This window comes from Gymnoscopelus braueri, assembly GCF_963280865.1.
Source record: "Gymnoscopelus braueri genome assembly, chromosome: 1".
Lineage (NCBI taxonomy): Eukaryota > Metazoa > Chordata > Actinopteri > Myctophiformes > Myctophidae > Gymnoscopelus > Gymnoscopelus braueri.
The window spans coordinates 7,691,584-7,763,672 of record NC_137603.1 but is presented as its reverse complement, the minus strand read 5'-3'; the positions used below and the strand labels follow the sequence as shown (position 1 = coordinate 7,763,672).

The 72,089-nt window shown below is 41.1% G+C and overlaps 4 protein-coding genes across 4 annotated transcripts in view; 1 reads left to right on the top strand and 3 right to left on the bottom strand.

Moving 5' to 3' along the window:
* LOC308084414 (paired amphipathic helix protein Sin3a-like) overlaps positions 1 to 8,823 on the bottom strand; it is a 50,882-nt gene extending 42,059 nt beyond the window's left edge. Inside the window, exons 1-2 of the mRNA XM_080427067.1 lie at positions 8,631 to 8,823; positions 1,986 to 2,226 (exon numbers count right to left, since the gene is read on the bottom strand). Of these exons, the coding sequence (XP_080283193.1) occupies positions 1,986 to 2,201 (216 nt within the window). The 5' untranslated portion in view covers positions 2,202 to 2,226; positions 8,631 to 8,823. The remainder of the gene's footprint in view (positions 1 to 1,985; positions 2,227 to 8,630) is intronic.
* Positions 8,824 to 13,897: 5,074 nt separating this feature from the next.
* Positions 13,898 to 47,742, bottom strand: LOC308089246 (uncharacterized protein). Its single transcript, XM_080433860.1, has 16 exons — positions 47,621 to 47,742; positions 42,810 to 42,984; positions 41,628 to 41,845; positions 39,979 to 40,083; positions 36,948 to 37,080; positions 32,699 to 32,843; positions 31,051 to 31,204; positions 29,739 to 29,891; positions 27,764 to 27,801; positions 26,850 to 26,879; positions 25,635 to 25,801; positions 24,438 to 24,673; positions 23,482 to 23,742; positions 20,866 to 20,965; positions 19,358 to 19,754; positions 13,898 to 14,471 (listed from the first exon to the last, which is right to left on the bottom strand). Exons 2-16 carry the CDS (start codon positions 42,921 to 42,923, stop codon positions 14,404 to 14,406), a joined length of 2,319 nt encoding a protein of 772 aa, XP_080289986.1. The 5' UTR covers positions 42,924 to 42,984; positions 47,621 to 47,742; the 3' UTR covers positions 13,898 to 14,403.
* On the top strand, positions 17,221 to 17,920 carry LOC308078370 (UMP-CMP kinase-like; the record flags this gene model as incomplete). The annotated part of the gene is made up of 1 exon (XM_080419497.1): positions 17,221 to 17,920. One exon carries the CDS (start codon positions 17,221 to 17,223, stop codon positions 17,824 to 17,826), a length of 606 nt encoding a protein of 201 aa, XP_080275623.1. The 3' UTR covers positions 17,827 to 17,920.
* A 2,176-nt stretch (positions 47,743 to 49,918) lies between the features above and the next one.
* taldo1 (transaldolase 1) lies at positions 49,919 to 69,689 on the bottom strand. The gene is made up of 8 exons (XM_080434704.1): positions 69,467 to 69,689; positions 60,711 to 60,834; positions 59,746 to 59,853; positions 57,720 to 57,851; positions 56,075 to 56,250; positions 54,339 to 54,536; positions 52,196 to 52,341; positions 49,919 to 50,798 (listed from the first exon to the last, which is right to left on the bottom strand). Exons 1-8 carry the CDS (start codon positions 69,570 to 69,572, stop codon positions 50,766 to 50,768), a joined length of 1,023 nt encoding a protein of 340 aa, XP_080290830.1. The 5' UTR covers positions 69,573 to 69,689; the 3' UTR covers positions 49,919 to 50,765.
* Positions 69,690 to 72,089: the final 2,400 nt, after the last annotated feature.

Here is a 72,089-nt window from a genome sequence, read left to right as displayed (position 1 = left end):
CCACGCGCTATGAGCTTGTAGATCTGCTATTTTTGAATAGTCAAAAGAAATCTAAAATGACAGAGAAGCGTTCTTGGATTGAATGGGTTTACTGAAAGTAAATAACCAAAAATAGCTGTGTGTGTGTGTGTGGAGGGGGAGGGGGGGGGTTATCAAAAAAGATAACTAACTGAAACTGTGTCGTGTCTTTACAAAGCTGAAACAAATTAAAGGGATATTTCACTTTCAAAAAACGTGTGAGCCCCCCAGACCGTTTTTAAGTTGCTCGATTCAGTATTTAGATATTTGATATTTTATCAGACACGCCCCCTTCCTATACAAACCCATTATAACTTCAAAAAGCTAAAAACTGAATCAAGCAACTTAAAAACGGTCTGGGGGGCTCACAAAAGTAGAGTAGACGATAAAATGACCCAACGTTTTTTTGAAAGTGAAATATCCCTTTAAGATCATAGAGAAAATGTCCTTAGTTTTCGTCTTTGTCAATTGATTTCATACATATTTAGGCCTAGTATTGTGGGTAGATATGAAATCTAGATAAAGAGAATGATGCCAGTACTTACTCACATTCTGTCCTTCCGGGCACTTATAAATTTAGTTTAGTAAAAGTAATACCCCATCTTACTTAATATAAAATAATAAAATGTGGCGGGAGGGACCAGAACGCGAGCACTGGCCTGGCATCCTCCTCTTTCTCTTGCCGTGCACTCTGGGCAAGTTTGTTCTAAATCGTTTATATTTATTTGACTGAAGTTGTGGCTCACATTTCTTCAAGTTGGATATGAAATCCCCCCCCCCGGGTCATCTACGTGGTTTAAGTGGATATAAAACCTGCTGTGTAGATTAGTAAGAAGTCTATAGAAACAGTAATACGCAATAACATGGTGAATTTTATTTCTAATTTAGCGCAGCAGCAGTCGTGACAAACGGACGCGTTTTCGGCTACTGAGGCCTTCATCAGCGTTTTTGTTTGTCATGACTGTCGCGACGGTAAATTAAAGAATTCAAAGACAATTCACCTTCTGAGTGCGTACTGTTTCTATAGACCAGGGGTCTTCAACGTTTTCAGGCCAAGGACCCCCTAGCTGAGAGAGAGATGAAGCAGGGACCCCCTACTCTATATTGTATAAAATGGTGTTTCAGATTAAAGGTTTTATTTGACCTAGTCTGCTCTTTTTTCCCCTCTACACCTATAGCCTCTTTGCCAAAAATAGCCGATCTACAAGCTCTCAACGCCTCGCAGAGCGAGGCGTTGAGAGCTTGTAGATCGGCTATTTTTGGCTAATGTTCCCCTTAGAAAAGGAATTCTAAGGTTCAAGTGGTCAATGTAAAAAAAACTAAATCATTTCACACAAAGATTTGGCGGACCCCCTGTAGTAGCTCTGAGGACCCCCTAGGGGTCCCGGACACCCTGTTGAAGACCCCTGCTATAGACTGTTCACTGAGAGTCTGCACCCGTCCGTCTGTCCTTCTCTTAACCCATCGAGGCCTGAGGTTCCCGATTCTGCAAAATGCCTTCTAAAATCGGCTAAACGGTTTTCTGAAAAACGCATGTTTCTATATCAGTGGTTTTCAAACTTTTTCATGTCAAGGACCCCCCAAAATAATATGAATTTGGCAGCGGACCCCCCCATCTCAAGATATTTTTGTTCCAGGGACCCCCCAGAAGCAAAGATTTGAGTTAATGTTCGCTTTAAAAGAATATATATATTCAAAGATTTGCACACATTTTCACTATTTTTCAAAAATAGCAGATCTACAAGCTCTTAGCGCGGCACTCTGTGCCGCGCTAAGAGCTTGTAGATCTGCTATTTTTGAATAGCCAAAGTGTAAAATAATGCTTTTTTAGCTCAAATGAAAAAGTGACACAGATGCGTTCCAGGTCTGAAAGGGTTAATCAAGCTCAGCTCTGGACTTCTGTCCCATAAGTATCTGGATAGATTAGTAGAAGTGAAGAACAACAACACAACAGTGGGTTTGTGTACCTGGTAGCCCTGTGGGATGGAGTACTGGATCCCGGCAGAGGGCTGCATGCTGTCAGAGACAGAGACGACCGCCTCCAACGCGGTAGGGGCCGGAGCTAAGACGCGCGGCAGGAAGTTCTCTGCTCCTCCTGGGGCTCCTGGGAGACGTCGGGCCTGCTGCTGGTGCTGCTGAGCTGTAAATAATATCGGTTCCTGGTCCTCCGCACGTCTCTTCATTGTGTACTCATGCTCCAAAAGGGCGCTAGGAATGGGACACAAAGAATGGGAGGAATTTTGAGATGACATAATACGTTGCCATTTCTATCATTCCCATCCATCTGTGTTTCATTCTTAAAAAAGGAACCAGGGTTAACTGCAGGTGAGTGTGACCACACTGTACTGACACTAAAAACCACGGCACAGAAAACACCACCTTAGGGGTAAAGATTAAAACACATGAGCATGTGTGCATCCATGTTCACTGAGAGAGAGAGGGAGGTGCGGCCTAGGAGTGAAGCCCAATGTGTGTGCATCACATGGACAGGGTTCGACATTAAGTCTTGTCCGGGACATGTAATTAACAATTAAGGACAAGTTACCAGATTTGTCCATCCATTGGGTGCTTTTTTTTTCAGCTGAAACCATGTTCCACACTGTTGGACTGCCATCATACAGTTATGCAATTAACATCCTATCATTAGTTTTCCACATAAGGCATGGTTACAAAATGCACTGCTTGCAGCTTAATATTATATTAAGCCTTTCAAATTTTATATTTATATAGTACTCAAATCTTTTTTTCAGACGAGGTTTGGCCTTTGAAATATTCTCTCAGTTTCCTTAATGTTAAGGGTAGTTGTGTGGTCGGTTATAAAAAAAAGAAAGAAAAACATTTCACTGACATGTTTAAATGTCAGTGAAATTAGTTGCTGCAAACATCCCTAGAATAAACATAGGACCACGATTTGTGTTATCCTTTTTTAGCCTTAATGTCTGAATGTACCTCGTGCTGTTTACATTTCTGACTAATCAAGTATTCAAATCAATCAAAAACACAACTTTAATGGACAGTCACTGCCTAGGACAAACAACAAATCATTTGACAACTTGACTTTTCAAACCCGACCGCGAACTGACATAAAGAAAAGCCGTAAAGGAACCGAGACATATTCTCAACTACTAAACAACTTAGTCTGAGTCTTTTCACAAAGCTAGGTTGGTAATTGTAAGACAAGACAGACAGGCGTTTTTTTTCCCCACTGAAAGTTGCGTTACCATAACGACGGGCGGGCGGCCCCCGTCGTTATGGATGGGTGCATGCACAAAGCTCTGATTCCCCCCCAACCCCCCACCATCATTACATTATTCACCAGGCAGCCAGCAGCACTGTATGTGCGGGAAAATACTGAATATGAAGGATGTGAGATAGATGTCATGATGAACTCAGTGTGTTTCACTGGAGCACCAACGCAGGGTGTGTAGGCTGTCAACGTTATGACATTTTACTTGACGATTAACCCGTTTAGACCGGGAAAGAATAAGTGTCATTTCTAGATTTCTTTGGGCTATTCAAACATAGCAGATCTACAATCTCATAGTGCGGCACTATGAGCTTGTAGATCTGCTATTAAAAAAAAACATTTTTGCAAATATTGAATGGGTTAATTGTGAAGAAAAGAAAATTGTAATTATCTCAAACACTTGCGATTATCTCAAATAATTGTGACAGGCCTATAAACAATTAGCACAATGTGCACAATGATGTTTTGGTATTAGCCATACAGCCAACCAGTTGAAGAAATTGCAGATTGATGCTAAAGTCAGCCATGCCAGCCCTGACCCAAAAAATAAAGGATAGTCATTTTGTATTTTAAAACAAAATGCCAGATGCCAAGAGGGCTAACCTTTGCTTTTATGAAATATCTGAGATCATTAGGATTTTCTGGAAGATTGAACATGCATTCTATTGCTGGTTTGACCGCTTCAAGTTCAAATACTCTTTGAAAATAGGCTGTCTACAAGCTTACGACACGTCGCGGCGCGATGTGTTGTAAGCTTGTAGACAGCCTATTTTCGTTTGCATGACATGCTGCCAGGCATAGACATGCTGACTATATCAGTGGTTCTCAAACTTTTTCATTTCAAAGACCCCCAAAATGATATGTATTTGGCCACGGACCCCCCCCCCCCCCCCCATCTCAAAATATTTTGTTCCAGGGACCCCCAGAAGCAAAGATTTGAGTTACAAATGTTCGCTTTAAAAAAAAAGATATATATATATATATATACATATATATTCAAAGAGTTGCACAGGTTTAAGATTTTTCAAAAATAGCAGATCTACAAGTTCATAGCACGGTGCACCGCGCTATGAGCTTGTATATCTGCTATTTTTGAATAGCCAAAGTATAAAAAAGGTTAAAATTATTGTGACGCTACATATTAACACATCTTGCTGGGGACCCCCTGGAACCCCCTCCTCAAGGACCCCTGGGGGTCCCCCGGACCCCACTTTGAGAACCTAAATGGACTATGGAATCCAAATGAATGAAATCGGTCGTGACTGACTGTGAACTTTAATCCATTGAGGATGTGATAGATGTCATGATGAACTCTTGTGTGTTTCATTCGAGCGCCACACACACACGTCTGTGTGGGTATTCTCTCATGGGAGGCTTTCAAGTCAGGAGTACTGATCAGCATTGACAGACGACCACTGTTGTCTCTCTGATAATTGTGAAACCAGCAGCTCCCAACCTGAATGTAATGGACTGACTGACTGGCTTAGTGACCCCGGTTGCCAGATCTGCTTATTATAATTTCCCCGCAAGATTATATTTGAAAATAGCCGATCTACAAGCTCACAACGCGTCGCGATGCGAGCTTGTAGATCTGCTATTTTCAAATAGCTGATGTATACGTTAAAGTGCTCATGTGGCCCCATAGTCGCTTATTTTGGGCTGTTTTTTCCTAGACCTGGTTGCTTGTTTCTCTTACAGAATCTGGCAACACTGCTAGTGACCCCGGTGCCAACTCTCACACATGGGTGAGACGCCACAGAAGAGGAGGGTTGCTGCAACAGATGTGAATTTGGAAATTCATGCGATCTTTCTGCAGGACAGATTTGGTTATTTTTTCTAAATTTGACGGTAGAGTGAAGTCCAGTAATAATACCTTATTTATTTTGCTGTGAATAAAAGTGCAATGCATTTATTCTTGATTTCTATATGAAACAGGATAAACGTTTTATTTTATTTTGTGTAATGCTCTTCTGCATCTGCACAAATAGTAAGAAAACTATTGATATAGTCTTGTGCTAGATATTTGCATGATCAACTTATTCTACGTTTGTTTTATTCTAATTAACAGCCTATAATAAGAAAAACATTATTGCTTTTCTCTTTCCCCAGGCAATGACAGATTTCGCCAGCCTTGGGGAAATGGCAAAGCAGGGTGGCCTCTCATACCCAATAAAAAAAGGTTGCCCACCCCCCTGATGTGCACTGACAAGACAGTCCCTAACAATCATATGTACAGTACACTGCTTCAGATTGGTCGCTGATAATTATGTACACTACTTTACAGATGGAGCCTAACATTACGTGCGCTTCTTTACTGACAGAACCTAAGACTATGTATACTACTTTAATATAGACGGTCCCTACCAAGTATATACACTGTCTTTACAGGCAGTACTCCATATAACATGCCGTCTCTGTTGAGTGGAAACCTCATTATGTCCAAAAACTGGTACTTCTCAGGATTCAAATTCAAAAACAGCGAAAGTAGCAGATTGATAGGCTCAAAAACGCTTGTGGATGATATGCTACTTTTGTGTGACGCTCTAGATAGATGATATGATAGGCCATTCATTTACCAAAAAAAACACAAGTTAAACATGGAGTTAGGGAGGTTTCTGCCAGACAGCAAGTACGATAAAAATGGTACAACATTAACATACAGTCCCTCAACTTGATGTACTCTGAGTCTCCATAACATCCAATACACTACTTTACGGTTCAACATTTACATATTAAAGTCCCTTACATCAGGGGTCTTCAACGTTTTCAGGCCAAGGACCCCTTAGCTGACAGAGAGATGAAGCGGGGACCCCCAACTACATGTTGTATAAAAATCATGTTGCATATTAAACATTTTCATAGATAGCGTCATGCTATTCATAGACGTGTGTATTTTCAGACAGTTAATCACTTGAACCCTCAATACTTAGAAAACTCTTTTTTTTCCCCCTATCCCAAACTTCTTTGCTTGAAAATAGCCGATCTACGAGCTTGTAGATCGGCTATTTTCGGCTAACGTTCCCTTCAGAATAAAGTGGTTAATGTAAAAAAAAAAGTTCCTATCACACAAAGATTTGGCGGCCCCCCTTGTAGTAACTATGAGGACCCCCTAGGGGTCCCGGACCCCCCTGTTGAAGACCCCTGCCTTACATTGATGTACACTACATCACAGACGGCCCCTAAACACAGGGTACTCTCCGTAACATCCAATACACTACTTTAGGGACGCTCCCTAAAACAAATCCGTCATAGGATCCGGCGGGGCCAGCGGAGGCATTCAGCTCTGCTGTTGCCAGAAAGACAAGCGGTAGGTCGAGGAGACAGAGAGAGAGAGCCGCGGCTGTCGCGTCGAGTCGGAACAACATCCGATCCCCCCCCCCCCGACCTCAACGACGAACAACCGCTCTCCGTGTTCAGATAACAAACAACATCCGAACCCCCGGGGGGCCTCAATGAACCGAAAATCCGAACCATCTACCATTTTACTACACGAAATAAACAAGACGGACTCAGTCGAGTCTGCTGCGCTAAACAGCAGCAGCCCAGGCAGCAACCGAACCAACCAACCACCCAGCAGCCAGGCTGAGGCTCTCATCCCCTCCCCCCTATCTCTCTCTCTCTGTGTGTGCTGTATGTCTATGCGACTTTATCTCTCTCGCTCTCGCTCTCTGCCTGTGCTTGAATGCTTGGAGGTTGGAGCTGCTAAACCCCACTCAGCTGTCCGATCATAGCTGACGTCGCCCGGCGGCCTCTCTCGACTCCTCGTCTCGTTCCCTCCGCTTGTGTCCGCCTCAACGCGCGCGTGTGTCGGTGTTGTTGTGAAAAGAAGGCTACAATCTCCCAAGAAAGCCAGTGTATTTAGTGAGTGTCATCATCGCCATTCGCCAAGCAGAAGTTTGAGCCCCCCCCCCTCCCACACACACACACACACACACAACAAGCGATCAGAGCTAAGCAGAGATACTTTACGATCCACCCAATAAACACCACCGATCGAACCCTTTTCTTGTCTCTCTCGAGTCTGACCCTCCCTGTCTGATAACACAACAGGTTCAAGACCCTGGTGGACCCTCCGACCCTGTAGGATCACAGCGGCGGTGGGGGGGGTGTACACTTGTTTACGTTAAGCTCAAATTATTAAGTCCATCGTAACGACGATGTCGCTTCACCCCGACACAAACAGTACCCGATCTACACCGTGATACCAGGAGGGTTACTGGAATAAACATGAAGGGAAATGTATATAATGTCAAACCCACCACCCCCCAGTCCGATTAGCGTTTAGCCTTCTCAATGCTAACGTTAGCTTAACATTTGTGAAGGTAAAATAGCAGCCCAGGCTGACCGGGTAGGACACCCTAACCCACCCAGTACTGTTTAATATGAAACGTTCATATTTAATAAGGTGTTGTGACTGTGTTGTGACTGACGGGGGAGCATGATGTGGAAAAACAAACACCACAAACACACACAACAACAGACCCTCTTATAGAAAACGTGGTGAAACTCTCGTTTACTTCACTTACAAGGTTAGCTAGCTAGCACGGCAGTGTTGCCAGATGCGTGTGAGAGAAGTAAGCAACGAGGTTCTAGGAAAACAAGCTACTGTTATAGGCCACATGAGCACTTTACACCTTATTTTATACAAATCAGCTATTTGAAAATAGCAGATCTACAAGCTCACAACGCGTCGTGAGCTTGCAGATCTGCTATTTTCAAAATAATCTTGAAAAAGTGACACATTTTTTTCGAACCTTTTAACACAAATCAAGTATGGGGTCCCAGCTATTTTCAAAAGAATCTTGGAGAAAACAAATTATTTTTACAGATCGGGGGGGGCACAAATACATCTTAATTTGGGGTGGTCCATGACATATTCGAGTACCACTGGTTTAAATAATACATTTAAAAAAGTGAAACAAGCCCCAAATAAGCAAGTACTCTTTAGACACGAGCCCCCCCAAAAAAACACAACCACCAATATTTACAAGCGACTTGACATAAAAAACAAGCCCTAAGTCGCTTACAACCAGTAGACATGGCAACCCTGCTAGCGAGCAGCAGCTCCAGCTACATAAGCTACACGGCTGGGTTAGCTAGGAGTTTTTTTTTTTTAGCATTTTAGCATCTCGGGAGCTACGACTTAAAAAAACAACGACACGTTTCACACAAAGCCCACCGCGTCAACAAGTCTGTTCTCTCTCACACAGAGAAAACACCACATCCCTGTAGAACTGAGGGGTGAAAAACGTTAAAGTGAACGTGAATTAGCCATCGATGCTAACGGTGGCTAGCTGGAGCTGCAGCAGTCATTATATATATATACCCAGGGACTCAACGATGCTAGCACAACATGCTAACTTACCTTAGCGCGAGCCTTAGCGACCAGCAACAACGCGTCCGCGCCGACACTCTTCTTTTGTTTGTTTTTTTTTATCGGTCAACTTCTCGACGAACTCGAAGCCTTGAACGTGAGGGTAAAAACGGCGTTAAAACGAAGGTTGACGCGCTAACAGCAGCTAGCCGCAACCGCTAACAACAACCTGCTGCCTGGAGGAACAAACCGGAGCGACGTTCCTTCAACACGGAGGGCGTGGCCACGGCAGGCAAGGCGGGCGGCCCCGCCCCCCGACTCCGCCCACCGGGCGCCGCCGTTGGCCCGCCGCTTAGGGCCGGGGCCAATGGCGCGGCCGGACGCGTGGCGCGCGCACCGTCCCATAGGCCGGCGGCACGCTCGCGCCAAGTACAAAAAAAAAAATGACGTAGCCTCCTGCGCCAGTGTTAGTGTACACTACAAATACAATGAAATGTGATATATTCTATATTATTATTATATTATAATAGTTATAAGATAATAATTGTTTTAAAAAATATATAATTATACAAAATATGTATACACACACATACACATTCTTAGTGTGTATACTTTTAGGAACTTTATGGTCTTGGTCTCCTCAAGATAGTGGTGTAATGTTTTTGAATGTAACAAATAACAACTTGAAACAATGACAGAATTATCGTTAAAACGCACTTATTCATTTAATCGAACACAGATAACTGAAAAACACTAAGGCATGTTAGTTTACATCAGGAGTCTTCAACGTTTTTCAGGCCAAGGACCCCCTAGCTGAGAGAGAGATGAAGCAGGGACCCCCTCTATATTGGATAAAATTGTGTTTCAGATTAAACTGCTCTTTTTTCCCTCTACACCTAACAGTATATACCTCTTTGCCAAAAATAGCTATTTTCAGCTAATGTTCCCCTCAGAATAGGGATGCTAGGGTTCAAGTGGTTAATGTAAAACAAAAAAAATCCTATGACACAAAGATTTGGTGGACCCCCTATAGTAGTTCTGAGGACCCCCAAGGGGTCCCGGACCCCCTGTTGAAGACCCCTGGTTTACATAATACAGTGGACCCACACACGACCACAGCGGACTAACTAACTAACTAACTAACTAACTAACAGCACCTAAAGGTTTTCATGTTATGTGTGAATGTGTCACTTCAAGAATGTGGGCAGCAGAATTGCTTTGATGTTATAGAGGAAGTGAAACAGCTTCAATATGACAGCCTCTTCCTAACCACATGTCCCTATATGACCAAGAGCTCCTATTCTGAGGCAAACCTTCTGATGAAAACAGCAGATCTACAAGCTCACAACGGGTCGGCTGAGAATTGAAAAAAAAAAGGATAGAGCCCTGACATACCCGGGTCAACTAAGTATAGGGTTTATAAGTGGTTAAGAAACAGGTAAAATATAACTAAATACACAACGCTATATGAGCATCTATGCTGTGTGAATTGATCTATACATTCTACTTCTCTGCCACCACTATGTGGAATGCCCTGACACCGTCCATTAAAAGATGTGTAACACTTTCTTTCTAAATTGTCCTGAAAGAACACCTATCAGGAGACCAAAAAGGAAGGTCAATGTAATTTCCCATCTCTTTTGTACATATATTATATAGTGTTTGTATTTGTTGTTGACATGTATTATTGTGTTAATTGTGTATGCTGTGTTGATGAATGGAATACATAGGACCACAATGGAAACAAAGCCCCCAGGACTTTTTTTTTGTGTTATTATCCTTTTAGACTTAATGTCTGACTGTAAACACGTGCTGTTTTACATTTCCATTCTGACTAATGAAGTATTCAATCAATCAATCAATATTCATCTGCAGAGAGAACATGACAGAATATTGACGTATAGCAGAAGTGACGGCTGCGTGTAAACATACACACACTGTCTTATGGGGCCCTTGGTTCTCAAAGTGGGGTCCGGGGACCCCCAGGGGTCCTTGCTTGGAGGGGTACCAGGGGGTCCCCAGCAAAAAAATAATTTATGTGGCCGCGTCACAATCATGTTAACCACTTTAACCATATTTTGTACTTTGGCTATTCAAAAATAGCAGATATACAAGCTCATAGCGCGGCACCGAGTGCCGCGCTATGAGCTTGTATATCTGCTATAAAAAAAATACCTGCCACGAAATATTTTTGAGATGGGGGGGGGTCCGCAGCCAAATACATATAATTTTTGGGGGTCTTTCATATGAAAAAGTTTGAGAACCACTGTAATAAAGTATTCAATCAATCAATCAATCAATATTCATCTGCAGAGAGAACGTCACAAAATGTTGATGTATAGCAGAAGTGATGGCTGCGTACACACACACACACACACACACACACACACACACACACACACACACACACACACACACACACACACACAGTCTAGGCTCTGCTATTATGAAACCTACCACAGTCCACTGCAATACAGTTGTGTTACATTTGCACACGTACTGTACTTTAATTGACTTGTGTATTGTCCTTTCTTGTCCCTTATCTCCATATTTTAACTTTTTGTGTTTTCTCGTTAATTAACGCCCTAGCTTGATCATACTACAGCGTCACACGAAAACATCAAGAAGTAGCAGATCCACGAGCTCGAAATGCAGTGTTTTGAGCTTGTAGATCTGCTACTTTTGCCGTTTTTTTAATTTGAATCCTGAAAAATGACAGTTTTGGACATAATGAGGTTTCCACCCGACAGAGACAGTGTCTAATCCACCAGTTCATCTCAGAGATTGTATTACTTTTGAACTTCAACTTTATTATTGTCTCAAGTTTACAGGATTGAAAGAGTGGGTGAAATTATTTGTTGTCATATCGTTGCTGTCCGGCAGGAACCAGCTAACTCCAATTTTCCGCTTTTGCATTTTCCCCCCCATAAATCAGTGCTATTGAACACCCTTTACGTCTGTGTGTTTGTAAAAAAATATTGAACCAATGAAAAGTATTGAAAAGCGCTTCTGACAAAACCAGCTAACTCCATTGGATCCTCAAGCTTTCTGCTAAACCAGCTAACTCCAGCAAAGGGGGGTGGAGTTAGCTGGTTTTGCTGACTCCAGGCTCCACCCCCTTTTGACCTCTAACCTCATTGTGAGATTGGAGGTCCATTCAGCTGTTCTTATCAATGATGAACAGAACCTCCTAACTCCATTTTTTCCCCCCCTTTTTTTTTTTTTTCCTGAAAAATGAACATTTTGGAGTTAGCTGGTTCCTGCCGGACAGCAGAGATATACAAGCTCCTAACATTTAGCAATTTCAAGAAAACTGTAAAGGCACAAGGGTAGAGAACATGAGACAAAGGAAACAAAGTCATACATGACAAAGAAACACAATAATGTCAAATCTAAGGTGCATATGGTCAAAACTGAATAAAAAGAGACAGAATATTATACTTCTTGTGCAAGTAGAGACAACATTCGGAGCCTAACATTATGCTTTTTTTTTAAACTCTCAACTAATTTGACAGCTTTAGTTACTATATTACTTGCAGACTTTGAATTATTAATAAGTATATTTTTATGTCAATACCTTTGTACCCGAGTAACATTTTGAACACAGGACTTTGACTTGTCACAGATCATTTCTACATTAGTATTAGAGTATTAATACTTTTACTTAAGTAAAAAAAAAACACCATACTGCTTTGATGTTCCATTTCGTCGCCGTCAGGGCAGAAAACCTCTTATCTCCATATTCTGACTTTTTGTGTTTTTTTTTCGTTCATTAACGCCCTATCAAAAGTAGCAGATCTACAAGCTCGTTTGCATTGTGAGCTTGTAGATCTGCTGCTTTTGCTGTTCTTGAATTTGAATCCTGAAAAGTAACAGTTTTGGACATAATGAGGTTTCCACCCGACAGAGAGGATTTTGATACATCTCATACACATTATGAATGCTGTTCTTTTCTTTTCTTTTCTTTTTATCCCACGATTTTTGTAACCCGTTTTTTTTTCACCCAGTGCCAATTGCCTATGTAATCCTGTGCTCTACTCTCCCTCTGCCAGCCTATAGGAGAGCCTAGAACTGAGCTCATGCCTCAATGCATGAGAGCTAACAAGCCGCTTCTTATCACATGACAGGGGGGACGTAGCGTGTGGAAGGAACACGTTCATTCCAACCAGTTCCTTTCCCCTCCATCAGGCGCCCCGGCTGACCAGGGGGAGGCCAGGGGCCTATAGAGACCAGGATTACTGCATGTTTTTGGGAGGGTATCTATAGGGGACACGGGGAGAACATGCAAACTCCACTATAGGCCCTTTCGCCAACCGGAGGAGAGAACACGCCCCCAGCGCCCACATCGTCCCCGGCGGGAATCGAACCCAGGGCCTTCTAGCTGTGAGGCGACAGCGCTACCGACTGCGCCATGAATGCTGTTCAATTTCGTATCATTATGGTTAATTCTGCTGTTTGTCTGACTTTTGATTATTTCAAATACATATAGTTCTATTTGGACGTTACGTTTTATGATAGCTATTACATTGCATATGAGGGAAGTGTAATTATTACATTGTGATATCTATGTAAATGCATACAGTAGGATTAAAGCAGCACTATGTAACTTTCCGCTTCTACCCCCGATTTGAACCCGTTTTCCTACGCAAGTGCAGACATTTTTACAATTGTGCTAATAGAGCCTGCCCGCTTGCTCAGGGGATAAATGTAATCTTGACCATCATGTCAAAATGCGTGTCAGATCCTGTGTCTAGGTGAGACATGACCTTTGACACGATCTAAATGTCTCAATAGAAGAGCAGGGAGACAACAATACAACCACCCCAATTGTATAAGTTATATTGCAGGGGTCCTCAACAGGCGGACCGCGGTCCATGACCGGACCGCGGGACACCTCTCTGTGGACCCTGGGAAAATTATTTAAAAAAAAAAAAGATTTTTTTTTTTTTTTTTTTTACCCTAAAACCGAAATAAAGTAACAAAAACGGGGGGAAAAGTACCCGAATCCGCCAAAATCCGCGAAAAAATCGCGCGCGCACGCTGCGCGCGTGCATGTGCGGACCCTAGCCTTATTCAAAAACGTATTTGTGGACCTTCAAGATTTGTTGTTGAGGACCCCTGTTATATTGTATTAACATGTCAAAAGTGATATAGTGCCGCTTTAATCCAAACGATGGGGAAGCAGGGGGTGTTCAACGATAATGTTGTTTCTCTACCACCAATTTACAGCATAATAATAATAATTTGATTTTAACTTTCTTAAACATACACAGTACTTAATGATCATTTGTTTTAGCTTAGAGTGTAAATGTCTTGAAGTGGGTCTATTCAAAATGACATTATTACAGAATAATGAGTGGATACAAAAATAAAAACCTGTCACCCTGTGTGTGTGTGTGTGTGTGTGTGTGTGTGTGTGTGTGTGTGTGTGTGTGTGTGTGTGTGTGTGTGTGTGTGTGTGTGTGTCTGTGTGTGTGTGTGTGTGTGTGCGTGTGCGTGTGTGTGTGTGTGTGTGCACACGTGCGCACACATTTGTATACGTAGACACTTGCTATAGTATTCATGTATTATTATCACTGCAATCATTTTGTACCTCTCACTTAAAAACATGTTCCTCTCTAATCAATATTCAAAAGTCCCAAATAGACAATTGCAGCATGACATTTATGGACGATCGTTGCTGCTATTCTTTATTATTAAATGTCTGTTGTCGTTTTTATATTGCTGCTACAAGGCTGTGCTGTGGAACCAAAACCAACCAAACCAATTATGTAACAATCGAAACAAGTCTTGCATCTTGAATTTGATGACATCCATGTTGTTTTCAGTTCAGGAAGACACACACGGCAATTAGAAGCACTCCCACAGTGATGCTGGAAGACGCTTGCGGAGCTGGAGGAAGAGACAAGAGGACAGCATTTAGCAGTGGTGGGAAAAGTACTCACATTTCTTACTTAAGTAAAAGTATCAATACTGCAATATAGAAATACTCTGTTACTATTTACTTCAGTAAAAGTACAAAAGTATTGGTATAAAAATGTACTTAAAGTACCACCTGTATGAATGAATGAACCATTGTAAAGCGCTTTGAGCACTTGGAAAAGCGCTATAAAAATGCAATTCATTATTATTATTATTATTACAAGCTCACAATGCGTCGCATCGCGACGCATTGTGAGCTTGTAGATCGGCTACAAAAAAGTATTTATTTTCTATCAGTTACACACCCCATGAAGCCTTGAATTCATGGATATTGGCGCATTCCAAAGCCAATAATTTGATGACCATGGCGGAGTTTGAGTCTCCTACCGGAGACACGGCCGGTCATCAAAATATTGGCTTAGGAATGCAAAAAAATAATAATAATCTCCATGAATTCAAGGCTTCATGGGGTGTGTAATTTTTGGGGTGAACTACACCTTAACAACCGGTTGGAGTTTCTAGAACAAGCACAACCCCTGCACAACCCCTCTAGCCTGGTAAAGCCCCTCCCTACGGAAAATCTCATTTCCATTTGATTTCAGGAAGGAGTCTGGCATGAAGGCTTGTTTGGCTTTTTGTCGTCGTCCACCAAGTGGACGAGCCTATCAGCGTCCTTAGCCTGGTAAAGCCCCTCCTCGCTCATCGTTCTGTGATTGACAGCGAAAGTTGGTCAATCAGGTGGCGAGTTCGAGTGAACCCGAATGGATCGGAGTGCAGCCGACCAAAATGGAACGGCAGCCATTGTTTTTTGTGCGCTGTTTTCGCCTGTCTTTTAAAACTTCAAAACGCTCTCTAACTTCTTTTTTGAGGCACGGAATTTACTTTTAAGATATCGTTCGGATAGAATTCTAGTTGTTTAACTTCATCTTTGTGGTCAATTAATCATGACAGAGCCTATTTAAAAATAAAAATTCAGAGAACCGGCAGGGGCGGGCAGTGACACGCATGTATCCGATTTTGGGCATGGCCGTCTCAAAAGTCCCGTTGCGTCACATTAGTCTGGAGGTGGTAAAAATGCACTGCTGAAGGGGAACACTGCTGATTGGCTGAAGAAGTTGTCAGTCAACGGTATTACTCCCGCCCAACTCCAGCCCACAGCCAAATTGCCGAATGGGCGATCATGCCAGACTCACTCCTGAAATAAATTACAAATGAGATTTCCGGAGGGAGGGTTTACCAGGCTACAACCCCTCTGCCTGGCTTACAATTTACAACATAGGTTCCCACGGTCAGACATCTGCGTCAGAATAAGCGAGCTCAGGCGCATGCCAAGGCGTCAAGCGCATCAAGTTGTGTCGTGGATTGTGGGCAGTGCCGCTTTTCTGGTGTGTAGTGTAGCGGGTTTAAATTACGTCGGAGTGGTTGGCTCACCGAAAGAAAACAACAAGCAAAAAAGCCTGCCAGGCTGGGGTCAACCACGCCTCTGAAGCGTATGTGTGTGTGTGTGTGTGTGACTATCAGGAATACGTGTGACCAACCGACGTGCACTTATAGGCACTTAGCAGACGCTCGTATATCCAAACAAGCGACTTGCAAAGTTCAAGAGCAGAGTAAATGAACATGAAACCTAGTCCCATATTTCACAAGTTTTCACGACCCCTGGATAAAGAGCTTGGCAGACAGACCTCTTGGTGAGGAAGGGTACTGATCCACTGGTGAGGCATTGTGAGCTTGTAGATCGGCTATTTTCAAATGGCCGAAAAATGTATATAGGGCTGAAGCCTGAAGTGGTTGATGTATGTTTTCTAATAATAAATCTACAAAGTAACTAGTAACTAAAGTTTTTGTTACGTCTCGCTCCTCCTCGCCTCCACATCCTGGTGCTGTGGTCTCTCTGTACCCGGCAGCACCACCAGAGGGCTCCATAGCACACCACAGCACACCTCAGCACACCTGTGTCCCGTTCCCAATCTCCTCACCTGGTCGTCATCTGCAATCACCTCCAGAGGCTACAAAAGCCTGGCTTGCATGCAGCTCGGTGCCAGATCTTCACCAGTCTATGGTTGGTAAAGTATAGCCAGCTAGACTTAGATTCCAGTGTTGTAGAGTTATAGCCAGTTTAACTTTACGCAGTTACTGTGCACTTTCCCTCCTTGTGAATCTATTACTGACCCTGCTTCTCCTCTCTTCTCCAGTGTCCGGGATTCCTAGCTGAGTCGTGCCAACCTACGGAGCCCACACCCCTCTTCCCCCCACCTTGTTCTTTAACCTCCTGTTAATAAACTCGCCCGGGTGGGCTTTAACCCTTTATTGCCTCCTCCTTGCTGTGCGTTTGGGTCACACACACACGGGTCATAACAGTTTTCAAATAATCATTTGCCTCTGAGATGTAGTTTAGAAGTAAAAGTACTGAAAATTGGAAATACTCCAGTAAAGTAAAACTACCTCAAAATTGTTCTTACGTTTGTCAGTCATACAGTACGTCACAATCTATGACGTATGACTCCAAATTTGGGCGGGGTTTCAGTGTGATCATAAAACCCATTATGCCGACTTATATAATGACTTAAGCTAAGAAAAAATTCATTCAATGTCCAAGTCTGTTGTGCCTCAGTGCTGTGGTGGTGTGCCCCGGTGTCTACGGTGTATGGTCTTCTGCGTATTGTCGGTCTGTCTGTTGTGTACTTTCACAGCTCGGAGGAGAGTCATGTCGTCGACGATGGCGAAGCCGCAGGTCGTGTTCGTTCTGGGGGCGCCCGGCGCGGGGAAGGGGACCCAGTGCTCCAGAATCGTGGCGAGCTACGGCAGCTACGGCCGCTACACCCATCTGTCGGCCGGGGATCTCCTGAGGGCCGAGCGAAGCCGGGAGGGCTCCGAGTTCGGCCAGCTCATCGACGACTACATCAAGGAGGGCAAGATCGTTCCCGTGAAGATCACCATCGACCTGCTCAGGAAGGCGATGGAAGAGACCATGAAGGTCGACGAGCAGAGGTGCTTTTTCCTCATAGACGGCTTCCCCCGCAACGAGGACAACCTCCAGGGATGGAAGAGGGTCATGGACGAGAGGGCGGACGTCAGGTTCGTCCTTTTCCTGGACTCGAACATCGAGGTGTGCGTCGACCGATGTCTCGAGAGAGGGAAACGCAGCGGACGCACGGACGACAACCGAGAGAGCCTGGAGAAACGGGTCCAGACCTACCTGGAGTCCACGCGGCCGATAATCGACCTGTACGTGCGGGAGGGCAAGGTGCGCACCGTGAACGCCTCTCGCAGCGTCGAGGAGGTGTTTGCGGAGGCGAAAGCCATCTTGGACAGAGAAGGTTGAGTTTGGTGAAAGTTACCTAAAAAAGGTAATTTTCACCGTTACCTTTCTAGTTTTCAACTGCATTTACCCTATAATACACTTATCGTTTAAAAGTTCATTCATATTTCTTTTCACTTTGTCTTGCCTTCAATTCTTTTTTTAATCTCTTTTCGTTCAAGAGTATGTGTAGGCTACGTTATAATATGTGTGACTGAATTGGAGGTACTGTAGAGGAGCAGTGGTTCTCAACTTTTTCAGGTCACGGCCCCTGCTTTCTCAGGTGATATTTCACAATTTGGCCAATGTATAATTTGTCGATTACTTTTGACGCAGTAATAGGCTTCGTTTTTATTTTGTTTCAGTATTAAAAAGGTCTTAAAAAGTCCTTAAACTGTCACTTTAGAAATGTGCAGATACCCTGTATACATTCACTATGTATATTGTATGTTGTTTTTTTTACTGTTGAGTGAGAAAACAATGTTACAAATCATGTGGGGACCCCCCTCCTACAACTACAACAAATTGAAAAAAGTTCAGTTCGGTTCAGCGTTCTGCAATATTAGCTACAGACAGACAGACAGACAGACAGACAGACAGACACACACTGTGTAAAAAACAAAAATCAGAAAAGGTATGTTGATCGATTGGTCCTGGAGCGTGTTCCTGTTCCTGCTACTCAGGCACACGCGTGTGTGTGTGTATGTTTGTGTGTGTTAGGTTAGGTAAACTAATTGTGATCGATGAACGGTGCTTCATGCATCTCTCACGTGTTTCTGACATTATTTATGGACCCTGTGTTGTGTTTGTTTGTCAGTCTCATACTTTTCCCCCGATGAAGACCAATCCCGGTCGAAAACATGTGGGCTTTTAAAAATGTTGTAGACATGATTAAAGTACTGTGATTTTACGCCCTCTCCGTAAAATCATAGTACTTTAATCATGTCTACAAAATATCCTTAATTCAATAAAACCTGGAATACATTTATTTTTTTTGCGTTGGCTATTCAACAATAGCAGATGTACAAGCTCACAGCGTGGCACGAAGTGACACGCTGTGAGCTTGTACATCTGCTATTTTTGATCATTTTTTTGAAAAATCTTGAAGGTGAATTATTCAAAATGTTGAATAATTTTGAATTACGAAACAGTTTGAGAACTACTGATGTAGAAGGCATTTGGAGAATCAGTCCTCAGGTCTTAATGGGGTTTAAAGGGATAGTTCACCCCAATTCATGGACATTCAATTCAGGAACGCATTCCTAAAGCCAATAATTTGATCACCAGCGGGAGTATGGAGACTCTTTCAGTCTCCTACCGGAGACTCCGCCGGTCATCAAATTATTGGCTTAGGAATGCGACAAAAAAACAAAAACAAAATCTCCATGAATTCAAGGAGTAATCGATAGGAAAAAAAAGTAATTTTAGGGGTGAACCATCCCTTTAAGTACCTTGATTTTCCGCCCTCTCCGTAAATCTTTTGAGTGCTCGAATCTTTCCTCTTCCTCTTTTTTCAAATCATAACAGTTAGTTAATAGCGGATGTGTCTTCTTACCGTGTGAAGCGGTGGGCTGTGCTACTGTAGCAGCGGTAGCGGCTAAATCAACAGCCTCAGTAGCACCAGGCTCAGTAGTGGGAGCAGTAGTAGCTGTAGTAGCACCAGCAGCAGCAGTAGTAGTAGTAGTAGCAGTAGTAGTAGCACCAGCAGCAACAACAGCAGTGGCACCAGCAGCAGCAGCAGTAGTAGCAGCAGCAGGAACAGTAGCAACAGCGATAGCCGGAGCAGGGGTGACCACCAGGCTGACCGTCCGGCCGACCGTGATTCTACTGCCTTCGTAGCTGTTCTGCACAGAGCGCTGAGCACGCGTTGCCGTGCTGTTGCACTGGGGCACGGTGCAACTCTGGCCCGGCATCGTGGCGATGCACAGGTACACGATGCACTCCATGTACATCTGCAGGCAGCACAGGACACATTACTTTAAGATCAGTGGTTTTTTTCAACTTTTTTCATGCCCCTAAGGACCCCTAAATTGATACACATTTGGCCGCGGACCCCCCCATTTGAAAATGTTTTGTGCTGGGGACCCCCCAGAAGCAAAGATTTTAGTTTAAAATGTTTTCAAAATATATATATTCAAAGATTTGCACACATTTTCAAGATTTTTCAAAATATAGCAGAAATATAGCAGATCTACACTCGGCACTCGGTGCCGCGCTATGAGCATGTATATCTGCTATTTTTGAATAGCCATAGCTAAGTGGTTAAAATGATTGTGACGCTATGTTAACTAGCCCCCTCACCCCTCCCCAAAGGACCACTGGTGGTCCCCGGACCACTGGTAGAGAACCACTGCTTTAGATGGTTTCTGTCATTCATGTTTTTTTGTTTTACAATTTAGGCATTTAGCAGACACTCTTAATCCAGAGTGGTTTACAGTAAGCAAGGACAACACAAGATTTTTTTAATCCTACTATAATTCTACAAAGCTCTGTAGTGGTGAGGTGGTGAGGCCAGAATGCATTCTGCCCGGTTCTCCTCCGTGGCTGGAGCAATTGATCTGAATTTGCACACAGCCATTGACCATTACCATGTGCACGGAACAGCGAAGCCAGTTTTTCGATCTCACCAAATCTCAGCTGTTTATTAGCGTTTTTATGTAAAAGAATGTCGCCATGGTTACGGCTGCCCAGCTGTGGGATGGCCCCTCAAGCTATGGGATGAACTGGCTCCCGGGTTGCCAGATCATGTGCGCATATCCCCCCACGGGTATGGACTAGTAAAATATAATGGAGGTTTCTCGTGTTCTTTTGTAATGTTTGCTTGTTTTCTGTATATGGGGCCTACGGATGGAGATTAGCATTCTTGCTAAATCCGGTGTATGTTTACACTACATTTTGTATGTAATGTTCATCAATATGCGCTGTCCAAATATATATATATATATATATATATATATATATATATATATATATATATATATATATATATATATATATATATATATATATATATATATATTAAAAACAGAAGGAAAAGAAGGAAAAGAAAGAAAGCAGACGCACCGAAGATCCCGTTGACTGCATGGCGCTCAAGTCCATGCGGTACACTTTGGAGTTACTGTCTGATGGAATGATGTTCATCGTGCTGCCATTGGTTGAACACCTACAAGGATGGAGAGAGTCCATATGGGGAGAGATGCAATTATGATTCAAACTATAAAAAACATGCTCTGTAAATACCAGTGGTGTAAAGAAACTAAGTACATTTACTCAAGTACTGCACTTAAGTACAATTTTGAGATTTTCTTTACTTTACTGTGGTATTTCCAATTTTCAGTACTTTTACTTTTACTCCACTACATCTCAGATGCAAATATTCAACTTTTAATCCACTACAATTATTTGACAGCCTTAGTCACTAGTTACTTTGTAGATATACATTATTATATTATAAAACACATATTAACCACTTTAGCCCTATTTTATACCTAGGCTATTTGAAAATATCCGATCTACAAGCTCACATCACATCGCGATGCGTTGTGAGCTTTTAGATCTGCTATTCTCAAACATTGTAGTACTTTTACTTTTTTCTTTTTTTCCCCCCCAATTTTTAATCCCGCGATTTTGTAACCCTTATCTTTCACCCGGTGCCAATTTTCTAAGTGATCCTGGGTGCTACACTCCCCCCCACCAGCCTAGGGAGGCCAGGGCCTCATGCCTCCTTCAACGCATGAGACAACTGACCTTCTTGTCACCTGACAGGGGGGAGTTTCCCCGGTAGGACGTAGCGTGTGGAAGGAACACGTTATTCCAACCAGTTCCCTTCCCCTCCATCAGGCGCCCCGGCTGTCATGGGGGAGGCGGCATAGCGACCATGTTTTTGTGAGGGTATTAACTACCCTGAGAGACACAGGGAGAACATGCAAACTCCACACAGAGTAGGCCCTTTCACCAACCCCACCTAGGGCGCTGATGACGCAGGTGGAGAAGACACGACCCCACAGCGTCCCCGGCGGGAATCGAACCCAGGACCTTCTAGCTGTGAGGCGACAGCGCTACCGACTACACAAAGTGTTTTTATATTGTGGTATTGCTACTTTTACTTAAGCAAAATATCTGAGTACTTTTTCCACCACTGGTAAATACACATTTAAAGCTGCACTGCGTATAAGTTTCCACTTCCACCCATGGATTTGAAACCCGGTTTCTGCATGGGGAGCAATTAGGGGTTAGAGGTCTTGCTCGGGGACACACGTCGACACATTGCTGGCCTGGAATTTGAACCTGGGACAACCAGGGGCTCTGGCTCCCCAGGCGGGCTCACTAACCACTCGGTTATTATGGAAAAAGTACTCAGATATTAGTAATAGAATAGGTAATTGTTTTTTTTTTTTTTTTTTTTTTTTTTTTTTTTTTGCATAATAAGGTTAAAGTACTATATTCTGATAGTAATCATTGCTACAGAGTGTTTGTTCGGTCACAGGGGTCTCTCCAGCTCTTTAAGTAAACAGAATATAAGTATATTTTCAGGTAAGTGACAACATTTAAGCCAATCAGGAGAGAGCACTGAAAATGCATTTTCAGACATGGGAGACTCCTTTTACTGAACAAACACTCTATAGCAATGAGTACTATCAGAATATAGAGCTATTTAACACTTATTCTAACCAAAGTAAATCACTTACCCTACCTTCATGTATAAGTAGCATTACCAATACCAATATAAAAATACTTTGTTACAAGTAAAAGGCCTTTGTTCAAAATGTTACTTGAGTAAAAGTACAAAAAGTATTGGCATCAAAATATACTTAAAGTACCAAAAGTAAAAGTGTTTTAAAAATGTTTGAAAATAGCAGATCTACAAGTTCACAACGCGCCGCGATGCGACGCGTTGTGAGCTTGTAGATCGGCTATTTTCAAATAGCCCAGGTATACAATGTACGAGTACGTTCTATAATATAATAATTGATAATTGCAAAGTAACTAGTAACTAAAGTTTTCAAATAATTGTAGTGGAGTAAAAGTACAATATGTGCCTCTGAAATGTAGTGGAGTAGAGTAAAAGTACAGGAAATTGGAAATACTCCAGTAAAGTAAAAACACCTCATAATTGTACTTAAGTACAGTACTTGAGTTATTTCACACCACTGATTATGGCCGTCCCATAGCTAAGTGGTGTAAAGATGTCAATGAGTGAACGAACGAATCAATGAATGAATCAATCAATTACTCAGGGACGTGCAGAGAATCTTAAAGGGACAGGGGCTAAAATTTCAAAAAGGGCACTTTTTGGTAAAAAATCCGAAAATAGCAAATCTCCAAGCTCACAACGCGTCGCGCTGCGACGCATTGTGAGCTTGGAGATTGGCTATTTTCGGTGCGTGACGCCGCACTCAACTAAGTATAATCAAGATTCAAGCCAATACTGGAGATGCAATTCTTTCAACATAAAATGCTGCGTTCAAGTTCAGGAGATGGCAATTCTCTTGAACGCTGCGTTCAGGTATGGCATGGTAAGAGTGCGTTTGCATTTTTTTCCAAACTAGTAAGTGTAACTATACATTCATGGTCTGGAGAGGGCACTTCTACAGATGGGTAAAAAAAAAGGGCAGGGGCCCCTTTGATGTCTATGTGTGCACGTGGCGTGCCTGCAATCAATCATTTTAGTCGACTAACCCGTTGTCCATCAGAACATGGCCAACCCTGGCCATGTCCTTGCTCTCGGCCTCCGTGCACTTCTCCACCAGCAGCTCGACTCGGGGCACGCTACAGTCGGACTTCACGCTGAGATACAGGTATTCCAGCTTGGACCCCATGGCCGCCCCCCCGGAGGAGCCTTTGTTCAAAGCGTCCAGCCAGCTCCCAGACCCACGCCGTGACCATGACGCGTCGCGCTGCGCCCGCCCCCCTGCTTGGGCGCGGAGGGGGCGGCGAAACCTGGAGGACAAAAGAGGAGGTATAGTACCAGTTTCCCGTTAGACAGACGACCCACCCCCCCTTTTTTTGTACATAATCTTTTGTTTTTTTGTTTTTGTTTTTCATGCATTTTTTTGGTATTTGTTTTGTACATATAGTGTTTTTTTCTCTGTATTTTTGTGTTCATATTTGAACCGTTTGGTTGCTACTATATATATGTCTATGAAATGAATCCTCAATGGAAACAAGACCGCAAGGACTTTTTTTGGACGGACCTTTTAGACCAGGGGTCTTCAACGTTTTCAGCCCAAGGACCCCCTAGCTGAGAGAGAGATGAAGCAGGGACCCCCTCTATATTGTATAAAATTGTGTTTTAGATTCAACTTTTTTTGTTTACGTTTACTGTTCTTTTGTCCCTCTACACACCTAGACCTCTTTGCCAAAAATAGCCAATCTACAAGCTCACAACGCCTCGCGCTGAGCTTGTAGATCTGCTATTTTTGGCTAAAGTTCTCCTCAGAAAAGAGAGTGGTTAAGGTAAAAAAAAAAAAAGTCATTTCACACAAAGATTTGGCGGACCCCCTGTAGTTACTCTGAGGACCCCCAAGGGGTCCCGGACCCCCTGTTGAAGACCCCTGTTTTAGACAAATAATTATAAATGTAATTGTGATGTTTACATTTTTTTTTTGCCTAATAAAAACTTAAATCAATCAAACCTGGTCGTGGAACTGGGCTCAACCAAGGTGAACTCCAGCCTGTAGTTCATGTCCGCCACGGAGCCGCCGAACACCTCCGCGTTGGTGGGCATGCTGACGTTGAAGACGGGCCCGCGGGCCACGAGGCCCGGGATCCGGCAGGCCAGGGGGAGGACCAGGTTGGGCAGCCGGCTGACCGTGGTGAACGGGCGCACGCTCCTCAGGGTGTTGGTGTAGACCAGCTCGGTGCCAGAATGCTGCAAGGGGGGGGCAAGGGTCAGTTTAGTCAAATTTTCCACCAGTGGTGTAAAGTAACTAGGTACATTTACTCATGTACTGTACTTAAGTACAATTTTGAGGTATTTGTACTTTGCTTGAGTATTTCCAATTTCCAATACTTTTACTTTTACTGGAGAATTTCCAATTGTCCAATATACTTTTACTTCTACTCCACTACATCTCAGAGGCAAATATTGGTACTTTTACTCCACTACAATTATTTGAAAACTTGTGGTTACTAGTTACTTTGCAGAATTGCAGATACAAATTCATAATATCACATTATAAAACATACATTAACCACTTCAGCCCTATTTTATACATGGGCTTTGAAAATAGCCGATTTACAAGCTCACAACGCCTCGCATCGGCGCGTTGTGAACTTGTAGATCTGCTATTTTCAAACATTTTTAAAACACTTTTACTTTTGGTACTTTAAGTATATTTTGATGTCAATACTTTTTGTACTTTTACTCAAGTAACATTTTGAACAAAGGCCTTTTACTTGTAACAAAGTATTTTTATATTGGTATTGGTAATGCTACTTATACATGAAGGTAGGGTAAGTGATTTACTTTGGTTAGAATAAGTGTTAAATAGCTCTATATTCTGATAGTACTCATTGCTATAGAGTGTTTGTTCAGTAAAAGGAGTCTCCCATGTCTGAAAATGCATTTAGTTTTTAGCAGATTGTAGATCTGCTATTTTCAAACCTTTTAGTACTTTTACTTTTGGTACTTTTAAGTACATTTTGATACCAATACTTTTGTACTTTTACTCAAGTACATTTTTTAATTCCGGACTTTTACATGTAACAGAGTACTTCTACATGTGCAGTATTGATATTTTTACTTAAGTAAAACATTTGAGTATACTTTTTTTCCCATCACTGCCTGTCTGGCGCGCACCTATATAACGATAAACGAGGCATCATCGTACCACTGTCTTGGTCCCACAGCCGGTCAGGGAGATGAGCGCGGTCAGGTGGGTGCTGTTGTATGTGACGGGGCAGCCGGCGCTGTTGAGCTGCAGTTCAGACAGCTGGATGTTGTTCAGACTGGACACCGACAGCACCAGACTCATCTCTGTCGCCTCACACGTCAGGACTGGAAGAAAGCACCACACGGTTTAGAGTTATTTATGCAGTGGTGGAAAGTAACTAAGTACATTTACTTAAGTACTGTACTTATCTGCTATTTTCAAATATTTTAGTACTTTTACTTTTGGTACTTTAAGTATATTTTGATGCCAATACTTTTGTACTTTTACTCAAGTAATTTTTTTATTCCGGACTTTTACTTGTAACAGAATATTTCTATATTGCAGTATTGGTACTTTTACTTAAGTAAAACATTTAAGTAATTTTTCCACCACTGTATTTATGCCAAGGGTTCCCAAACTTTTCAGGCCGTGACCCCCCCCCCCCCAAAAAAATCTTATTTGAACTGGGGACCCCCCCCCCCCCCCCCCCCACTGAAAAGCACAGGCGGGAGGAGTAGAACGGAGTGCTCTACATCTTCCCGGTGAGGGCTCCTCACTGGCAGGTGAGTCAATAGGATATACAACAGCAGTGACAGCTGACAACACACACATGTGGGGAGGAATTAATTGGCAGAACAACTAAATTGCGGAGAAAAAAGGGTAAAAGAAATTAAATCAAAATGACGACAAAAAACAAAAAAAACAAAAAAAATCTGAATAACAAACACATGATTTTGGGCGGGAAACCCCTATTTGTAACTATACCTTTCAGGACGGGAAACTCTTTTGGGGTTCCTGTTACTATTGTACAGTATATAGCAACACATTTTTTTATTGTAATTTTTGAATAAATATTTGAAGTTTTTCAGAAAACTTAGGTCAGGATTTATAAGGTGTTTTTTTTAATCGGCCTCAGGTCTAAATGGGTTAAAGTACTAGTGCTAGTACTGTTAGCGACAGAAGTATATTAGGAACTTTAAAAATCTAACTATTCCGATTAAGAAGACTCATAATTTTAATTTACTTTCACGAGATTGAATGATGATTTTGCTTATTTATTTATACATTCTAGTATCAAAGGACATTGTCTTTTGACTTTATTATTATTATTATTATTATTATTATTATTATTGTTATTACTACTGAATTGTTGTAGTGAACCGTATCACTGACCTGATCCTGCAGGAAGACCTTGAACTTGTCCTGGAGAGAGAGAGAGAGAAAAAGACAACAAAATAAACTCTTATAAAATGTGTGCTCAAATCAAATATGATAAATTCACAACTGCACACAGTCAATTCCTGGATTTTAAGTACACAGTCTAAAGTCTAAGTGTAAAGCTTTATACCCTGTATATACTGTAACACAGGGGTCTTCAACAGGGGGTCCGGGACCCCTAGGGGGTCCTCAGAGTTACTACAGGGGGTCCGCCAAATCTTTGTGTGATATTTTTGGCAAAGAGGTATAGGTGTAGAGGGAAAAAAGAGCAGACCAAGTAAACAAAAAAAGTATAATCTGAAACACAATTTTATACAATATCGAGGGGGTCCCTGCTTCATCTCTCTCTCAGCTAGGGGGTCCTTGGCCTGAAAAACGTTGAAGACCCCTGCTGTAACATGTATATATACTGTAACATGTATATATACTGTAACATGTATATATACTGTAACATGTATATAACAACGCAATGTGACATAGCTCTGTTTAACAAAATGCTGTACCCCCTCCAACTGTATATTATACTTTCCACATTTTCTTAAACTGTTTACTATTATATTTTGACACTTGCTTTGGCAATGTAAACGTATGTTTTCTCATGCCAATAAAGCTCATTTGAATTGAATCGAATTGTGTGTGGGGGGGCCAGGGGGGAGAGAACTCCGACTCAGAGAGCGAGCGTGCAAATATAATCTTTTTCTTTTTTACATTTGGACACCCTCTGAGATACAAATGGATAAATTAAAAGAGAGATTTTTTACTGTGTCTGAATCACAGACATGCATCAGAACTCTTAATAAACAGACGTCAGGGACGTAAGTGGTAGTTCGTCAAGCAAAAGTCCTTGCGTTGCTCGGTGAAGATCTTACTTTGGTACAGCCACAGACATCTGGTATCAGACTGCAAGCTGTAAAACACAAACAGTGGAACTTCAGACGTCTTCTCATAACAAAAATACTCTGGATATTAGCAGTGTTATATCGCCGTCATTGTCGGGGTGGAAACCTCATACACGCATGTCCAAAACTGTTACTTTTCAGGATTGAAGTTCAAAAACAGCAAAAGTAGCAGATCTACAAGCTCGAAACGCGTCGCGAGCTTGCGATCTGCTACTTTTGATATGGTACCTTTATTAGAAGGATAACCCCTTGAGATGTATCATCTCGTTTTCCAGAGGGTCCTTATCACAACAATACAGAAAGTACTATAGACAAAACAATACAACAAATACATCCATGCATACTGTACATAAATAAGACAAAACAAACTTGACAAAAACAAAACAAAAGCTCTCCTGAGACTGTCCGCTCCCACCCCACCTGAACACTAGGCCTGTCCCCCACCTGAACACTAGGCCTGTCCCCCACCTGAACACTAGGCCTGTCCCCCACCTGAACACTAGGCCTGTCCCCCACCTGAACACTAGGCCTGTCCCCGACTAAGGATTTGTATAGTCGAATCTGATTGGCGACTAAATGCCAATAGTTTTTTTTTTTTTTTCATGCTTCGACTGAGAGATTGGCAGTTGAATCAGTCTGATTCGACTGCCAATCTCTCAGTCAAATCATGCAAAAAAATACGTTATGTAATAGAGGAACATTCCATTTGGGCTGTAGGGGTGCTTAGTGTCTGATTTAATATATACTATTGGTTTCTCCCAATAAATCATGATGTATATCCTATTTTTGGCAAACCATTAGTTAACTAATTTAACAAACTAGGCCAATCTTTCAGTCGAATAATTAAAAAAAGAAAGAAATTCGACTAAGAGATTGGCAGTCGACTCAGACACCCCTCGACTAGTCTCGCGTCACCAGACAACTATTCCACAATCTCTGAATGCTATATAGAGTCTGGAACTCCACTTCCCGAAAGCTGTTTAACGGAAGTTGTTCAGACCGGAAAGACATTCGACCAATCACAACGCGGTGCCCGCGGACCCGTAGTCCCAGTGGAAACAGAACCGAGGCGGAAGCATAGAGTCATAGGAGCGGAAGATTCATGTTATTTGTGCGAGGATTGTTTATCACAGAAAATTGAGAAAAGTATCATGGAATTAACACCGAAAAAAATTTGAAAGAAGACACTAGTAGACATAAACGATGTCTATGAGATTCGTTGATTCCAGTCGGACTCCTTTGCGCCACTGCACAATGCTAAAACGGAAGTGGGTAGGGGAGGGGCATCCGCTTTCCCCTTACACATGTTCAGAGCTTCCGAGTCCCAGACTGTATGCCGGAAACATTTGTAAATTGTGGGAGGCAACAGTCTGGTAACGCGAGACTACCCCTCGACTAATTAGTCGACTATTCGACTACTAGAGCTCAGGCCTACGTGAACACCCACAAAATAACAGACCTCATGCATTAATGTACCCATGTAAAGCTAACTGAGCAAAACACAAGAGTAGCAGCTACAGACCGTTACATACATGCGGTAACGTGCATTGACATGCCCAGGCGAATACACAGAAATACAAACATGCACATGCTTTTTGGAAATTAAATTGCAGTATATTCCCTATAGTTCAGAGGGACAGATTATAGAAGACAGAGAAAACAATCAGTTAGCCTTTAGAAGCAGGAGCAGATTATTTGAAGATGAGTAAAGATAGATGCTTTAAAAAATATTGAAGGAGTTAATAGATCTACGGGAACTGGGAAGATTAATGTGTGACCCTGTAGTATGATCAAGTAGGGCGTTAATTTACGACAAAACACAACAAGTTTAAAATACGAAGATAAGAGATTTCTGCCCGACAGCAACGATATCTTAATTATAAATAATAATCTTGTACTGTTTTTTCCCCCCCCTGTGCACACAACGTCCCACAGCGCCACCTACCTGTTGGTGTTGGCAGTGTAGCAGATGGGCAGGAGGGGGGCCAGTGAGTTGGGACCTCGAACCCATGACAGGTTCATGCTGGCCAGGGAGCCTGCAGTAGCGAGGTTAAACCTGAAGAGGGCAGGAGGACCCACCACCGCTATCTCTGAAACACTGGCCAAGCCACAGAGAACAGAGACACTTTAACTGACAGCAACCAGTTCTCTAAATCAGGGGTCTTCAACAGGGGGTCCGGGGGTCCTCAGAGTTACTACAGGGGTCCGCCAAATCTTTGTGTGATATGATTTTATTTTTTTATCTTAACCACTTGAACCCTAGCATCCCTTTTCTGAGGAGAACTTTAGACACAAATAGCAGATCGACAAGCTGCGAGGCGTTGTGAGCTTGTAGATCGGCTATTTTTGGCAAAGAGTTATAGGTGTAGTAGAGGGAAAAAAGAACAGTAAACGTAAACAAAAAAAGTTGAATCTAAAACACAATTTTACACAAAATAGAGGGGGTCCCTGCTTCATCTCTCTCTCAGCTAGGGGGTCCTTGGGCTGAAAATTCATTCCAATGCATTTAAAATCAGTGGTTCCCAGTGGGTCAGGGCCATTTCTTTAATATTAAAGAAATTAATGTTCAAAAGTTTTCCAAAATAAATAGCAAAAATTGCAGATCTACAAGCTCACAACAATGCCTAGAGATGCGATGTGTTGTGAGCCTTTTGTACAGGGAACTATTAAAAAGGGCTTAAAGGGGTAGTTCACCCCCAAAATAACTTTTTTTCTATTGATTACTGACCATCTGGAGCCTTGAATTCATAGATATTTTTTTGTTTTTGTCACATTCCTAAGCCAATAATTTGATTATAATAAATGTGTCCCCATTGATTCCGGTAGGAGACACAAATGCATTTGTGTCTCCTACCGGAATCAATGGGGCTAAATTTATTATAATCAAATAATAAAGGAAGGAATGCGACAAAAACAAAAAAATATCCATGAATTCAAGGCTCCATGGGGTGAGTAATCAATAGAAAAAAAGTTATTTGGGGGGTGAACTACCCCTTTAAGTAGAAAAGGGCTTAAGTGGTTAATCAGACTAATCGATAGTCAATTCTAAAACATGTTTTGGTATTGATTCATTGACATGATTATTTTAAATTGAATTAAAAAACACATTTCTCTATTATTCGATTAACCGCTAAAGTAACTGAAAGAATACTCGCTAACAAAGTCCACCAAAATATATATTGTTTTACAGGTTCAACTTGATAATCTCCCCTGAAAACAATGTGTTTCATTGATGTTGAATTCATTGAACATGTTACCTCTCCATGGGATACCTCTCCAGCTGTGAGATGAAGCTGACGGTCAGGTCGACCTGCTCGTAGAGCAAAACGTCCAGCAGTGCGTTCTCCCTGGGAGTCTGGCTGGAGGCCAGAGGCTCTGCACTGCACGGAATCAGTGGAGTCGGCTGCTCCACTGAAACACAACACAAACAGTCCATGAGCCAGAGAGAGAGGGAAAAGAGTGGGACAGACAGAGAGAGGGAAAGAGGGGAGAGACAGAGAGAGGGAAAGAGGGGAGAGACAGAGAGAGGGAAAGAGTGGGAGAGACAGAGAGAGGGAAAGAGGGGAGAGACAGAGAGAGGGAAAGAGTGGGAGAGACAGAGAGAGGGAAAGAGGGACAGAGACAGAGAGAGGGAAAGAGTGGGAGAGACAGAGAGAGGGAAAGAGGGACAGAGACAGAGAGAGGGAAAGAGTGGGAGAGACAGAGAGAGGGAAAGAGGGACAGAGACAGAGAGAGGGAAAGAGTGGGAGAGACAGAGAGAGGGAAAGAGGGACAGAGACAGAGAGAGGGAAAGAGTGGGAGAGACAGAGAGAGGGAAAGAGGGACAGAGACAGAGAGAGGGAAAGAGGGACAGAGACAGAGAGAGGGAAAGAGGGACAGAGACAGAGAGAGGGAAAGAGGGACAGAGACAGAGAGAGGTAAAGAGTGGGAGAGACAGAGAGAGGGAAAGAGTGGGAGAGACAGAGAGAGGGAAAGAGGGACAGAGACAGAGAGAGGGAAAGAGTGGGAGAGACAGAGAGAGGGAAAGAGGGACAGAGACAGAGAGAGGTAAAGAGTGGGAGAGACAGAGAGAGGGAAAGAGGGACAGAGACAGAGAGAGGTAAAGAGTGGGAGAGACAGAGAGAGGGAAAGAGGGACAGAGACAGAGAGAGGGAAAGAGTGGGAGAGACAGAGAGAGGGAAAGAGTGGGACAGACAGAGAGAGGGAAAGAGTGGGAGAGACAGAGAGAGGTAAAGAGTGGGAGAGACAGAGAGAGGGAAAGAGTGAGAGACAGAGGAGAGGAAAGAGTGAGAGAGACAGAGGAGAGGAAAGAGTGAGAGAGACAGAGGAGAGGGAAAGAGTGAGAGAGACAGAGGAGAGGGAAAGAGTGAGAGAGACAGAGAGAGGGAAAGAGGGAGAGATACGGACAGAGAGAGGGAAAGAGTGAGAGAGACAGAGGAGAAGGAAAGCGTGGGACAGACAGAGGAGAGGGAAAGAGTGGGAGAGACAGAGAGAGGGAAAGAGTGGGAGAGACAGAGAGAGGGAAAGAGTGAGAGAGACAGAGGAGAGGAAAGAGTGAGAGAGACAGAGGAGAGGGAAAGAGTGAGAGAGACAGAGGAGAGGGAAAGAGTGAGAGAGACAGAGAGAGGGAAAGAGGGAGAGATACGGACAGAGAGAGGGAAAGAGTGAGAGAGACAGAGGAGAAGGAAAGCGTGTGAGAGACAGAGAGAAGGAAAGCGTGAGAGAGACAGAGAGAGGGAAAGAGTGAGAGACACTCGCCTGCACTCGCCTCGGAGGACAGACATGGCACAGTCACGCATGCGCACCACTCCCAAATGTAAGATAGGATAATATACAGTATATAATACAAATACAATATCAAAATATATGATCCATATATCATAATGAGAGAGTGAACAGACGTACCGGTGAGAGACAGATGTACAGGCACAGAGCTGAGGGCCTGGTTGCTCATGACGATCTTAGGAGCAGGATAGTGGTCCTCCACCATCACTACGAAGAAGTACTGACCCACCGGGCCATGTCCAGTGAACGTCACCATGCAATGTTCCTACAGTAGAGAGAGGAACACTTTTTAAACAGGGTAATGGTCCTCCGCCATCACTACGAAGGAGCAGTGACCCACCGGGCCATGTCCAGTGAACGTCACCATGCGATGTTCCCAGTGGTGGAAAAAGTACTCAAATTCTTTACTTAAGTAAAAGTACCAATACTGCAATATAGCAATACTCTGTTACAAGTAAACGTCCAGAATTAAAAATTTACTTGAGTAAAAGTGCAAAAGTATTGGCAACAAAATATACTTAAAGTACCAAAAGTAAAAGTACTAAAATAATTTGAAAATAGCAGATCTACAAGCTCTCAACGCGTCGCGATGCGACGCGTTGTGAGCTTGTAGATCGGCTATTTTCAAATAGCCTAGGTATAAAATAGGGCTGAAGTGGTTAATGTACGTTTCATAATATAATCATTTATTATTTATCTGAAAAGTAACTAGTAACTAAAGTTTTCAAATAATTGTAGTGGAGTAAAAGTACAATATTTGCCTCTGAGATGTAGTGGAGTAGAAGTAAAAGTATTGGAAATTGGAAATACTCAAGTAAAGTACAAATACCTCAAAACTTTACTTAAGTACAGTACTTAAGTAAATGTACTTAGTTACTTTCCACCACTGAATGTTCCTACAGTAGGGAGAGGAACACTTTTTAAACACTTAATCCCCATATACAGTACGTTGTTGCATGACAAAAGGCAAGAATTGCAGCTTGAGCTTGTATGAGGTTGTATTGTATTGAAAATGAATAAATAGGGGATTAGCTATTTCCACTATCCGGCTGTTAAAGTCACACACCAGTTTTAGGAATATTTTGTTTTATGCGACGTCGTGTAAATTATTAGTTACAAAATAAAATGAGCAAAACTCTTCTTGCACGCCTACAGATGGACAGATGCATCGGGGAAGGCCAAAGGCCGACCAGCGGTGAAAGGTAAGACTCCCTCACGCTGTCTGTATCAAATGCATATTAACAAATCGCAACGTCTCAGTGCTGGGCCCGGACCGCCGGCCTAGCGGTCCGGGCACTTAGGCTCTGATGTAGCCTGACAGCGCATCGTGGGTTCGAGTCCCGTTCCTGGGTCAATCCTGACGATCTTTGCTGCATGTCTCTCCCCTGTTTCCTGTCCATCTCCACTTAGACTACCAATAAAGGCAGAAAAGACCCCCAATGACCTGATGAACGCCCCCAGAATGAAATGTTGTGTTTCCCATTAACAACATGAACCCTATTCTAGGGTTAAAGAGATATTTCACCGGACAGTTTTTAAGTTGCTTGATTCAGTATTTAGATATTTGATACTCATTTTATCAGACACGCCCCGTGTTTTTTCAATTACTTTTTTCATTTATTTTTTATATTTTTGGGGGGAAATGAAAAAAATTAAATACAATAGAAAAATTAAATAAAAATCAATCAATCAAAAATCAATAATAATAATCGAAAAAAACACTGCCCCCTCACGTATTAGGAGGGCAGGATGAGTCACCAGAACCAAGGACGGGTGTTTTTGATTAATCTAACATGTTAAAAATGTAGTTTGAAGTTATAATGGGTTTGTATAGGAAGGGGGCGTGTCTGATCAAATCAAATATCTAAATGCTGAATCAAGCAACTTAAAAACTGTCTGGGGGCTGACAAAAGCCTGAGGTAGACGATAAAATAACCCAATAACAAAAAAAAAGTCAAATATCCCTTTAACATGCGACAAAAATATTAGTGTAGAGCGAAAACAGGAGGGGGCCTAGTACAGAGCCCTGCATGGGGGACTCTCGTCAACTAAATATAGGATTCATTCAATTGCTGTTTATTTTTTTTGCATTTGATACAGATGGTTGCAAAACATAGACATTTTAACATTCAGGGACCGTTCGTTTTGACCAATCCAATCCAATCCAATCCACTTTATTTATATAGCACATTTTAAAACTTGTTCAGGGTTAACAAAGTGCTGTACAGAAAAAAAACAAATACACTGGGAAAGTTAAGAAAAACACAGAGACAAAGCAAAACACAGAAGCAAAACATACAACAAAGAAGCAAAAAAAAACAGAAAGAGACACATCACTGAAATTACGACCCGAGCAGACAGTGAGACAAAACATAGACCACAGAAACACTCAAACAGGGTCAAACGCCAAAGCATAAAGGTGGGACTTAAGGCGAGATTTAAAAGTATCGATGGTGGGGGCCAGTTTAATATGGGAGGGGAGCGCATTCCATAGAATGGGGGCTGCTACCGAGAAGGCTCGGTCACCTCTAGTTTTCAAATTAGAATTTGGGACCTCAAGTTTCAACTGGCCCGCAGACCGTAGTGACCTAGGGGGGTTATACACCTCTAGGAGTTCAGATAAATACTGAGGTGCCAGGCCATTCAGTGATTTAAAATCAAACAATACAATCTTAAGATCAATTCTGAAGCGAACTGGGAGCCAGTGAAGTGAAGCCAGAATGGGTGTAATGTGGTCATGCTTGCGGGTCCCCGTTAGGAGACGTGCCGCAGCGTTTTGGACTAGCTGTAAACGTGCAACGGAGGCTTTGTTTAAGCCAACATAAAGTGCATTACAGTAGTCCAATCGTGTGGTGATAAAAGCATGAATGGCACGCTCAAAATCATTAAAAGAAAGTACAGACTTGATTTGGGCGAGCAGCCTTAGATGATAAAAGCTGGACCTTACCACAGCATTTATCTGTTTATCAAGTTTGAGCACATTATCAAATTTGACACCAAGATTTGAGACAACGGATTTAACATAAGGCTGCAGGGAACCAAGGTCAGAGGGAACAACACCTGGACCACTAGGCCCAAATACTATGACCTCTGTTTTAATCTCATTTACACTGAGAAAGTTCAGAGCCATCCAAGCCGTTTAGACAGTCAAAAAGAGGTGTCAGGGAGCTGTTGCTATGCTTTTTTAAGGGCATATAGATTTGGGAATCATCAGCATAAAGGTGATAGGAGATGCCATGTTTCTTAAAAATTAGTCCCAGGGGGAGAAGATATAAGGAGAAAAGTATTGTACCAAGGATCGAGCCCTGAGGGACTCCGGACGACAGGGGGGTGGATGATGATACAAAATCTCCAAATTTGACTGAAAAGCATCTCTCGGATAGATAGGATGAAAACCAATCTAAAGCAGTGTCCCTGACACCAACACAATGCTCTAATCGGGAAATTAGAGTTTTGTGATCCAAAGTGTCAAAAGTCACCAGAGTCAGTGGTCCTTAAAGGGATATTTCACTTTCAAAAAAACTTTTGGTCATTTTATCATCTACTCAGGCCTTTGTGAACCCCCCAGACAGTTTTTAAGTTGCTTGATTAATTATTTAGATATTTGATATTCATTTTATCAGACACGCCCCCTTCCTATACAAACCCATTGTAACTTCAAACTCCATTTTAACCATGTTAGATTCATCGAAAACATCCGTCCTTGGTTCTGGTGACTCACCCTGCCCTCCTAATGCGTGAGGGGGCCGTGTTTTTTCGATTACTTTCTTTCTTTTTTTTTTTAATGTTTTTTTTTTTTTTTTTTTCCAAAACAAATATTAAAAATAAATGAAAAAAGTAATTGAAAAAACACGGCCCCCTCACGCATTAGGAGGGCAGGATGAGTCACCAGAACCAAGGACGGGTGTTTTTGATGAATCTAACATGGTTAAAATGAAGTTTGAAGTTACAATGGGTTTGTATAGGAAGGGGGCGTGTCTGAAAAAATGAATATCAAATATCTAAATAATGAATCAAGCAACCTAAAAACTGTCTGGGGTGTTCACAAAGGCCTGAGTAGATGATAAAATGACCAAAAGTTGTTTTGAAAGTGAAATATCCCTTTAACACATCATTAAAACCCCTCAGCAATGCTGACTCAGTGCTATGAAACGCTTTAAAACCAGATTGAAAAATGTCAAAAATGCTGTGTACCTGCAGAAAGGACTGTAATTGTGATAACACAGTTTTTTCAAGGATCTTTGAAATGAATGGAAGCTTTGAAATGGGTCTGTAATTTGCTAGAACAGAGGTATCCAGATTAGGTTTTTTAATCAATGGTGCCACAAACAGCAGCGAGCAGCAGTACATAAAAAGTGGTAAGACTGACCTGGTCCAATTCTATAAAGGTATGTAGAGTGCAGTCGGGACACTCTACCGGGCCGGCGAAGCGGCAGCGCAGCGTGTCTCCGTCCAGATCCTTCACTGACAGATGGTAGTGGTGCGGGCAGTCCTTACGGGCCCTGGGCAGGTCATACACACATTATTATACGTCATACAAGCAGTCCTTACGGCAGTGGTGGAAAAAGTACTCAAATGTTTTACTTAAGTACAAGTATCAATACTGCAATATAGAAATACTCTGTTACAAGTAAAAGTAAGGTACAGTGTTACAAATGTACCTAATACGTAAAGTACAAAAGTAAAAGTACAAAAGTATTGGTATCAAAATGTTCTTAAAGTACCAAAAGTAAAAAGTACTCATTGAGCAGAATGTCAAAATGTATTAAAACATTCTAATCATTTGAAAATAGCAGATCTACAAGCTCACAATACGTGACGCATTGTGAGCTTGTAGATCGGCTATTTTCAAATGGCCGAAATATATGTATAGGGCTTAAGTGGTTAATGTATGTTTTGCGATAATAATCTAAATCTGCAAAGTAACTAGTAACTAAAGCTGTCAAAGAATTGTAGTGGAGTAAAAGTACAATATTTGCCTCTGAGATGTAGTGGAGTAGAAGTATTGAAAAAAGGAAATACTCCAGTAAAGTAAAACATTCCTCAAAAGTGTACTTAATTACAGTACTTAAGTAAATGTACTTAGTTACTTTATATCACTGCCTTACGGGCTCCGGACAGGTCATGCACATATCAAACCACATGATACAGTTACAACAGCGGTCTGCAACCTTTTTTCACATGAAGTGACATGTTTTCATTTTGTTGTCATATCAACATTAAGTTGAATTATTACACGGCTTGGTTCTGATTGGTCAATCGCTGAATTCAGCGATGTGTTATTTCTTGATAATGACCGATGAGCTCAATAACAGACCTCTGTCTAATGAAAGGCTCAGAGCACCTGCTCATATCAACCTGCGCTGCTTGGTTTTATGCTGTATCCAACATGACAGCCATGTAAACAAACACGCCATGTCATTTACAGCTAGACGTTGCTCTCAAGAATGTTTTTGAAAACATTTGAAGCGAGAAATAGACAATGCAGTAACCGAAACTAGATTCTATTTGACCAACACTTCCTTGTTTTCTGAGGCGACCGCGTCCGCCCAGCACAACACTTATGGAATACTTTCATTACCTTAAGGAGGAAAGGAAATACTTTGTTTTGTTGTTACTTTTTGGGTCAATTAATTAATTAATTAAGTAGCCGTGTAATAAGCGGGATAATTGACGCGTCGCCGGTCATTATTGAGAAATAAATCCCTTCATGGTGATTAGGCTAATCACCCTGCCGGGATTTATTTCTCAATAATGACCGGCTACCCGTCAATTATCCCACTTATTACACCACAAAAAGGTTTGAGAACCACTGGTCAAACCGGAAGTACAGGAAGTACAGAACTACATGTTGTCCAGCAGCTCACTGTGACTTCCTGTACTTCTGGGCCAGAAGCCCTGTGCTTCTGGGTAGACACTTTTGGCAGTGATTCTTGTACATAATAATTCAATGCATTCGATGTAAGGATTAGGGGTGCAACATTTAATCGAACTAATCGAATTAATCGATTGAATACAGTAGTAAAAATACCTACAATAAAATGGCAGATCTACAAGCTCACAATGTGTGAGCTTCTAGATTAGCTACGGTATTTTCGCAATTTGTTTATGCATTACGTTAGTTCGGAGTATAAAATGGGCATCGGAGTATAAAATAGGGATTAAGTGTTTAATCAGCTAAATTGATTTAGTCAATTCCCCAAAAATAGATTCGAATTATTTTCCTGTCGATTTGTTCGAAACCTATTGAAGAAAACATTTTCCATTAATTAAAAACTGTTATAGATAGAACAGTGACTAAGAAGATAGGCTGCCCTAGCGAGTCTGATATCTTGTCTAGAGGGGCGGGTTCAAAATCTCCGGAGAGAGAATCCGCCGGATCCCATTGGTTCACCGATCTGTGCTCCCGCCCCCCGCGCCCCTCCTCCTCCCCCAATGTGCAGCATTGAGAGCCCTGACGTCACAACATTTGGAGCGACGCCCACTGCACTCTGGTTGGTTGGGGAAAATCACCCACTTCCTATTCCAGGAACGTCAACAGGCTGGTCCAGGCTCTTATTTTTGAGCAAAACACGAAGGAAAATAAAAGCCTGGAGATGGAGGCTACTAAGAAGATAATTGATAGTTACAGCCCTAGCGCATTTAACCCATTAAAATCCGGAAAGCGTCTGTGTCATTTTAGCTTGTAGCTATATATATATATATATATATATATTGTCTCTGTCGGGTGGAAAGCTCATTATGTCCAAAACCGTTACTTTTCAGAGCCTGAAAAGAAAAATTCAAATTTAAAAGTAACAAGCAGATCTACAAGCTCAAAACACGGCATGAGCGCGCCGCGTTTTGAGCTTGTAGATCTGCTGCTTTTGACGCTTTCGTGTGACGCTGTGGTATGGTCAAGTAGGGCGTTAATTTCAGTGGTGGAAAAAGTACTCAGATGTTTTACTTAAGTAAAAGTATCAATACTGTAATGTAGAAGTACTCTGTTACAAATAAAAGTCCAGAATTCAAAATTTACTTGAGTAAAAGTACAAAAGTATTGGCATCAAAATATACTTAAAGTACCAAAAGTAAAAGTACTAACATTTTTGAAAATAGCAGATCTACAAGCTCACAGCGCGTGAGCCTAGGTATAAATAGCCTAGGTATAAAATAGGGCTAAAGCAGTCAATGTATGTTTCATAATATAATAATTTACATCCAAAAAGTAACTATTAACTAAAGTTTTCAAATAATTGTAGTGGAGTAAAAGTATAATATTTTCCTCTGAAATGTAGTGGAGTAGAAGTAAAAGTACTGAAAATTGGAAATACTACAGTAAAGTAAAAAATACCGTAACATTGTACTTAAGTACAGTACTTGAGTACATGTACTTAGTTACTTTAAACCACTGGTATTACCTCAGAGGAGGCGGCAGACCCACATAAGGCGGTCGGTTGAGTCCTCCATTATTAGGCCGGATGGTGGGCGTGGCCTTAAATGACAAATAGAATGCCACACTGGACCTGTTGGTGAAACACAACGACACATGTTGACAAATCTGGAGTTTCCTGTAAATTGGTCTCAAAACAGGCCAAACTGATTTGGTCCCTGACGTGACGTCACGTCAGGGTACAATCCCTCCCATTTTTCAGTTCCAACCAAAATAAAAATAAAAATATTTTTTTAAATTTTAAATGTTTTCTTATTTTTTTCTTATTTAAAAAAAATAAAAACCACACAGAACCATGCATACAAACTGGCTCAATAGCGCCCCGTGCCAAGGACAATGTGGTATTGCAGGTGAAAGTGCTTTATAAGCCAGAGAGAAGTTAGTTGGAATGAGTATACATGTATCTGAGGCTTGATTTAGGCTCAAACCTTTTGAAAAACGTTTGAGGGACATAAACAATATGATATTAAATATTATTATTATTTTTTAAATTCATGGTGTAGTCCCTTTAAATCATGTCAAAGGTCATGTCTCACCTAGACACAGGATCTGACATGAACTTCGACCTGATGGTCAAGATAAAGATACGTTTATCCCCTGAGCAAGCAGACAGGCTCTATTGGCTCAATGGCAGAAATGGCAGCACGTAAGCAGGAAACCGCAGGTTCAAATCCGGGTTAGAAGAGGAAAGTGACAGTTTTAAGGCCCTATAGCGTTCAGACTGGCAGCCGAAATCCAGCCTGAATTAATGATTTTGGTGTCAGATTGGTTTTAATGCAGTCTGAACAAGGCTACGGAAACGGATTCAACCGGAGTCAGACTGAATAAAAACAATCTGACTCCAATCTGGATATAGGCCATAAATCAGATTTGGGCTGCCAGCCTAAACAGGGCCTACGGTCCTGTTTCTCATACATACAGTATTGCATGCATATTATTCATTGGTGGAAAAAGTACTCAAATTTTTTACTTAAGTAAAAATATCAATACTGTAATGTAGAAATACTGTGTTACAAGTAAAAGTCTGGAATTCAAAATGTACTTGAGTAAAAGTACAAAGTAGTATTGGTATCAAAATGTACTTAAAGTGCCAAAAGTAAAAGTACTCATTATGCCAAGTACCATTTCACAAGTTTTCAAATGTATAAAATGTATGAAAATCATTTGAAAATAGCAGATCTACAAGCTCACAATGTGTCGCATCGCGACACACTGTGAGCTTGTAGATCTGCTATTTTCAAAAGGCCGAAATGTATATAGGGCTGAAGTGGTTAATGTATGTTTTGTAATAATAATAAAAATCTACACAGTAACTAGTAACTCAAATCTTCATATAATTGTAGTGGAGTAAAAGTACAATATTTGTCTCTGAGATTGTAGTGGAGTAGAAGTAGAAGTATAGAAAATTGGTACAGACTTGAGTAAATATACTTTCCACCACTGACTCAGAGAGTGTACAAATCTTTGGTTCCATTTGTACGGGTCCATTTGGTTCCATTTGTACACTCTCAACCGTGGCCTCTAAAATATCAAACTGGAGATCCTTGAAAGGATAAGGGGTTGAGAACCACCGCTCTAGTTGAGATGACACTAGTAAAAACATGATATAATCGGTACCCTAGGGTGATGGTGGCGTTGTAGTGGCTGGGAACGGTCTTCTGCCACTGACGAACACACCACGGGGAGGTGATGTTGGTGGGTAAGGAGTCGGACGTAGTATGGTTCATACATGGCTCTCCTGATGCACACCCTCCGGACAGGTCTGGACACGAGTAGGTCAGGGCCGGTGAGGGATATTTAAATAAGGGGGCCAGCACCGTGAAATGGGCCCTCACCTGCAACAAACACGCTTAACATTAAGGTAATGTAACGATTAATCGTACATTGATTTAAATCTATTTAACCCATTAAGACCTGGGACGCATCTGTGGCATTTTTTAGATTTGAGCCAAAAAAAAGCATTATTTTACACTTTGGGCTATTTAAAAATAGCAGATATACAAGCTTGTAGCGCGGCACCGAGTCCCCCCGCTTGTAGATCTGCTATTTTAGAAAAATCGAGAACATTGGTGCAAATCTTTGAATATATATATATTTTAAAGCAAACATTTGTAACAAATGATATAAAATATCGCGATGCAAACAGCAGAGGGTGCGTAAAAAAAAAGAGAGGAAAATACAGGATATTTACAGAATCGATTAAAAAAAAGTATTTTGTCTGGAAATCTATTTTGTGTTGAAAAAAATCGTGAAAAATGTTATCGTGAACCTAGTATCGTGATTCAAGTTAACATATAAATATTTGATTTATTTGATTTGCACCACAGAATATATACATAATGCATAGTATACTAGTTATTTCCTATAGGAACGATGACAGATAGTTATCGTGCCGGTGCGGTAAGAAACCCTAGGTGGTCTTAATAAGAGATCCTCATCGTTTACATTACATACAATTTGAATTTATTATACTAAAAACACACAAAAAAAATCTCATGACTAAATACTAAAGCACACAATGCCGGTATTGTATTTTGCATTGATTTGTAGTGGTAATTAAACCAAAAAACGATTTAACATGTTCACAAGGGATTGTGACAATCCCAAGCCAGGCAATGATGGAAATCTTAAATTCCTTCTAACATATAAATTGTGTATTATATCTTAAGTGTTTTAATGCATGAATATATGAAAACTAGCCAATATACACACACACACACACACACGCACACACGCACACACACGCGCACACACGCACACACACGCACAGAGAGAGTACATTAATAAACCTCTACTCACAGTACTGCTGTCCAGGGGAACGACATGGACCACTGCCCCCAGAGAAGAGCCTTCACAGGCGGGTTGCAACAGAGCCAGAGCCAGGAGGCTCCATGTCACCACAGAGTGGAACATCTCAGCTCTCTCCACACAGGTTGGTAGGGCTGTGGATGTACTGTGTAGGCTTGTGTGTCCTCTGGGAATACATGGGGTGGTAATTACACACAGTGTGTGGAAGAAGTACCCAAGTGTTTTACTCAAGTAAAAGTATCAATACTACAGTACAACGTGGAAATACTCTGTTACAAGTAAAAGTCCGGAATTCAACATTTACTTGAGTAAAAGCACAAAAGTATTGGTATCAAAACGAAGTTAAAGTACCAAAAGTAAAAGTACTCGTTATGCAGAAATCTTCCATTTTCATGTTTTCAAAATGTACAAAATAATTTGAAAATAGCAGATCTACAAGCTCACAACGTTGTGAGCTTGTAGATCGTCTATTTTCAAATAGCCGATGTCTTGTCTATAGGGCTGAAGTAGGTTAATTGTTTATAGTGGTTTTGTAATAATATTTAAAATCTGCAAAGTAACTACTAACTAAAGTTGTCCAATAATTGCAGTGGAGCAAAAGTACAATATTTGCCTCTGAGATGTACTGTAGTAGAGTAGAAGTAGTTGTACTTAAGTACAGTGCTTGAGTAGATGTACTTAATTACTTTACACCACTGATTACACATCACATAAAAAAACACTATAATCATGAATAGACACACTAGCATGAAATGGCCGTAGCTTCTAATAACACAGTGCTGATTAACTCTTTGTTGTGCTAGTGTCTGATTTAAAAACATTGCTTGAAATTGAACACCAGACTATCTAAGATCTGGCGGGAAAATTAAGCCACATTGATTTTGGAAAATGCACCACTCCTATTTCTTCTGTGAAGCAGTGTGACGTCTTGTTTTACATTTTGACAACCTGAGAGGCAGCTGCCAAACAAAACGTTTGAGCGTCTGATGAGGCTAGAAGCCTTTATTTGTACTCTCAAGAGTTAAATGAACCCAATCCATTAAAGGGACACTTCACCCAAAAAAAAAACTTTGTTTCAATGGATTAGTCACCCCATGGGGACTTGAATTCATGGATATTTTTTTGACTCATTCCTAAAGACAATAATTTGATGACCGGCAGCGGTTCCGGTATAGGAGACACAACGAGTCTCCGTTGTGTCTCCTATACCGGAACCGCTGCCTATACCGGTCCGCTGGTCATCAAATTATTGTCTTAGGAATGAGACAAAAACTAAAAAAATATCCATGAATTCAAGTCTCCATGGGGGTGACTAATCCATTGAAACAAAGTTTTTTTTGGGGTGAAGTGTCCCTTTAAGACCTGGAACGCATCTGTGTCACTTTTTGATATGGGCTGAAAAGCATTATTTTACACTTTGGCTATTCAAAAATAGCAGATCTACAAGCTCACCGAGTGCCGCGCTACGAGCTTGTAGATCTGCTATTTTTGAAAAATCGATGTGCGCAAATTAATATATTTATATTCTTTTAATTTAAAGTGAAACATTTTAACTCAAATCTTTGCTTCTGGGGGGTCCCTGGAACAAAACCATTTGAGATGGGCGGTCCGCGGCCAAATACATATCGTTTTGGGGGTCCTTGACATGAAAAAGTTTGAGCACCACTGATATAGAAACATAGGTTTTTCAGAAAACTGTTGGGACTTAGAAGACATTAGTAAGAATCGGCCTCAGGTCTTAATGGGTTTTAACACACACTGGGTTTTTTTTTCCAGCAGAAAGACTATAATTCAATCTGTAATAATGTCTGTTTTTGACTATGGGGATATATTGTATATGCATGCTTCACTCTCCACACTGAAGCCTCTTGATGCAGTCTACCACAGTGCCCTGCGTTTTATTACTGGCGATGATTATCTCACCCATCACTGTATTTTATATGATAAAGTGGGTTGGCCATCTCTCACAGTACGTAGAGAGCAACATTGTATTTTATTTATTTATAAGGCCCTGTGTGGAAAACTTCCTTTGTACCTATCCTCGCTTCTGAAACCTAAAGTTACAGGTCATTCAACACGTTCACAAACCCACATTAGATATACCAGTCCTCGTAAGAGCAGTGAACAAGGAAAGACTGCTTTCATGTATTATGCTCCACACAAATGGAACAAACTTCAGGATACTCTGAAACTGGTGCGATTGGTCTCAATTGAGACATTTAGGGTGCTTCTCGAGGACACACTACATAGTGATTGTACCTGCTTCATGTAACTCTATGCTTATTTGCATCTGTGACACTGTAATATGACTCAAATGTTTGTTATTGTTTTTCATTATGTATGTATTGTATTTTATATGCTGTCATCAAGGCGTCCTTGAAAAAGAAAGCTTGCTCTCAACGGGCTTCCCTGAATAAATAAAGGAAAAAGAAGAAAGAAATAAAGAGTATGTTACTGTGTACGCTACAGTAACTGGGTGGGATACTGTAAGGCACTACAAACTACAAAAACACACGTTTCTGAGACTAGAAGTCCGGCATGTTTCAGTTTACCAATGTTATCAGTGACAATAGGTTCATGATTTGTAGTGCCCTCCCCCCCACCCCCACATCCAGTTATTACACTGGCCCCGGGGCGCAGTCTGCAGAGAGAGAAAAGAAAGAGAAAAACCCATAGGACAAGACAAACAAGACTAGACTATAGGACAACAAGAACACACACACACACACACACACACACACACACACACACACACACACACACACACACACACACACACACACACACACACACACACACACACACACACACACACACAGAGTGGTGGAAAGTAACTAAGTACTGTTCTTAAGTAAAATGTTTAGGTATTTGTACTTTACTTGAGTATTTCCAATTTCCAATACTTTTACTTCTACTCCACTACATCTCAGAGGCAAATATTGTACTTTTACTCCACTACAATTATTTGAAAACTTTAGTTACTAGTTACTTTTAAGACATAAATTATGATATTATGAAACATACATTAACTACTTTAGACCTATTTTTATGCATAGGCTATTTGAAAATAGCCGATCTACAAGCTCACAACGCGTCGCATCGCGACGCGTTGTGAGCTTGTAGATCTGCTATTTTCAAACATTTTAGTACTTTTACTTTTGGTACTTTAAGTACATTTTGTTACCAATACTTTTGTACTTTTACTCAAGTAAATTTTGAATTCCAGACTTTTACTTGTAACGGAGTACTTCTATATTGCAGTATTGATACTTTTACTTAAGTAAAACATTTGAGTACTTTTTCCACCACTGCACGCACACACGCACGCACGCACGCACGCACGCACACACACACACACACACACACACACACACACACACACACACACACACACACACACACACACACACACACACACACACACACACACACACACACACACACACACACACACACACACACACACACACACACACACACACACACACACACACACACACACACACACACACACACACAGTTCACCCTAAAAAAAGTACTTTTTTTCTTATTGATTAGTCACTCCATGTCTCCATGGATGGAGACTCTTTGACTGAGGCACAAAGTGACGCGCTGTGAGCTTCTATATCTGCTTTTTTCAGTTTTTTAATAGCTAACGTATAAAATATGGCTAAAGGGGTTCAAATGATTGTGAAGCTGTATTTAACACATTTTGTTGGGGACCCCTCAAGGACCCCCACTTTGAGAGCCACTGCTGTAGGTCACTTTGTTTGTCATCAGAGACGTTTCTTTAGACAAGCGTATTCATGTCTAATAGAATCAAATGACTACTTGTAAATAAAAGGACGTATGACAGCAATCTTACATGTATTTTGCAATACTTAAGATGCTGCCGGAATATTTAAATGTTGGGACAAAACATTTCAAAAATGTTAAAGCTGTAGTGGTTTGAATAATAAAGGTATTTAAATGGGCTGTGGCCCATGTGTGAAGCATAGTGTCGATTTAGAAGAGCGAAACCAAATCCCCAAAGAAACCATTTACCACTCAGAGATAAAAGAGATTGCTGACAATGTATACTATTTGAACTAATTAACGTGGTATTATTTAGTTGATCGACCTCATTCTGTTAAAAAAAATAAAAACCCAACCAGAGCCGTCCCAACTGGTCAGTTCTGGTTGTTTTTGAGCCAACCTGTGACGGTCACAGAATAGCTCATAATTATACTACCACTTGTACTCAAAGCCAGTGGTGGTATAAGTACTCAAATGTTTTACTAAAAGTATCAATACTGCACTGTAGAAAATACTCTGTTACAAGTAAGTCTGGAATAAAAAAAATTACTTGAGTAAAAGTACAAAAGTATTGGCATCAAAATGTACTTAAAGTACCAAAAGTAAAAGTACTGTACAGAATGTCCCATTTCACAAGTTCGTCACGTACAAAAATCTTTTGAAAATAGATGTAGATCGGCTATTTTCAAATGGACGAAATGTATACAGGGCTGAGGTGGTTAATGCATGTTTTGTGATAATAATCAAAATCTACAAAGTAACCAGTAAGTTTTCAAATAATTGTAGTGGAAGTAAAAGTACAATATTTGCCTCTGAGATGTAGTGGAGTAGAAGTCAAATTATTGAAAATTGATAACACTAAAGTAAAGTGCAGTAAAGTAAAAAAAAATCCTCAAAAGTGTACCCAAGTACAGTACTTGAGTAAATGTACTTAAGTTACTTTGCCTTTGATGAAAGCCCAAAAATCAAAGAGGCCTAACAGAGAAGTGAAATATTACCACACATACCTTTACTGCCTGTTGTCAAAGTTTGACCAGCCAAAATGTCCCAATTATTAATCCCAGGGGTCTTGATTGGCTTCCACTAAAAACACATGATTACAGTAAGTGTTCCTGCAGTTCTTGTCAACACAACACTGACTGACTGACAGGCCAGGCCACATATTCAGTGGGTGGAGTTTCCTGTACTTATGGCAGGTATAGAATGATGTTAGACTGGCTAGACCAGAGACATTGGGAGTTAGGTATGATAATAGGTCAAATTACACAAAGGGAGGACTTAACACCTTGGAGAATTATAATAGCGCAATTATATGCGCTATTAATGATACAATGTTCTGTGAAACTCTTTAAAAAAAAAAACACCTGGCCATCGATTCCAAGTGTCCTCCCTAGACCCTTCTTCTCCCTCCTGGCTCCCAAGCAGTGTTGCCAATGTCTGCTTATTATAAGCCCCCAAAATTAATATGCATTTGTCCGTGGGCCCCTAAGCATCTGAAAATATTTTGTGCCAGGGGCTCCCATATCAGATTTGTTGTGTTAATAAACCAGCATTTTCCAAACATTTTTTCAAGTTAAGTTGAAAATAGCAGATCTACGAGCTTGTAGATCTGCCATTTTCAAATAGCCCATCATATGGCCTAGTAGTGGCTTATTTTGGGCTCGTTTTGGTAGGCCTGGTAGCTTGCTTCTCGCATAATCGGGCAACACTGCTCCCGAGCTATGGCACAAACCCCCCCCCCCCCCCCCCACCCTCAGTCAGGATTGCAGACTCACTTCCCATTATCCACCAGTCTGAAAACTCCACAGCGCCCCCTAGCACTGGTACCACTTATTCTCACCTTTTCTGATGGACGCTACGCCTCTCACAATTATTACATAATCGCAATTATTTGAGCGACAATTAATCGTCAAGTCAATGTTCATAATCTTGACAGCCCTAATAGAAGCTAGTTATACTATTCAGATGTTGGTCATTTAGATTTTTTCCTTGACCACAAATGTACAGAATTTGAGGTTTACCCTATTCCACGAAACCTGGATTAGGGATAAACCGGGTTTAAACCGGGTTTAATCGGCTATCCTGGCTTAAATTATCCAGGAATCGGTTTCACGAAAGCTGAGTTAGCTCGGCAGATTAACTTAGCCAGTAAACCTGGATATGTTTATCCATGATCCTGTTTCACAAAATAAAATTGAAGCAATCCTGCCTTAGTTACCATGGCAATTTAGCTGTGAAGTCAGCCTGGTCCGGACCAGGCTAACAGCCAAGCTTTATTAATCCAGTGCCTTGTTCTTCAAGTTTTGTGAAATAGCTGTTGGTCCAATGACTCCAATCATAAACCAATGAGTTTTTCCACACTTATTCAATTCTTATGCGAAAATCGAAGATCTACAAGCCCGAAATGTTTTTGTCTTACGGCGGCCGGGGGTCCCCGGCCCCCCATGGACCCCCGGCCCCCTGTGTACCTCCGGACCCCCGGCCCCCCGTTGACCCCCGTGGACCGGGGACCCCCGGCCGCCAAAAGGCAAGCTTTTCACTTGTAGATCTTCGATTTAAGAAATTAGAAAATTATTCTAAGTGTTTATAATTATAATTCCAACATTCACTTAAACTCCTTATGTTTAAACCTAACTGAATTATATATTTATGGATTTGTATATAAATTAATTGCATATTTTTGGACAACTTGTGCATTTAATTTGTCTGCAATACTTTGCCACGCTTTCTCCCTGGATCTATATTTATTGCGGCTGTGTTTCCTCTCTTGCTTATTATACATTTTACTTCCTTGTATGATTCCATGAGCTGCTGCAGTGCTGCTGTTCAGCCACAGAGAAGAACGCCGCTCTGGTTTTGGGCTCCATGATTGGTCAAGTTCAAGGATTCTGCTATCGACTTTCATGGTCTTTTATAGGAATATGTGAACTCACATTCAGCCTGGTTTCACGATCCTGGCTCGACAAACCTCTCCTTCTCAGCCCGGCTTGGCGTTCGTGGAACTGAATAAACCAGGCTGAACAGCGCAGGCTTGTCAAACCTGGATTTGCCTTTCAAACCAGGATAATTTAATTCCGCTTTCGTGGAATAGACCCCTGGTATCCTAGTTGGTGTAGCACTTAATTGTTGTCTTTACACCGTTACGTGGTACTGTACCTTGTTTGTTGACTAGATTTCATGACAAAGCATTTGCTAAATCCCTAAATTGAAACTATTTTACTGAAATGTTAAGACATTTTAATGCTTTTTGCCCCCTCAACAAGGAACGTAAAAAAATTAATTTAAAAAAAAAATGACAAACTCAATTTTCTGAGGAGAAAAGTTTAATTACGGAATCATTAAAGCGCATAAAATATTTTAAGGAATGTTGTAATTCTCTTTTTTTTCCCCTCCCCATCAAGCCTTGGTCACAAAATGTTGATAAACAACTCCTGGTCCTCTAGTTAGCAGTCACGTGACACCATTACGCCCCAATAGACTGGGTCCAGTCCCATTTCATCAAGTCAATTAATATCGTTGTTGTCGGGCAGAAACCTCATATCTCCAGCCCATACTCTCTATTTTCAGAAATTAACGCCTTACGTGATCATACTACAGCGTCCGACAAAAGCATCAAAAGTAGCAGATCTACAAGCGACGCGTTTCAAGCTTGTAGATCTGCTACTTTTGAAGCCTGAAAAGTAAGTAGTTTTGGACATATGAGGTTTCCACCCGACAGAGACTATATTCATCTTTTAACAACGTATTATCTTAGCATTTAATCACCATAATATTAACCACTTAGAGTACAAACCCCTATATACACACACACATTTGACTGGAGTCCCCCAAGACTCTATACTAAGCCCCCCACCTGTGTTCACTCTACACTAAAACATCTTCGGCATAAAAAGCCGATCTGAAGAGGGTTCAAAATTATGGTTAAAAAAAAAGGAAATGCGAGTCAGTCCCAGTCTAGAGGGGTGAGGAGGAGGAGGAGAGGAGGAGGGTGTCCATTTGAAGACGCAGTCCCACCAAGAAGATGATGGTGGTATTAAAGAAGAACCCAGTTGGTCCAGAGATCCCACCTTCCTTCAGGTAGCGAGTGAAGACCTTCAATCTCCCGATGGCGTCTTAGGTGACTGACTGGATCACAGATGACGTTAACCAGCATTACTTGCCGTTCTTCACGTTAAGCATCTTCTCCTGTCGGGACACAAGAGGTGAAATGTTGGCACAGTTCTACACCAAAACAGCATCATCATCATCATCATCATCGTCCTAAGTCCATGGATTTTGATGGTTTGGGTTTTTTCCAATGAATGAAATCATTATGGTTAATCATATGAGGATAATCTCATTATCGTACGACAAAATTGATAAAACGTGATACGATAAAACGTGATTCATACAAAAATAGTAGCTGTTGAGTCTACATATTACATTATTTTCATAATTGAATGACTGTCATGCTCAAGTAGCTAAAACAGATTCAAGCTTGTAGAGCTGTTATTTTGTGTAGATTTGGGGAATTTAAGTTTTAAACATTTTCCCCTATGTGCAGGGAGGCAAGGTTGATAGTGGTTAAATGGATTATTTCACTTTCAAAATAAATTTGGGTCATTTTATAGTCTACTCAGGCTTTTGGGAGCACTCCGGACAGTTTTTAAGTTGCTTGATTCAGTATTTAGATATTTGATATTAATTTTATCAGACACGCCCCCTTCCTATACAAACCCATTGTAACTTCAAACTCTATTTTAACCATGATGGATTCATCAGAAACACCCGTCCTTGGTTCTGGTGACTGATATAGTCCTTCTAATACATGAGGGGGCCGTGACTTTTAAATTACTTTTTTCATTTATTTTTTATATATTGTTTTGGAAAATGAAAAAAAAAAATACAAAAATTAAATTAGATAAATGGAAAAAGTAATAAAAAAAACACGCCCCCCTCACATATTAGGAGGGTGGTATGAGTCACCAGAACCAAGGACGGGTGTTTTTGATGAATCCATCGTGGTTAAAATAGAGTTTGAAGTTACAATGGGTTTGTATAGGAAGGGGGCGTGTCTGATAAAAATGAATATCAAATATCTAAATACTGAATCAAGCAACTTAAAAACTGTCTGGGGGGCTCACAAAAGCCTGAGTAGACGAAAAAAAAACGGTTTTGGACATACAAGGTGCGCACCTGACAGCGACGATATAGAGAACCTAAGTCTTAGATCGCTTCAAATTATAAGAACTGTGTTCCAGAAATAAACAATCGGCCCGGCAATTTTACTCGTGAAGCAGCAACTGACTGTGAAAGTTTTTTAAAACATTTTTTTTTATCCAAACACGGACGTTATGAAATGTAACTCAATATAAAAAAAAACGACACAGAGTTCCATACCTGACAAAATCACCCGAATTATTCATTTATTTTTGGAACGCAGTCCTTATATGACACGTTCTAAGATCTCTCTATGGGGATTTTCAATAGAAAAAAAAATACTTCCGCGACGCAGGGGTAGCGGGAGAGACGTCAGGACTTCTCTATGCTCCATTGACATACAAGAAGCCCTCTTAGCCCCATGAGCAATAAGCCCCGCTTACTTTGATCATGGTCTCCAGCTTGATGGCGTCGGCAGCAAACTTGCGGATGCCGTCAGACAGCTTCTCCACAGCCATCCTGTCCTCGTTGTGCTCCCAGCGGAACGCCTTCTCCTCCATGGTCACCTTCTCCAAGTCACTGGCCTTGGCTGCACAGAGAGAGAGAGAGAGAAAACACAGGTTCATGATTGGCTGATTGGATGATTGGCTCCTGTGACCAGGCTGGTGACTTTAAAGATGGCTGTCCCCAGTCACTCAGATGTCTTCCTTCTACCCAGCCTTCAACCACACCAGTCATCTATGTTTAAAAGTGGTTTTAGCTTTGTTAGTGTGTTTTAGAGTTGCTAGTTTTAACATGGGTTAATTTACAGCTTTTGGTATTGTAGGGGGTGGGTGGCCTTTCTTTTGTTTATGTTTAAAGTGTCAAGTTAGGTTAAGAACTATGTATTTCTGTTGGTACAGGTAAGCGTTAGGGCATTCACAACTAATGATTTTTACTAGTCGACTCATTTGACCAAGTAGTAGTCGACTAGTCGAAATTTACATTTTTTTTAGGGGGGGCATTGTTTTAATGCCATCCTACTACTATTACTATTACTATTATTATTATCCTCCTGCCCTCATTTTTATGGCGTTTTAAGGGAAGCGTTCTGGCACAGCAGCACAGCACCACAGCAGCGTCTCCAAGGATCCCCTTTGCCCAATAATAGGCTTTTATTGGGCATACTTTTGACCCCCTTTTGATAAAAAAATAAAGTCAGGAGGATAATAATAATTGTAAGGTGGGCCATTACTATGGCATTAAAACAAATTACAAAAAACATTTTTTTTCTTTTTTTCTTTTTCTTCAACTATTCTACTAGTACCAACAAAGTCGACTAGTGGTTATACTAGTCGACTAGTTGGTGAAAGCCCTAGTAAGCGTCGGATTTTGTTTTGAGGATGTTTTTATGTACAAGGGCCCACCCTGAGGTATTTCACCCATGTTTCAAACTTTGGACAATAAATCGCTGTATTTTAGGACATTTAACCTTGTGTTGACTGGTTGTGTTTGGGGACTGGGAAGGAGGGAGTCCATTTTGTGTCGCGACCATAGGCTCCCCTAGGCCGGGTCGTTACATTGACATGAAAGAGATTGAGCACCAGATATATAGACACATACGTTTTTCAGAACACAGTTGGGATTTAGGAGACATGTAGAATCGGCTTCAGGTCTTAACACATTGGGTGCCGAACACGGTCTGAACCGTGTTTTCACAGAGTAGCGCTTTGGTGCCGAACACGGTCTGAACCGTGTTTTCACAGAGTAGCGCTTTGGTGCCGAACACGGTCTGAACCGTGTTTTCAGTCGCTTTAGTTTTTTCCCGTTTTTTTCCCACACGGGAGGGGCTGGAGCATCTCTGGAATCACCCACGGTGATTCTGAGAAGGAAGGGCCTTATAGAGCACAGTGCCAAAAAACATGGCTCCCCATCCGCTTCCGTTCTATCTCCTTCTCTAAAACCCCTATAACTCCGAAACTTTTTACGTTGGGGGAAAACGACTCATTTTGTATGCACGATCGCTCCGCCATTGTGACCCGTGTGAAAGAGGTTATCGTTCCAGCCGTTAGCCAGGACCATCGTGCAAAATGCACGCATGCTTTGTTTCACATGGAATGCACGTCGTGGAGTCTACAGCTTAAACAGCGCCGCGCAGCTCAACGGTGAGATTTCTGGCACCGAACGTAATCTGTTATTATAAAATTCTGGCACCGAATGTGTTAATGGGTTAATATAGTCCCACACAGATCATTTGATTAACCTACGAGAGCAAGATTAAAGTCCGTTATTGGTTCCAAATGATCGGTTTAGACACATTTCTGGTGAACTGCCCAGCCCTACAGGGAAGTATTATTCATTAACCCATTAATACCTGGAACGCATCTGTGTCACTTTAGATTTCTTTGGCTATTCAAAAATAGCAGATATACAAGCTCATAGCGCGGCACCGAGTGCCGCGCTATGAGCTTGTAGATCTGCTATTTTTGAAAAATCGTGAATTTTTTTTCCAAGATTTTTTTCCAAAAACTGTTAGGATTTAGAAAACATTTTTAAGAATCGCCTCAGGTCTTAAAGGGTTAATCAATCAATCAATCCATCCTTTACCTTTCTTTTGGTTGAGCAGCTCAGTGACAGCACCGTGGTCCTGGCTGAGCTCGCCCAGCAGGCCCGGGGAGATGGTGAGCAGGTCGCAGCCGGCCAGGGCCTTCACCTGGCCCGTGTTCCTGAAGGACGCGCCCATCACCACCGTGCTGTAGCCAAACTTCTTGTAGTAGTTGTAGATCTTGGTCACGCTGACGACACCTAAACGACGGGATCACAATTAGATATCAATTAACATGGACGTGTTTTATCAACCCTTTAAGACCGGGTGGTGTAACCACTTTAACCATTATTTTATAGTTTGGCTATTCAAAAATAGCAGATCTACAACCTCATAGCGCGGCACCGAGTGCCAGCTTGTAGACCTGCCATTTTTGAAAAAATCGTGGAAATTTGTGCAAATCTTTGCAATTTTTTTTTTTAAACTCAAATCTTGGCTTCTGCGGGGGTCCCTGAAACAACATATTTTGAGATGGGGGTCCACGGCCAAATACATATTATTTTTTTTTGGGGGGGGTCCTTGACATGAAAAAGTTTGAGAACCACTGATTATAGCAATGTACGTTTTTTCCAAAAACTATTAGGATTTATTAGACATTTGTAGAATCCCCAGAAGCAAAGATATGAGTTACAAATGTTCGCTTTAAAAATATATATATATATATATATTCAAAGATTTTCATGATTTAAAAAAAAATAGCAGATCTACAAGCTTGTAAGTTTTTTTGCAAACTGCTAATAAAGTGTTTAATCAATCAAAGTTCAGGCCTACATCTCACCAATGTTGTTTATTGAGGCCAAAATAGCCCCTTTATCCTCTCCATCCATGGTTGACTCAAATGATCAGAGAGCTCCACCTACTGGCATGTTTGGGGAACTCTAAAATTCAACCATGGCTTCTTTCTTGGACACCGGAGAAACCCAGCGGCAACAGACCCATGCCTACTGCTTTACCATCCCAATATGAAGGACTGCCCTGGGTATTTGCATTGGTTCTGCCATGCAGTTATTTAAATGTTTTAATTAAAACATCCACTTTAGCACCAATGGCAATCAAAAAAGGTTAAGTAATAATATTCAATGGCTTTATGATGCCAGGATTTAAACCAACTAGGTCAGTGGTTCTCAAAGTGGTATGTGGGGGGTCCCCTTTAAACCATTTTAAACATATAAACCAGCTATTTGAAAATAGCCGATCTACAAGCTCAAAACGTTGTTAGTTTGTAGATCTGCCATTATCAAAACATTTTGAAAAAAAAAAAAAGATTTGGGAATATTTTAATCTTCAATCCTTTCCATACAAGATTTATGTTGTCAAAATATTCCAGAATATTTTATTTGTGCCAAGGGGCCCCCGGCACAAAATATTTTCTGGTTTGCTAGTTTTTATTTTTGTGACAACGCTTAGTTTTAGTTTAGTTCTTTTTTCATACTTTGGGTTATTTGTCAGGTGCAGGATTCAAAAAGGTCAGAGTAAGTATTGTGTAATAATTCTACATATTTAAAAACTATATATATATATTCAGTTACTGTTGGATAATCAACAAGAAACGAAGGCATTTTGTCTATAATTTCAGTTTGTTTGTTTTGTAAACACAAAATACAGTTATCGTTTAATTTTTTTGTCTAGTTTTTATTTAGTTCAGTTAACCAAAAATACATTTTAGTTTTCGTTATAACTATAATAACCGTGGTCTGCGGACATGAAGAGGTTAGAGAACCAGTGAAGTTCCCGTTACCTGGATCGTCGTGTGGTTCGTAGCTCTTCTTGTCCGTGTTCTCCTTGTACCAGTCAAAGATGCGACCGACGAAGGGGGAGATCAGGGTGACCTTGGCCTCCGCACAGGCCACGGCCTGGGCGAAGGAGAACAGGAGGGTCATGTTGCAGTGGATTCCATGCTCCTCCTCCAGCACCCTGTGGCATCAGATCAAAAACACACCAAACATCAACCAACCAGAAAGATCATGAACAAAGACACAACACTAAATTAACCCATTCAACTCGGGAACGCATACCGTGTCCTTTTTAGATTTTCTTTAGCTATAACAATTATTTTATACTTTGGGCTATTCAAAAATAGCAGATCTACAAGCTCGGTGCCGTGCTACTTGCTTGTAGATCTATTTTCTTTTTTTTTTAAAACATGATTGTAACTCAAATCTTTGCTTCTGGGGATTTTACAAATGTCTTCTAAATCGGGGGTCTTCAACGTTTTCAGGCCAAGGACCCCCTAGCTGAGAGAGAGATGAAGCAGCGACCCCCTCATATCGTATAAAATTGTGTTTCAGATAAATATATAAAAAGATTTCCGTGGTCTGCTTTTTTCCCCTCTACACCCATGCCTCTTTGCCAAAAATAGCAGATCTACAAGCTCACAACGCCTCGCAACGGCGTTGCTTGTAGATCTGCTATTTTTGGCTGAAGTTCTCCTCAGAAAAGGGATGCTAGGGTTGAAGTGGTTAAGGTAAAATTGAAAATCCTATCACACAAAGATTTGGCGGACCCCCTGTAGTAACTCTGAGGACCCCCTAGGGGTCCCGGACCGCCTGTTGAAGACCACTGTTCTAAACATTTTTTTTTTTTTTTAACTTATGTTGCTATATATCAATGGTTCTCAAACCTTTTCATGTGAAGGACTACCAAAAATGATGCATTTGGCCGCGGACCTAAGCTAGGTTTAAACGGCGTGGCTCCACTGTAGGAGGTTAATCTTCTATGAGAGTTTAGATGGATAGATTTAATCCATTTCAATCCGGGAACGCATCTCATCTGTCATTTTAGATTTCTTTGTGCTACTCAAAAATAGCAGATCTACAAGCTCATAGCGTGGCACCGCGATATGAGTATAGCAGATTGCAGACACCGCTATACTCATATAGCAGATTCCGTACTCGTCATAGTACGTAAAGTACAGAATAAGTATTAACACTAGTAACAAGAGGTGGAACAATCTAAAATACAGTATAAACACTGCATTGTGCAGTACCATGTGCAAGTTTCATAAAATGCAGATCTTTTTATTTGAGCTAAAAGGCATTCTTTTACACTTTGGCTATTCAAAAATAGCAGATATACAAGCTCACTACGAGCTTGTAGATCTGCTATTTTTGAAAAATCGTGAAAATGTGTGCAAATCTTTGAATATTTGTTTTAAAGTGAACATTTTTAACTCAAATCTTTGCTTCTGGGGGTCCCCGGAACAAAATATTTTGAGGTGGGTCCGCGGCCAAATACATATCATTTTGGGGGTCCTTGACATGAAAAGGTTTGAGCGCCACACTGATATAGAAACGTATAAAAAGTGTTGGGATTTAGAAGACATTGTAGAATCGGCTTCAGGTCTTAATGGGTTAATAAAAAGGTTAATCATTTCAGTAACAGACCTGCCAGCCTGGATGCCTTCCCACGTGGAGGACAGCTTGATGAGGACACGGTCCTTACTGATGCCTGCCTCCTCATACAGAGCCATGATCTTCAGGGCTCTGGAGATCATCTCCTCTTTATCATAGGACAGTCTGTGGGAGAAGGAGAGGACACAGCAAATACATCATCTTTATCATAGGACAGTCTGTGGGAGAAGGAGAGGACACAGCAAATACATCATCTTTATCATAGGACAGTCTGTGGCAGAAGGAAAGGACACCGCAAAGGTACCAAATCACTCATTTGTACTGCATTTAGATGCTTGTTCCAACAGTTCAATATCATAACATATAAATCCTGTGTCTAGGTGAGACAGATCCTGTGTCTTTAGATCCTGTGTCAAGGTGAGACATGATGACCTTGGACATGATCCCGTTTCTGGTTTGACATGAATTTTGACCTGAAGTTCAAGATTAAATTTTTCCCCTGAGCAAGCAGGCAGGCTCTATTATCGGTGGTAAAGATTTCAGCACTTTTGCCGCAGGACACAAGGGTTGAAATCTGTTGTAGAACACAGGAAAGTTGCATAGTGCTGCTTTAACTTTCACATTTGATGCCCGACATTCAATAAATGTCTCCACGATTACCTGCCGCCTCTAAAAAGACCAGGTGAAAAGCTGCCAGCTTTTGTTACATTGTTAAAATAATACACGAAACAGATTAAGAAGACAGGGTTTGCGCAATTTTTTTAGGGGGGGGGGGGGGGGCTTTGACATGCGTTCTTAGCGATTACCAGTGGTGGGGGGGGGAAAAGTAAAAGTATCAATACTGCAATGTAAAAATACTCTGTTACAAGTAAAAGTCTGAATGTTCAGTTTCACAAGTGTATAAAATATAGGACAATATTTTGAAAACAGCAGATCTACAAGCTCACAATGACGCATTGTGAGCTTGTAGATCAGCTATTTTCAAATGGCCTAAATGTATATAGGGCTAAAGTGGGTAATGTATGTTTTGTAATAGTCGAGCAGGGACCCCCTACCTCGTAGGGTAGGGGGGGCTACCACATATACTGTATATTTATGTATAAAATTGTGTTTTATATATTGCCTGCTCCTATACGCACCTGCCCCAGTAGGTGTGCAAAATAAAAATTCTCTACAAAATATGTATAAACATACCATGTTATTGTGCATTGTGCCTCCATTTATCTGTTTGCTATGGATTCATGTTATGTTTAAAGACAATTTGACATTTTGGGGGGGAAAAAAAAGGAAAAAAAATGTTTTTATTTTCAAACAAAAATATTGTTTAATCAAACAACAATTTCGCGGACCCCCTGCAGTACCTCCGCGGACCCCCTAGGGGTCGCGGACCCCCTGTTGAAGACCTCTGCTATAGAGTGTTTGTTCAGTAAAAGGAGTCTCCTCGTCTCTCCAGCTCTTTATAAAACAGAAAATGCATTTTCGTTTCAGTTTCATTTCCAATTTTATCCAATCAGGATAGAGAACTCAATCAGGATATAGATTAAACAAGTGAAATTGGAAGTGATGACACTAAGAAATGAGCAGGCAAAATTGGAACTGGAACACTATAAAAAATTAAGCTTAAAAACACCTACCGGAAAATGTATTTTCTGTTTATTAAAGAGCTGGAGAGACATGGAGACTCCCGTTACTGAACAAACACTCTGTAGCAATGATTACTATCAGAATATAGTGCTTTAACCTTTTAACAGAATACTTTTTGTTTTAACTAAAAAAATATCACTTACCCTACCTTTAAAATACTCCAATAAATTAAAAATACCTCAAAATTGTACTTAAGTACAGTACTTGAGTAAATGTACTTAGTTACTCCAGTTACCACTGGACTTTGGCATGCGTTCTTGTCGATTACAAGCTTTACTGACAGCCCACATGCTTGAATCAGAATTGTGAAGCCTCTACTTTAACCACTATTATCAAAATAAAGTAAATAAAATCATAAGATCATGATTAAACTAGTTAAGTTAATTAACTAATTAAGTAGTGGCTTCCTCCTCACCTTGCGTCCACCTCGGTAGAGACCCTGCCAGGGACCTTCTTGAGGATTTCCAGGCCAAAACTCACAAAAAGCTTGTCCATGGTGTTGGTCACCTGCTCCTCCTCCGTTCTGAACAGGAACCAAAGAAGAACATCAAAATAGAAATTAACATACAAGGAATACAGACCACTCGGTGGCTTTAGTATTTTTGCAAAAGGAATAACGTACACAGTTTGATTTATGTTTTTGAAAACATCAGTGTATGTGGGAATTGTTAAAATCAAGGTGTAATGCAATGCCTTGTGAGCTTGTAGATCTACTATTTTTGCCATTTGTTGTACTGGGAAGGACCACGATTGAAATAAGCCATAGGGCTTTATTGTGTTTTATATCCTCTGTGATAGTCATTTTTAACTTAAATCTTTGCTTCTGGGAGTCCCTGGAACAAAATATTTTGAGATTGGGGCCTGTGGCCAAATACATATCATTTTGGGGGTCCTTGACATGGAAAAGTTGGAGCACCACTGATATACCAACATACTGTTAGGATTTAGAAAACATTTTTGATATGCATTTGACCGCGGACTCCATTTCAAAATGTGTTGTTCCAGGGACCCCCCCCAGAAGCAAAGATTTGAGTTACAAATGTTCACTTTCAAAAGATTTATAATCAAAGATTTGCACAAATTTAAGATTTTTCAAAACCATAACAGATCTACAAGTCACTCGGTGCCGCGCTAGCTTGTAGATCTGATATTTTTGCATAGCCGAAGAAATCTAAAATGACACCGATGCGTTCCCGGATTGAATGTGTTAACGTGCCTGAAATACACAAATGTGTGTATGTGTGGAGGGTCTCAGCTTTGTGTCAGATGTAAGAAGGGAGGGCTGCCAAGATAAAAAGGTTGGGAACCACTGCCACTGCACTGTAGAGGGCAACTAGAACATTATGTGCAGTTTATATGGTGTGATTGAACTCAACGTACCCGCCCTTTGCGATGCCAAATTTAATGGCCTTGTCCAGTAGGTGCTGGTAGGCTGGCATCTTGGAAGCAGCCAGGATGAGAGACGGGTTGGTTGTTGCATCTTGAGGCTTGTACTCGTCAATGGCTGCAAGATGGAGCACATTGGGGGGGAAATAAGTAATGACGTGGCACACATAACCACTTCAGTGCTACATGCAGTGGTGGAAAAAGTACTGACATTTCTTACTTAAGTAAAAGTATCAATACCACTTTGTAGAAGTACTCTGTTACAAGTAAAAGTCCCAAATTCAAAATGTACTTGAGTAAAAGTACAAAAGTATTGGCATTAAAATGTACTTAAAGAACAAAAAGTAAAGTTTGAAAATAGCAGATCTACAAGCTCACAACGCGTCGCGATGCAACGCGTTGTGAGCTTGTAGATCAGCTATTTTCAAATAGCCAAGGTATAAAATAGGGCTTAAGTGGTTAATGCATGTTTCATTATATCTGAAAAGTAGTAACTAAGTTTTCAAATAATTGTAGTGGAGTAAAAGTATAATATTTGCCTCCGAGATGTAGTGGAGTAAAGTAAAAGTATTGGAAATAGGAAAAACTCTCGTAAAGTACAAATACCTCAAAATTGTACTTAAGTACAGTACTTAAGTAAATGTACTTAGTTACTTTCCACCACTGCTTGGCACACATAACCACTTCACTGCTACATGTGATCCATGTCTTGTTGTGTGCATCAGTGACTGATTTATAACTTCCTGTATGATGGTGTCGCATGCCAAGAATAGCCAATCTACAAACTCACAACACGTTGGGTATGTGAGCTTGTAGATCTGCCACTATCAGCAGGTGACACCGGTGCGCAACTGCGCTAGAGCATACATTAGGCATAAGAAACCTGTTTCAGTTCAACAGTCACCCAGGTAGCATGAGGGGGGGTAACTCTCGTATATTTACAAGAACACGTAGATTCTCTTGCTAAATAAAAAGGTAACTTGCACTTGATTTGTACCAAATGAGTCTAAAATGAAGTGTTGGGGCCCCGGTTCGATTCCTGGGCCCGATGGACCTTTGCTGCATGTCTCTCGCTCCCAAACTCTCTCTACAGTACGTCTCTCTACACTGGGACCATCAATAAAAGCAATAAAAGCCTGAAAGATTTACTTAAAATGAAGTGAACAAAGCCTAGGTATAAACAGGCATTAATTTGTAATGGGCATCACCACATTTATTTCAAAATAATAAATATAATATTTTAAAGGGAAACTAAATCTCTGTCTTTAAACGGCACAGGTCATGAGAGGGTTACGTGTCATGATTACCAGGGTGGGTACTGGAAACACTATTAACAGTTCACATTTTGTTTCCTGGTTTGAGAGGTATTGAATGTCATAAACTAACCTGGCTGTGACACACACACACACACACACTTAGTGAGGTATTGACTGTTATAACAAACTAATGTAACCTGACAGTCTCTCTCTCTCTCACACACACACACACACACACACACACACACACACGGGAAGATTCCACATTTTTCTAACTACACACCCTCCAATTGGTTGGACAAGATTACTTTTTGAATGCATAACACCAAAGGGTCTAATGCCTAGAACAGGGCTGCTGAATGCATGTGTATGCCCCAAAAAGTTGACCAATCACAGCAAACTAAAACAGCTCAGCTGATGCCGCCTCATGCTGCTAAACTCAAGTTAGAATAATCTAGCAATTTGTTATAGATACAGGTTACACAGGGAATCCCTGTGCTTCACCTTAAAGGAGTAGTTCACCCTAAACAAATGACTTTAATTCCTATCAATGACACACCCCATGAAGCCTTGAATTCATGGAGATTTGTTTTGGTCACATTCCTGAGCCAATAATTCGATGACCACCAGGTCATCGATCGGTCAGTATGACCAATGACTCTTTGAGACTCCGCCGGTCATCAAATTACTGGCCTAGGAATGCGACAAACTGCTCAGGTGGCTCAGTTGTAAAGTCACCGCGGAGGTTGTGGGTTCGAAGCCACCGTGGTGCAACCGGCTTTGTCGAGCGTCTACACGAACACAATTGGCCCGTGTTCGGGGGAGGGAAGCAGGGTGATATTAGTCATTGCATGTACTCCTACGGGCTGGGGGCGGCACCTGTCAGCGGGGAGTGTTGAGCGGGAGGAGTAGGACGAAGGATCTACGTCCTCCTGGTGGGGGCTCCTCACTGGCAGGTGAGTCAGTAGGATACGACAGCAGTGACAACACAGACATGTGTGTGGCGAGGAATTAATTGGCAAAACGACTAAATTTGGGAGAAAAAGGGGTAAAAAATAATTGACTACGGTACTCTAAATAAAAAATGAATACAAAATTAAAAATGCGACAAACTAAAATAAATCTCCTTCATGGCATGTGTAATTAATAGAAAATGAAAATAAGTAAAAAAAATTAGTTCACATTTGTTGTAAGTATGAATTTAACCCATTAAGACCTGAGGCGATTCTTTAAAAAAGTTTTGAAAAAAAAAAAATCTAGATTTTTCAAAAATAGCAGATCTACAAGTTCATAGGCACTCAGTGCCGTGCTATGAACTTGTATATCTGCTATTTTTGACTAGCCAAAGAAATCTAAAGTGACACAGATGCGTTCCAGGTCTTAATGGGTTAAAGCGGACTGAAGGTTCCTATGATAGAACAATGCAAGCAGAGTTGCAAAGAGTACAACAAAATGTCTCTAAACATACCATCATGTAAACCTTTTGTGGCCCATAAAAAAGGCCAGCATGCTACACATTCATTCAGGTTAATGTACTGAGCGGCAGGGCCATGTGGTGGCGCCGCAGCACACAATGACATTGTTACAAGGAAGCGAACGCAGGAGCCGAGCCAAGGTGGGCGTCGGCCCAACACACAAAGCCTCCTGTGTTGTGTTCCATCATGCTTATTATCGCTTCCCCAACAAGCCATGTGAGGCCTTTGTGTTGAAGGGAACCTGCAGCTATAAGCATCGGACACAGCAGTTCATTTAAAGTGAGGCGGGCGGGCGGGCGGTGGTACGAGGTACTCACAGCATTAACCCATAAACTGAGTGCCGCGCTATGAGCTTGTATATCTGCTATGTTTTTTGAGAAATCTTGATTTTTTTTTGCAAATCTTTGAATATGTATATTTTTAAAAAGAGAACATGTGTAATAGTCAGGGGATATTTCAAACGGCCCAATCTCAATGGGCTTTTTACACACAAAAGTATACCTGGAAAAGGATGGCTATGGCCGTTTTTAGCCCAAGGAGTGGTTTTGGTGCAAAACAAATGCTTGCAATGGATTCAGAATCATAAAAACACCCTAGTTGGACCCCTCACATGCTACTTAAAACAGAATTAAATTTACATTCTTTTTCCCGCATAAGGTTATGGTGGGTACCCCAACTTTCAGCAGCTGTCAAAAATTCCCCTAGGGAAACTGCATTTCAGTCTTTATGAGATGTGTTACTAGACACCTTTACAAACACATTGGTGAAGAAATTTCTTGGTAAGGAATTTATTCCTAGATATGACATTATTCTGATAATATTCCCTGACTATAAGTAACATCTTTGCTTCTGGGGATTCAACAAATGTCTTCTAAATCCCAACAGTTTTTTGGAGAGAAAATAAAGCTTGGTGCTATAATACCAGTGGTTCTCAAACTTTTTTCATGTCAAGGACCCCCAAATTATGTGTGTTCGTCCGCCGACCCCCATCTCAAGATATGTTGTTCCAGGGACCCCCCAGAATCAAAGATTTTAGTATATATATATTCTAAGATTTGCACAAATTTTCCACGGTTAAAAAAAAAAAAAAAAAAAAACAGATCTACGAGTGCCGTGCTATGAGCTTGTATATCTGCTATTTTTGAAAGCAAATGACGGATGCGTTCCCGGTCTTAATGGATTCATGTTAAAAACCTGGCTGAGGCCGTTTGTTTGTTTGGCTGCTGTCATTACGTCTCTACCTTGATGTGATCGACGTTTCTCCTTTCCACTCCCAAGTGTACTAGATACTGTCTATGCAAGCAGACTGTACCGTATGGATTGCATTTATACAAGAGCTGGCTGAGATCCAGAACATCTGGCGTAGTCTAGCAGATCTGAGCACCTTCTGGAGTCTGGACACAATGAGTCCTTTGTACAATTACACCAATACAGTATATATAGTTTTATCTTAACTGGATTACAGATCCAACTAGAAATACCACATTGTGATGGTATGCCTCTGCCAACCAGGTGTAAATTAAAATGTTAAGCCACTTGAACCCTAGTGTCTCTATACTGGGGCAAACATTTGGCAAAAAAAAACAGCTGATCTACAAGCTTGCGACACGTTGTGAACCTGTAGACCTGTTATTTTCAGAGAATATATTTGGTGTAGAGGGGGAGAAAAAAAAAAAAGAGCGCTGGCCTGGGAGACGCCGGTCAACCAAGTATATGTAGGGTTAAGTAGTTAAAACAAAGACAATTGATTGTGCAAGGCAACTGTTCAAACTATGTCATAACAGGTGAATCTAATAACCGCATAATAATCACTTGACCCAATGTGTCCATGACGTTATGTGTCAGCAGTTAATTCTCATGTCGTGATGAATGATGAGTAACCACAAAGGAATTAGTAACCAAGTAATACATAAGGTTTCAGTATTTTGCAGAGTGCTTTCTCATTATTCAGCTTCAGTCATGATGCCTGCCTTCCACACTAGGCCTTCAGTGTAGACTAGAGGGTTTTTAACCCTTTAAGACCGGGGGAAGCATCTGTGTCAGAGCTTGTAGATCTGCTATTCTTTGAAAAATGTGTGCAAATCTTTGAATACATATTTTTAACTTTTTAACTCAAATCTTTGCTTCATGGGGATTCAACACATAACACATGTCTTCTAAATCCTAACAATTAAAAAATATATATGTTGCTATATCAGTTCTTTTTTCATGTCTAGGACCCCCAAAATGAAAAAGTATTTGGCCGCGGACCCCCATCTCAAAATATGTTCTTCCAGGGACCCCAAGAAGCAAAGATTTGAGTTAAAAATGTTCGCTTATAAAAATAAAGATATAGACAAAGATTTGCACACATTTTCATGATTTTTCTAAAAATAACATTTACAAGCTCGCGAGTGCCGTGCTATGAGCTTGTAGATCTGTATTTTTTTAATGGCCAAATAAAGCTACAATGACACAGATGCTTTCCTGGTCTTAATGAGTTAACCATGCAGTGTTGCAGTAACATTTCAACACAACAGATCTTAAAATATTCACAAGCAAGACACAAAATTGCACAAATTCTCCATTTTGAAGAGGAAACCAAAATTACACAAACTCTCTCTTTGGTCATTCTAAAAGAGGAAACTTAACATCAAGGCCAAAATATTTGGCAACTTCTTCTACAGAAGGCTTGAGCAAACTGCCAGGTTTCCCAATGATGGCATTTCTACAAAAATATGACTGTGCAAGGGTCATAAAATAATAAAACTCTACATACAGAATAGTTAGTATGCAGTACTATGCACACAGGGTGTGATGTGTGTACATACTGTAGTGTGGAATATAGCAAAGGGCAAAGATAAATGAAGGAAAAAAAAGGTCTCCCCAGGGCATTTATTTAGTACCCTGCATCTCCACGGTTCCTCCTTCTACTACTTCCACTCAGCTGGACATTGCAAAAAGTGAGACTTATTTGTGCAACAGAAGTGCATAATAACTCATTAGCACATACAAAAGCAGGTAAGGATTACTTTATGCTGCCTGGAAGAGTGGAACTGAGCTATAAATGCTTGTAGATCTGCTACTTTTTAATTTGAATCCTGAAAAAGTAACCGTTTTGGACATATTATGTGGGTTCCACTGATATTGACTTATGATCAAATAAAGGTTTCACATTTTGCAAACAAAGAAGGTGCTTCTAATACTACACTCACTCACACACTCAGCACTGACCTACTGAGGCACACAGAATTACACTACAGGCTGCAAGCAGGCTGTACTTCAAACACAGCCTAGAGATGGAAAGATCTGATATAATCCATTCAATCCAGCCAATCCAGCAACGCATCTGTGTCATTTTACATTTCTTTGACTATTTGTGAAAAGAAAAAGTTAAATTGTGTGCAAATCTTTGGAAAAAAAAGACAAAAAATATATACACACATAGGCCTACACAGTAGTACACACACATATTTTTTACTGAAATCTTTGCTTCTGGTGGGGGTCCCTGGAACAAAATATTTTGAGATGGGGGTCCGCGGCCAAATAAATATAATTTTGGGTGGTCCTTGTCATGATAAAGTTTGAGAACCACTGATATAGAAACATGCGTAAAAAAAGAAGACTATGTATGCGTGTGTGTGTGTGTGTGTGTGTGTATCTATTTATATATATTTATTTTATTCAAATTTTTGCACAAATTGTCACGATTTTTCAAAAAGAAATAGCAGATCTACAAGCTCATAGTGTGATGTGTGTACGAGTGCCACGCTACAAGCTTGTATATCTGCCATTTTTGAATAGCCAAAGTATAAAATAATGGTTATAGCTAATATGACAGATGCGTCTTAATGGGTTAAATATGAATAGTCATTCTTAAACATTTGCTCATTGGGTCTAAACTTCTAGTTTGTTGAAATAATAGTGAAATTAAACCATTTCCTCATCTTGCTGGGGACCCCCTGGAACTCCCCCTCAAGGACCCCTTAGGGGTCCCCAGACCCCCAGTTTGAGAACCAGTGGTCTACTCTAGAACGGATAACACACTGAACAGAGAGAGAATGAGGAAAACATTTTGTGTCTTGTCATGGTGACTTGCGAGGCAGGCATGAGGAAACATGAGGCAAGGTTTGGTTTTACATCACAGGCTGAGCAAACCGGTAAACGCATTACACATCCTTACACAGGGCCGTCATTGGTTCCTCGTGTAAACAGACACACACACACCATGCCTTCCCCATTCCACATGAGGAAATACAACAGCCATAGATGCTCACTTATTGGGTTAGCCAACAAGGGGTCACTGGGGCTATGCCACCCATTATAGACAGTCTTATTTTACTATTAGTCATGGTTCAACTGATTAGTCGATTAACCCACACAGTTTTCATAAAAAAAATATGTTTCTATGTCAGTGGTTCTCAATCTTTTTCATGTCAAGGACCCCCAACATTATATGTATTTTGCCACAGACCCCCCCCCCCCCCCCCCATCTCAAAATATGTTGTTCCAGGGACCCCCCAGAAGCAAAGATTTGAGTTAAAGATGTTGATTTGATGTTAAAAAACGTGCACAAATGTTCACGATAAAAAAAAGAATAGCAGATCAACAAGTTCATCTGCTATTTTTGAATAGCCAAATAGTGTTAAAATAATGCCTTTTTAGCTCATATAAAAAAATGACACAGATGCGTTCCAGGTCTGAAAGGGTTAAGACAAAATGTGTGCAATTACAAATAGTGTTTGCCATAAAATCATGCAGAGACCAGCCTTTTCAGGTTGGTGAGGTTATAGCCTTGGATCAAGACTATCATAGATGTATTTTATCGAGTCTGACTTTATCTTTCGATACGAAAGATAAAGTCAGACTCGATGAAATACATCTATGATAGTCTTGATCCAAGGCTAGTGAGGTTAACATTCATTCACATAATTTCTCAAATAGACTGCCAGTATTAAAAGGGCTAAACCTGTGTCTAAAGTTTACAAGAGATGTGCTCATTCTTGTACATATTTTTCACTCCTTGTACATATTTTTCACTCTTCATACCAGTAACCTGTAAGCTGATTGTATGACGTTCTGTATAGCAGTGTGTATATCTGTCTGTCTCTTATATGTCATCATTTGTGTGCATGGGGATGTCATCTTAAACAAGCTCAGTGCTTAATGAGTCTGCCAGTTTAGTAGACCTTGTATTGTAAATTTATACTTCAATGTACTGTTGTTCTCATGTCTTACTAAATAAAGTAAATCAATCAATCATCATGTATCAATAAACAATTCATTCAGCATGGAACAAAAGAAAGCACATCACACACACAGTTGATAAATATATCTCACTGTGTCAAAATCTAAAGCTTGTTCTGGCACCCAACAACAACAAAACATGCCTTCATATATTTTTTTCTGCAGAAGCATGGCAGGCAGTGCTATGTGCATCATCCCCTACATTTAAATGTACCCTAGAGTGCAGCCAGCAGGCATCAGCATTACGTGGTGATGCAACTACCATTACAGCATGTCATTTAGACTATATTAGTTAGACATTAGGTTAGGTACCACATTACACCACCACTAGCGTAGGAAGTAACTAACTATTAACTATCCTTCCCCTATTCATTCAAACTAGTAGTAGTGCAGAAAAACAAACTTAAATGACATATGACATTATCAATTTATAAGTCTGTTTAGGGAGCGATAACGCTGTCAATCCGATTATCAGATTATTTGAACGTCATGTCTATTTCCGTCACCGACTCAAAACAACGTGTGTTTTAGCTGCACGGTGTCGCTTGCCGACAAGAAGAATAACCGGTTATTCTGGTCGACAAGCGATGCCGCCGTCGGTCTGACTCTGAACAGAAGTGGACCAACAGGAGTTGGTACTCAATGTGCTCTTTAGCCTCTTTATCAAATCGATCAGAGGTTACTGGTACTAAAAGCGACATGGCGGTCGTTCACACTAAAACTTGTGTAACGTGTCTCGGCCAGGTGTCGCGTGCTGAGCGGTTACGGCCAAAGTGGTGACCCATGTATTTACCGTTGAAGTCGCCCGTGTCCGCCACCACCACCGTGTACTTCTTCAGCTGGCTCAGCGCGGACTCCATCTTCCTCCTCTTGTCTGGTGACACCGACGTTGTGGACATTGTGGAGAGACACACACAGCTTTTATACACTAGAGACACGTGAGACTGGACGGAATGTCTGGCTGTCTGTCTGACTGTCTCGCTGTCTGTCTCACTCACTGGCCGCGAAATACAGAGAGAAAGAGGAACGGGAAGTTGTCGGTTACGCGAGACTAGGCGCTGAGCCAGTGGTATCAATGGGATCGGTTTGCTTCGCAGGTTGTTGATCCGGTCTGCTTCTAGAGCGGATACGGAAATGGTGCATGCCATGTATGTGTGGGGCTGAAATTACCGGATGTAGTAGGCGGGCTTTAGACCGGATCATACTGTTTAGTTCAGAATAGAAACCAAACCAAACCAGGCTTTCCACAGGTGCAGCTTGGTTGTGGTTTTCAAACTGTGGGTTGCGACACGAACTGACAAGAAGGGGTCAGGTGACAGGTCGGTCACGGAATGGCTACAAATGTACTTTTTGAGTGGTGTAATACAGGGGTCTTCAACGTTTTCAGGCCAAGGACCCCCTAGCTGAGAGAGAGATGAAGCAGGGACCCCCACTACATATTGTATAGATGAGAGATGAAGCAGGGACCCCCTCTATATTGTAGAAAATTGTGTTTTAGATTAAACTTTATTTGTTTACTTGGTCTGCTCTTTTTTCCCTCTACGCCTACACCTCTTTGCCAAAAATAGCAGATCTACAAGCTCACAACGCCTCGCTCTTGTAGATCTGCTATTTTTGGCTGAAGTTCTCCTCAGAAAAAGGGATGCTAGGGTTCAAGTGGTTACGGTAAAAAGAAGAATCATATCACACAAAGATTTGGCGGACCCCCTGTAGTAACTCTGAGGACCCCCTAGGCTTGTTGGATACAACATTTAATTAAATGATCATATAAATAAATAACTACAAGCAAAAGGGGAAAATAAATAATGCAGCAGAGGTTCATATACAAATTGTGGTAAATACAAATAACAAATGTGTTATGAAGTACACTAGGATAAGTATATTAGGAAGTATACTAGGACCTTTACTGTTCCTGATATATGTGAACGATATGTCATCAGCTTGCGACTGCAACCTGTTCCTGTTCGCAGATGCCTCGACTCTGCTGGTCTCGGACAGGGACAGGCTGCAGGTTGAAACATCACTCAGCTCTGAACGCGATACGATCCGCATCTGGCTCTCTGACAACAAAGTATCATTACACCTGGGTAAAACCGAATCCATTCTCTTTGGGTGTTAACCTTAACAAGGCTGAGAGCTTCACAATCAAAGCAATATTATCACAAGAAAGGAGGAAATTACCTACCTGGGTTCCATCTTGGAGGCAAACCTCTCCGGTGATAAGATGGCAGAAAGAGTCATCAAAAAGGTCAATCAAAGAACACGTTTTCTGTAAAGGATCAACTTTCTAGTCAGTAAGAATACCCTGAAGATTCTCGCATGGGCCCTCATCCATTGTCATTTCGACTATGCATGCTTCTCATGGTATCACAACACCACTATAAGGCCTTAAAAACAAGGCTCCAGACATCCCAAAACAAACTGGTAAGGCTACTTCTTGGCCTCAATCATACAACAACCCATCTAACCCCTGCTCACTTTGCTAGGGTTGGATGGCTCAGGGTTGAGGACAGAGTACGGCAACTTGCTATGGGCCTAGTCTACACGATTCGACACAACCTTGGGATCCCCCTGTATTTGTCAAAATACTTCCAAAACGTAAATGAAGTCCACAATCATAACACCAGAGGCAGCTGCACTGATCATGTTCAACCCAGATTTGGCACAAACAAGGGAATGAACTCTTTCTCATGCTATTCAACAAAAATGTGGAATGCCCTATACCCAAAGGAATAAAGGAGTGTAAAACCCTACTCACTTTCAAAACTGCCCTAAAGAATCACCTTCAGGAGGCTGCAATTCCAAATTGACCCCTGTCAAAGTCTTAACCTACCCCCCCCCCCTCCCCTCCCCCTAAAACTGTCTATTGTGCATATTTCTTGTTTTTCATACCAGTAACCTGTAAACTGATTGTATGACGTTCTTTATAGTAGTGTATATTTGTAGGCTATGTCTTCTTAAATGTCATCATGATTTGAGTGCACAGGGATCTCATTTTAAATAAGCCAAGTGCTTTTATGAGCAGTTTAGAGGAATTTGTATTGTGAATTGTACTTCCATGTACTTTTACCATGTCTTTCTAAATAAAGTATTCAATCAATCAATCAATTATTTATTTAATGGATTGTTTTATTTTATTTTTTCAGTTTGTCCAATCAGATTACAGCTGGCATTTTCAAGCGACGTGACGCTTGAGCTGTCTGTGAGCGCCGAAAATATCAGACCTACAAGCCCACAGCTTGTATCTGTGACACCTGTGGGCTTGTAGATCTGCTGTTTTCGGCTCGGGAGCTTCAGTCATAATGTTGTTGTTTGATGCAGAGACGTCGACGTGTCAGTGACGCAGTTCTTACAAAATGAAAGGTGGAAAAAACATAATTGTAGAACAAGAGGTGAATTCTATTAAAAATATTACT

Bases quoted from the DNA above. Each gene is read 5' to 3' on its own strand.
- taldo1 (XM_080434704.1), bottom strand. From the start codon at position 69,572: ATGTCCACAACGTCGGTGTCACCAGACAAGAGGAGGAAGATGGAGTCC. The intron at 52,342-54,338 runs GTAAAGGATGGA...CTCTCTGTGCAG, and splicing joins GCTGCTCAACCAAAAGAAAG to CCAAGGCCAGTGACTTGGAG. The intron at 50,799-52,195 runs GTAAGCGGGGCT...GTGTCCCGACAG, and splicing joins AGCTGGAGACCATGATCAAA to GAGAAGATGCTTAACGTGAA.
- LOC308089246 (XM_080433860.1), bottom strand. From the start codon at position 42,923: ATGTTCCACTCTGTGGTGACATGGAGCCTCCTGGCTCTGGCTCTGTTG. The intron at 37,081-39,978 runs GTAATACCAGTG...TGACCTGCCCAG, and splicing joins GGTCTGCCGCCTCCTCTGAG to GGCCCGTAAGGACTGCCCGC. The intron at 23,743-24,437 runs GTTTGATTGATT...TTTGTCCTCCAG, and splicing joins GAGCCCAGTTCCACGACCAG to GTTTCGCCGCCCCCTCCGCG.